This window comes from Lampris incognitus, chromosome 8 (assembly GCF_029633865.1).
Source record: "Lampris incognitus isolate fLamInc1 chromosome 8, fLamInc1.hap2, whole genome shotgun sequence".
In the NCBI taxonomy this organism is placed as follows: Eukaryota; Metazoa; Chordata; class Actinopteri; order Lampriformes; family Lampridae; genus Lampris; species Lampris incognitus.
The window spans coordinates 51,278,998-51,351,086 of NC_079218.1; the positions used below are offsets into that span (position 1 = coordinate 51,278,998).

General features: G+C 46.4%; 2 protein-coding genes across 4 annotated transcripts in view; both read right to left on the reverse strand.

Moving 5' to 3' along the window:
• Positions 1–9,232: 9,232 nt before the first annotated feature.
• Positions 9,233–59,287, reverse strand: ubash3ba (ubiquitin associated and SH3 domain containing Ba). 3 transcript variants are annotated; one of them, XM_056285280.1, is made up of 14 exons: positions 58,109–59,287; positions 23,152–23,205; positions 22,712–22,898; positions 20,870–21,068; positions 20,574–20,743; positions 19,506–19,714; positions 18,615–18,741; positions 17,705–17,825; positions 17,460–17,582; positions 16,525–16,617; positions 11,657–11,801; positions 10,981–11,087; positions 10,750–10,859; positions 9,233–10,614 (listed from the first exon to the last, which is right to left on the reverse strand). In XM_056285280.1, the coding sequence occupies exons 1-14, from the start codon at positions 58,234–58,236 to the stop codon at positions 10,477–10,479; spliced, it is 1,911 nt and encodes a 636-aa protein (XP_056141255.1). In that variant the 5' UTR covers positions 58,237–59,287; the 3' UTR covers positions 9,233–10,476. The 3 variants fall into 3 exon arrangements, with proteins under 3 accessions (XP_056141255.1, XP_056141254.1, XP_056141256.1); XM_056285279.1 differs by having other exon boundaries at positions 18,615–18,759; positions 58,109–59,285; XM_056285281.1 differs by lacking the exon at positions 16,525–16,617 and having other exon boundaries at positions 18,615–18,759; positions 58,109–59,285.
• An 8,617-nt stretch (positions 59,288–67,904) lies between these two features.
• f11r.1 (F11 receptor, tandem duplicate 1) overlaps positions 67,905–72,089 on the reverse strand; it is a 24,321-nt gene continuing 20,136 nt past the window's right edge. The window contains exons 7-10 of the mRNA XM_056284860.1: positions 71,104–71,211; positions 69,654–69,666; positions 69,442–69,508; positions 67,905–69,279 (exon numbers count right to left, since the gene is read on the reverse strand). Coding sequence (XP_056140835.1) covers positions 69,244–69,279; positions 69,442–69,508; positions 69,654–69,666; positions 71,104–71,211 — 224 coding nt within the window. The 3' untranslated portion in view covers positions 67,905–69,243. The remainder of the gene's footprint in view (positions 69,280–69,441; positions 69,509–69,653; positions 69,667–71,103; positions 71,212–72,089) is intronic.

A 72,089-nucleotide genomic window follows, 5' to 3' on the forward strand; every position in this document is an offset into this window, starting at 1 on the left:
TCTCGTTGGCCTGGATGATTCTTTAAAGCCTACTGTACGATCTCCCTACATGGGCCCAATGTAAGAGGCGCGCTTCAGTAAACACAGAACTGCTTATTTAAGATAGGATAGATTATCCCTTAATGAGAGAACTGTCTTGAATGCTCTGTTCTCAGCAGCGTGTCCACTTTCCTCCGTCCATAAAATTCATAAAATCAAGTGGACCACAATAATAATGATAATGTCCTGGTATCTGCTCACTTTCGGTCGTTCCCACAAACCCATGCAGGAGGCAGAATGCAGTGAACACCATTTAACTTCCCTTACCTCCACCCCATGCTCACCGCAGAGCTCGCCTGCTTCCATCTCCACCAATGACAAGTCATAAAGATCATTCTACTGTTGACATGAAGAAGTTCATTATTTACCAACAACAACCATTCTGGGTACTTTATTCGCACGTGGGCTAGCTAACTTAATGTTACTTAGGGACTGCTAGCACAAAGAAACCCCATTATTTTGTCCAGAAAAACTGTATAGAGAGTTTCAGGCCAACCATGTATGCTAAGCCTGACCTTCTCACTGCCATGAAATTAGGTGAACAAATCAAAAGAATAAATCACAGATTTTACAACAACCGTGTAAACCAAATGTTCACAGACCGGCTTCCTGATAAAAGGTACCGGTGGAATGTTATTACCTGTATTTTCCATTTTATGTTGTTGAGATCTCATCACAACTTGGCTGGCTAGTCTTACCCCGCTAACTTCCATCATATGGATCTCCATATTCATTAACATTAATGGTCATTGAGCTGCAAAATAATTGCTGACTCACCCACTTTGTTTGGGCCCTCGTGTGACTGTGGATGACACCCAACAAGTTGTTGTATTCTGGGTATTCAACAAGTGAAACATTTGAGAATTTGTAGGTTAGTTGGTGATTTGGACTCGTTCTTGGACACCCATTGTTAGAGTCCCCAGCATGGCATGGAAGCCACAGGTCATGTGAATGGTGACTACAGACATCTTGTTGTCAGCACACCGTTAAGCATTTAAGTTCCATCTCCCCCATTCACGTAGAGATGGCAGCCTCCTCATGTCTGATACACAACCAATGACTTTCAATGTTGACTGATTCATACAGACAACAACGATTCGGGGTGAAGATTCTAGCATACTTATACTCCGCCCCCCCCCCCCACACACACACACAGCAGTATTAGTGTTCCCCACCTCTTTCCATTCTACAGAAATAAGAGATTGGACGTTTTGGGGGACAGGAAGGGGGAAGTGGTTGGTTGGGAGCAGACCTTCTCTGTAATGCTGTTTGTGTGTGTGTGTGTGTGTGTGTGTGTGTGTGTGTGTGTGTGTGTGTGTGTGTGTGTGTGTGTGTGTGTGTGTGTGTGTGTGTGTGTAACATCTATCTTTTTTGCATGTGTTATGTGTCTGGGGACAACAGTATTTGGACATGTAAGCATTCGGGCTGGCAAGTCTGTCGATCTATCGATCTATCTATCTATCTATCGATCACTTGTCAGAAAAACATAATACTGCTGGGACAATTATATCAATGAGAAAAAAATCAGTAATGATGTTTTTTGCATAATGCATCTTTTTAAGTGATATTTCAGATAATTCTCTCGTTTTAACAATCAGAAATTGAAATCACCCTTGCATGCACCAACTATGTCCAAAATGATCAAGATCATGAAGTGAGATTCATGATCAAGATTCATGTCAAGTCAGATGGCTCTTCAGTTTGTTCTTAGATAGAATCCAGTGGCAACATATATGAACAGGATCAGAATCCAGTGGCAACATATATGAATTTATCAGAATCGAGTGGCAACATTGTATGAACAAGATCAGAATCCAGTGGCAACATATATGAACAAGATCAGAATCCAGTGGCAACATTGTATGAACTAGATCAGATCCAGTGGCAACATATATGAACAAGATCAGAATCCAGTGGCAACATTGTATGAACTAGATCAGATCCAGTGGCAACATATATGAACAAGATCAGAATCCAGTGGCAACATTGTATGAACTAGATCAGATCCAGTGGCAACATTGTATGAACAAGATCAGAATCCAGTGGCAACATTGTATGAACAAGATCAGAATCCAGCGGCAACATTGTATGAACAAGATCAGAATCCAGTGGCAACATATATGAACAGGATCAGAATCCAGTGGCAACATATATGAACAAGATCAGATCCAGTGGCAACACTGTATGAACAGGAGTGTTCTGATACAAGTCGTCTGGCTTCTCCACATGAAACACTGCTAGTTCAACAGCTGACTGTTTCTACACATCAATAAACACACAACTTACACAACTTGGAATACTTGTGGCCTCATAGCACCACCTAGTGCCTGGGTGTGTATATGTGTGTGTGTGTGTGGGGGGGGGGGGTGCGACCCTGTTTATTTGTTGTGTGCATTTATAATCACAAGTGAAGGAAGCACGATCTCCTGAGCCCGTGTATATGGCAATGCAAATAGGATAGAGTATTTATTTTATTTATTTTCAAATGTAATTTATTTTCTTAACCAGTAAATTATCCCCTAAAATACTTCCTGTAACAAGTTCAAAACAACAGTTGAATGCATAAACATATGTTAACAAGGTCGGTGTGCTGTGCAGTGTGCCAGTTTAAGGAACTGAATTATCCTGGTAAGTTTTAACAGTATTTTCTCCATTGGCATTATGAAAGCAACGTGAACGTTTACATTTGATAAAAAGTACTGTGGAGGTGTTTATAGTTTCCCTTTTCTTTAACAAAATAACAAAAACAAAAAAAAACCCCCAACATTAAGACAAGCCATGTAATACAGAGGTGGAAATGTTTTGCACATTTATGGTATACTGATAATTCGTCTAAAACATTAGGAACAAATATGTTGGAAGCCCCTCATAACCACTATCAGCAACAGGTTAACCAATTTCGTCTCCTTCTTCTTCTTCGTCTTCTTCTTCTTCTTCTTCTTCTTCTTCTTCTCTCGGTTTACTGGCGGATCGCAAAGTACTTTAAGGTGCATACCGCCAACTACTGTACAAGAGTGTGTAACATCATGTCATTTTACCCTAGTAGACCAATTTACCACGCGCGCGCGCGCGCATGTTAAAGATAACCTAGTAGTTAAAGATGACTTAGCATGGGGTCATCTTTAACTACTAGGGTTATAAAGAATAAGCGTCCGTGCTGTGTTTAGAAAAGGGGAGCACGAGTGAACCTCTCGTATTTTCATTGTGGTACTTCTTCATCTTTGAATGTTTCTGTTTGTCTACTCACTACAGTAAAAGCTCTGCTGCAGGTGTGTTGAAAGCCAAGGCAATAAATAATATCTAAGAGCAACGTGTTGTTAATCGTGATCGTGACAGTGGAATGACTTGGATAAAGACACAGAACACGGACCATGTTGATATGGCTGCATGATAAGGCAGCACAGGCCACTGGTCACACATGGCGAGACTAGTATAAATCAGAACACAACACAGTTCTTCAGTGTACATTATAAACCACGTAATGCCAAATTCTCTTGTTTACAGCGATCAGCCAAAACATTAAAACCACCTGCCTCATGTTGTGTAGGTCCCCCTCGTGCCACCAGAACAGCTCTGACTCATCGAGGTATCGACTCCACAAGACCTCCGGTGGTGTCCTCTGGTATCCGGCACCAAGCCATTAGCAGCAGATCCTTTAAGTCCTGTAAGTTGCAAAGTGGGGCCTCCATGGCTCGCACTTGTTATTCCAGCACATCCCACAGATGCTCGATCGGATTGAGATCTGGGGAATTTGGAGGCCATGGCAACACCTTGAACTCTTTGTCATGTTCCTCAGACCATTCCTGAACATCTTTCTGCAGTGTGGCAGGGCACATTATATCCTGCTGAAAGAGGTCCCTGCCATCAGGGAATACTGTTACCATGAAGTTGTGTACTTGGTCTGCAACAATGTTTAGATAGGTGGTAACGGCAAAGTAATATCCACATGAACACCAGAGCCCAAGTTTTCCCAGCAGAACATTGCCCAGATCATCACACTGCCTCCGCTGGCTTGCCTTCTTCCCATAGCACATCCTGGTGCCATCTCTTCCCTAAGTAAACGACACACATGCACCTGACTATCCACATGATGTAAAAGGAAAAAAACCCCTGATTCATCAGACCAGGCCACCTGTTTCCATTGCTCCATGGTCCAGTTCTGATGCTCATGTGCCCATTGTAGGCGCTTTCGGTGGTGGACAGGAGTCATCATGGGCACTCTGACCGGTCTGCAGCTACACAGCTCCATATGCAGCAAGCTGCGATGCACCGTGTGTTCTGACACCTGTCTATCACAGCCAGCATTAACTTGTTCAGCAATTTGAGCTACAGTAGCTCTTCTGTGAGATCAGACCAAACGAGCTAGTCTTCACTCTCCACATGTATCAATGAGCCTTGGGGACCCATGACCCTGTCGCTGGTTCACCAGTTGTCCTTCCTTGGACCACGTTTGGTAGGTACTGACCACTGCATACTGGGAACACCCCACAAGACCTGCTGTTTTGGAGATGCTCTGACCCAGTCTTCTAGCCATCACAATTTGGCCCTTGTCAAAGTCACTCAGATCGTTACGCGTGCCCATTGTTCCTGCTTTCAACACATCAACTTCAAGAACTGACCATTCACTTACTGCCCAATATATCCCACCTCTTGACAGGTGGCATTGTAACGAGATAATCAATGTTATTCACTTACCTGTCAGTGGTTTTAATGTTTCGGCTGATCGGTGTATATGAGCTATGTATGTATCACAACAACCCGTGGCCATTCAATGGTTCAACACTTTATGGGCATGCTTAATATTTCAGGGGTCAACAAAGCGTGTGGGAACATTCTGGAGATTGGGTTTCGATACTCACAGCAAAATTTACAGATAGAAAAGCATCAATATTTGGGTACAGTCTTCAACAATAGAACTCAATTAACACATTTTCATGGTGCTTTAATGTATGCCCTAGAGATAAGAGCAACATAAAGCTTACCATACTTTACTAAAAAAAGAATTGGTTACTATTCTTGTGGTAACAAAGGGTGTTGGTTAGCTTTCTCCTCAGGTTCTGGCTTCGGCTATAACTTTTTAGAGGGTACAAATATGCTGGAAGAAAATGCACAACAGCTATAACAGCAAGAGAACATTCTTTAGCGTGACATCAGTGGTGGTGATCATACTCATTTATTTGTCATAACAACTCTTGCAGGCTTCATCATAATCCATAATCACAGTAAACCGCCCTCTTAAGTAACATCACAATAGTGATAACCCTCCACTCAATCTGACTTAAAGTGATAAATTTCATTTTGGGGATGAACTGTCGTTATCTACTTGCCCTCATGCCAGTAGAAACCCAGATGAGTGTTGTTTCCATGCACCACTGAAGGAGTTATCCGACAAAATATCAGAGCGGTTTTGCTCCAAACAATTGAAGTGACTGGTGGCCAGTTCATTAGGGTTCCAAAAAATGTAGGAAAAAAATGACCATTAAAGTACTGCAAACACCTTTTGCAGCAGAATCCAAGTCTTCTGAAGCTATACAATAGATCTGTGAGGGGAAAAGGCTAAAATTTAAATCATTAATTACTACACATTTGTTTGTTCTAAAATGTGCAGACACTCAAAAGGATGATCTTGCGAGAACATTCACTAGCAAGGACCATGCCACAACAATGAGAGTTTACAGCTTTACTGAGGAAAGGATGTATTGGATGATGGGGATGAATGATGGAAGTGAGGGTGAGGATGGATGTGGATGTTGTCTGATTAGGGTGGTCTGAGACATCTTGACATACGGTGGCTGCGGAGGAGACTCAGAGTGGGGGTTCCGTCTTAAGTGATGGTTTTCCCGAGCCGACTATGGACCCCAGATTGGGCCTGAAAAGAGGAGAGAAGAATAGGAGGGAAGAGGGGATGTAGGATGTGAACAGCGGTAGGGGGAGGGATGAGACAGGAGGGGGAATGCGAGAGAGGGAGGGAGTGGGGGGGGGCAAGAGAACGGAGACAAACTGTGCTGGATGGGTTGACCAGGTATAAGTACGCTTGCCAGGTGATTAGAGCAGTAGTTGAAACGTGGCCCTGCCCAGAACCTTAGTTGACAAGTTAACTTCATTTCACTAGAAAGGACCATGCTGTAACAATGAGAGTTAACAGGTTTCATGATGAGGAAGTATTGGTTGATGGGGATGTATGATGGAAGTGAGGCTGAGGATGGATGTGGAGGTCGTCTGATTAGGCTGGTCTTGGACATCTCGACATACGATGGCTAGGAAGGAGACTCAGTGTGGGGGTTCCGTTTCAGGTGATAGTTTTCCCGAGCTGACTATGGACCCCAAAAATGTCGGATTAGATGGCACTGAGGTGAGCATGGGCTTGACCGAGGTTGTTGAGATTATTGCGAATGTAAGAATGATATGCCTGAGATAACTAGTGACCAAGACCTTGAATTGTTGGATCTGAGATGTCCAGTCTGGCTGCTGTGAAAGCTGTTCCGATGCGGAAGGAATGGATATAATAGTGTTCTGGAGATATGCCGGAGATGCAAAGAATTTGTCAGAAACACTTGTTAAACCAGAATCTCCTGGCCATTTTCCCAGTTTCAGTAAGAAAGAGTGTGTCAGTCATTTGCATCATACCTGGAACAGACATATTTAGATAGCGGCTGGTATGGGCCAAGGTCGTAGTCTAGATGGAAGCTGTAGATGGGAAATGAAGCTCCTAATTGGTCAGTTTTACTTATCTGGATGGTGAATATGAGAGAGTCGGGAGTGTGAACAGTGATGTCTGACAGATTGATATGAAGAGATGGATTATAAGTAGAAGAAGTTGGAATGAATTAAGAGCACCATATGATGCACGAGAACATGGATTCTAAGGTTAGGTCGACTGAGGCAGATGAGCAAAGGATGCAGAGGCTGAGGAGATCAGATGTGAGCGGCTAGCGTTTTGCAGAGAGGGCAGGTTCTTGATTTCGCAAGCCTTTCAGAAGCATGCGTGGGAATGGAAGATAGAGGGACAGTAGTGGCTGGTGACCATTTTGAAGAAAAAGTTGATTCTCGACAAGCAAGTCTGGATGGTAGAGGAGTGAAACTTTTAAGCGCGTTTGAACGTGGCTGATAAACTTGCAGATAAACATATGATGTCTAGCGAAGGAAAGGAAAGTTGGGGGGGGGGGCTGATGGTGCTGGCTGTGGCCCTGGAGGAGGAGGCTCCGTGACGTTCACGAGTGATGATCCTGGAGGTGGGTAGTTCAGGTGAGGATACTGGAAGCGCGGGAGGCTCAGAGTTTACTGTGGCTGGTAATGCCAGGTAGAGTTGAAAGAACCTAGTTTTATTGTCAGAGCGACTGAAGAGAATGCCTTTCCTCCGGAGGGCCATCTGAAGGCAAGCAACGCTCCAGTCTCTGATGTTTGTTTCGGGAGTTGGATGTGGAGAAGGCTGGTTCGATGGAGGCACACCTCAAGTGCGCTGAGGAGGGGTATTGGGAAATGGTCTTGAGGGAGGCCGCTGACGAGGAGAGGAATCGAGGAGGCTTATGTCTCGATGTCGTCTATGTCTGTCACGACCGTCAGTCCTGAGTCTTGTGGATGGAGGAGAGAAAGCCTGGGATCGAGTCAGAGTTGGAGAGATCTCATTAGATGGGCTTGCACGAGGGTGCCTGCATGGCCGAGCAATGTGTATCGTAGAGTGCAAGTGGCTTTGGTGAGAAGATCGGCTATGGGCTGACTGCTGTGAGAATAACATGACTGGAGAAGAATCAGTGTCAAGTACGATCGTTGCCTGAATCGGATGAGTTGATTTGCAGTTCGGGAGCCATGGTAAGTTCGTTTTTGCGTTACTTTCAGAGGTAGCCTTAGTCTGTCATCAAGAGAACGGAGACAAACGGTGCTGGATGGGTTGACCAGGTATAAGTAGGCTTGCCAGGTGATTAGAGAAGTGGTCTAGGCGCAGTAGTGGATCTAGAGATTTTTTCCTGGGGTGGCAAAGGGGTGGCAAGACTGTGTCCCAGAGGTGGCAGCTGCCACCCCTTGCCACCCTGTAGATCCGCACCTGTGAGGGGGAGGGGGGATTCTAAATCGGTGACTTCTGTTTGAGATGAGTTTGGTGCGGGTCTCATTGACCTTCACCATGCATGTACATAAAATATACTTTAAAAACATATTATCGGATTTATAAATGGGGTGGCAACAGGGGTGGCAAGACTGTGTCCCAGAGGTGGCAGCTGCCCCCCCTGTTGCCACCCTGTAGATCCGCCCGTCTAGGCGTGGCCCTGCTCCCTAACCTTCTACCCAAGGACACTTTCGTGTTTTTGTGTTGAGAATGTTAAAGATGTCTTTAAAATCCACAGGTCGATATGCAACGGATCCCGTCCGCCCCGCCCACCGGACTGTTAAAATTAAAATAAAGAAATAAAAACAAGGACAAAACGCTGTGATTAACTGTTAGGGTTAGGGTTAGTTCCAATAGCGGAAGGCTACGTTAACCTACCCATGATCTTCAGCGAGTTTGAAAGTTGTGCTGAGCGTCACGGAAAAAAAAAGAGGAAAATTCGTGTCCATGTACACGTAAATGTCGGACTATTTCACAAGCTGCCCTGAGACGGCTGGTTTGAAAGTGAGGGGGAAGGGAAGATCTTCAGTAAATATTAGCTTAAATTTCAGCGTTTTTCTCTCGCCAATCTAAATTGGGCTGCACGAGCTTTTCTTTTTTTTGCTGTTTTTGGAACTCTAATGACTTGGCCACCATTCACTGCACTTGTTTGCAAGCTGCTCTGACAAATTTTTTGAACAACTTCTCCAGTGTTGGATGGGAGCAGAACACTAATCCAGGTTTCAAATGGCACGAGGGTGAGAAGACAATGACAGACTTCATTTTGGGGTTTAGCCATCACTTTAAATCCTCTCCAAAGCTGTGGTAAAATGGCCTTAAAATATGATAAAGATGCTTCAGGAGTAACACTTGCAGTAGTGTTTTCTTGGGAACTACTCCAGGATTACATATGGTGTACATTACACTACCTGCTTACGTTTGGTATATTACGCAGTTTGATAGGGTTGTATGTTTCAACTGACAGAAAACACAGGACCAAGAAACAAATTATTCGTATCTAGACCGCTCCATATAACAAAAATAATATAAAATAATAAAATAAGGAGGGGGGGTGTGTCTACACGTTACAGAACAGTTGATATGCCAACTATAGAAATTGCGTATTTCTTCATTCTCTGAAGATACCTGCAATGAAATGGAATAATCAATAGGATATTCCAGAATGATACAAAAATAGCATGTATTACATCAAGCACTCAAATTTTGTGACATAACTGAGAATATGTACCCAACGTTTGAAAGGGAAGTTGTAAGTCAGGCTTTCAGGAACTGATAGGACCAAAGGCCATGATGCACATGGAATATCTTAAGTCAGTGCAGACAGATGATCTCATCAACAAAACTAGCAAAGTTTTGAGTACACAGTTCATTGTTAGAGGCCAAGATATCACCCAAAACTGATTTTTCCTTATTGCTAACAGCATCCTAACATCCACTGTCCATCTTCGTCCTCCTCTTGCGGCTTATTCCCCGTTTATCGGGGTCCATGAATGGATGGACCCTTGATGGTCTATTCATTCATTGCCAATGGATCCATTGACCCATATTGCCTTAAAATACTGCCCGTGTATAAATACCTTCGTGAGAAGTTTACAGAAAGCACTTGGCTACAGTCAACTTGATGCAAATTGAAAAACCTCCATTATGATATGAAATTCACAGGGACAAAACAAGTTCTAACCTACCAACGTCAGCCCTTAAATACTGCAGGTCACTTCTACATCTGATTGTCAAGGGTCACTTTTCTGTTGTGCTTTTTCCACGGGGCTTTTACAGACCAAATATTAAAACAAATCTTTTTGTGAATATTTCATATTTATGAGCAATGGAAAGCTATTTTCGGATTTTGTTTTCGTCTCTCTCATCACAGTGTATGAAGTGGCAGATATATATATACTATTTTTTTTGTTTTTTGTTGCCCAGAGCCCAAATTCTGCATATCCAAGCCTGAGGAGCCACAGATGCCACCTCAACAAGGACTTTTCATGGCACGAAACCTGAGTGACACTATCAAAAACCATCCAACATCGAAAAATAACCATATTTCTTTAAGCATCCCTAGAAGGTGTAGAGACTTTAAACTCGGCAGATAATGACACGTCCTGCAGTCCAACCTGTAGCTCACATTTTCACCTACATCCATACATACAGTATCGTCTTATCCATGAGCAGTTTGATTGCATTCGTCTCAATGAGCGAGTATTTTCCATGGAGTCTGTGACAGAAGCTGGGCATTATTTGGAGTTAGGGTGGGTTTGTAGCAATAAGAGCAGGGAATAAATATTTATTCAACAGTTCGGAGCCAAACGGAGAAGGAAGGTGGAGCTGCGTACTCCTCAGTCCTGCAGCAGCATTTCTCTCCAGTTGAAGCTGTGATTAGGTCCGTGAGTCAGAGGCAGAATGGGTGGATCGACCAGCTGCCACACCCCTGTGTCTCCCATTTCCTCGCAAGCACAGAAACCAAGGTAGGGAATCTGCATACAGAAACAGGGGTGGAGGATAAGGATGTGTACGTTACTCTTACAGAGACACCAACCTCCAGAGAAAATGTAACAATAGCCCTCCGGCACAGACAGGGACAGAAACCGCTAAAGAAGCAGTGGGCAAACCTTTCGGACCACTTGGACAAAGTCCTTGGAGTTCTGGGGACTAAGACCTTGCATCTGGCGGGTACAGGCCTCCAGGGAGGAAGCATGGGCCACAATCAGGACCGTGTTTCCTGTGTCAAAGAGGGGACGCACAAAGCACCATGTAACAGAAACACCTTAAGACCACACTTCCGATGGACACTCACACTATTTTAGAACGCCACGTCATGGAGAAAGATATAGCAGTCTTACCAAAGTTTTTGCACTCTGCTAGGATCTCACGGGTCACCTGGAAACTCCTGCTGATGTACGTGTCATAGGACTCTGACACCATCAGCTTATTGATAGAAATATGAGGTCTAGGGATAAGAGAAAAGTCAGAGTATGAAAACAGTAGATTGGTTACAAAGTTTGAATCTCTTCTCTTAGCTTATTTTTAATAGTTTTTTTCTGTTTGTAATTTTCCCCCTTTTTCTCCCCAGTTGTACTTGGCCAATTACCCTATTTTCTGAGCCGTCCCGGTTGCTGCTCCGCCCCTTCTGCCAATCCGGGAAGGGCTGCAGACTACCACATGCCTCCTCTGATACATGTGGAGTCGCCAGCTGCTTCTTTTCACCTGACAGTGAGGATGTTTCACCAGAGGGATGTAGCGCGTGGGAGGATCACGCTATTCCCCCCAGTCTCTCCCCCCCGAACAGGTGCCCCGACCAACCAGAGGAGGCACTAGTGCAGCGACAGGACACACACCCACATCCGGCTTCCCACCCGCAGACATGGCCATTTGTCTCCGTAGGCACGCCCGACCAAGCCAGAGGCAACACGGGGATTCGAACTGGCGATCCCCATGTTGGTAGGCAACGGAATAGACCGCCATGCCACCCAAATGTCCCTTATTTTTAATAGTTAATGAATCAGTATGATGGCATACCTATATGTTGTGTCCACACTCAGGTTAGCAGCAGCCAGCTCAGCTGGAGGGATCCAAGAAGGTAAAGAGGTGCCTGAAACCCATTTCGTCCACTCAAATAATCCAGGCTCCACGCGGATTTTAGTCTTACCCTCTTGCTGGAGACCTAAGAGAGGATGGGATTACGTGAAAGAGAGGAGCAACTTCTACTTGTTGAAGATGTTTCTTCAGAAGAATCAGGTCATCCTAAGAATCAGCCAGCCAGGTGGATGTCAGTGAGACTCTGTAGCTGGGAGTCTGGACTGTGAACCATGCTGCCCTATCTTTATATCCAGTAGAATCCCCATAAATACCTTGATAGAAACACTTGGACTTGATATGTTGTAACTTTGTCTTCCTCGCCTATACTCAACTTAAAAGGACGGGCTTGTTATCTGTTCAAATCCAAAGAATAAAATGAAATAAAATAAAAACTTGGGCTTCAGATTTGTTTTACATATTCTACTGATACTCACGGTCTCCACCAAATAGAATCAGATCAACGTGGCCTTTGATATGTATCAAGTTTGTGATACTTTTTACGTTACACATTTTGACAGACTTCATTTCTTTGTTTCATCCCGCCTGTTATCGTTCCACCGAGCTTGTATCCCTCAAAGATATCAAGTTGTGTAACAGGTTTTTTATGTAGCTACATGACATGGCCCATCAGACTGTGTAAGCCATGTGTTTACTGTTGTCCATTTTCACTTTAAGGTCCCATGAAACGGCATTTACAGTATGTGAACTTCTGCGATTTGGCATATATCTACTACTACTACTACTACTACTTTCGGCTGCTCCCGTTAGGGGGCGCCACAGCAGATCATCTGTTTCCATCTCTTCTTGTCCTCTGCATCTTCCTCTGTCACACCAGCCACCTGTGTGTCCTCCCTCACCACATCCATAAACCTCCTCTTTGGCCTTCCTCTTCTCCTCTTCTCTGGCAGCTCCATATTCAGCATCCTTCTCCCAATATACCCAGCATCTCTCCTCCACACATGTCCAAACCATCTCAATCTCCCCTCTCTTGCTTTGTCTCCAAACCGTCCAACCTGAGCTGTCCCTCTAATATAATCATTCCTAATCCTGTCCTTCTTCATCACTCCCAATGAAAATCTTAGCATCTTCAACTCTGCCACCTCCAGCTCCACCTCCTGTCTTTTCATCAGTGCCGCTGTCTCCAAACCATATAACATAGCTGGTCTCACTACCATCTTGTAACCTTCCCTTCAACTCTTGCTGGTACCCTTCTGTCGCAAATCACTCCTGACACTCTTCTCCACCCACTCCACCCAGCCTGCACTCTCTTCTTCACCTCTCTTCTGCACTCCCTATTACTTTGAACAGTTGACCCCAAGTATTTAAACTCAGATGCCTTCGTCACCTCTACGCCTTGCATCCTCACCATTCCACTGTCCTCCCTCTCATTCACGCATATGTATTCCGTCTTGCTCCTACTGACTTTCATTCCTCTTCTCTCCAGTGCATACCTCCACCTCTCCAGGCTCTCCTCCACCTGCACTCTACTCTCACTACAGATCACAATGTCATCCGCAAACATCATAGTCCATGGAGACTCCCGCCTGATCTTGTCCGTCATATGTCTGAATTATACACATATATCAGGTATATGATATATATCGTATATATATCATATACCTGAATGAAATGGAACGGTCAGGTGGAATTTTGTGAGGAGAAGGAGTTAAATTTCATCCATAACAGCTGAGCATTTTTAGAACAATGTGTACAACAATATGCTTTTGGGTAGCTTCAACTCCACAGTAGAAGATCACTCGTCCTCTTTTTGTTAGGGTACAGCCATAGTGCAGGATGACAGAACTAAAGAATGTCAAGTCAATTTCATTTGTATGGCCCATTATCACAATTTTTTTAAAAAATTGCCGCATGGGGCTTTACAGCAACACCACATCCTGTCTTAGACCCTCGTATTGGATAAGGAACAACTCCTTAAATAAATAAATGCCGATAAATGAGGCAGTATGAATTTACATGTCTGTGAATGTTCTCATTCATCCAGGTCATAGTTATCCAAAGGAATTGAATCAAGTGCAACTGGACTTGTTATACAGTGCATGCCGAAGGTATTCACACCCCTTCACTTTCCCCACATTTTGTTTTGTTACAGCCTTATTCCAAAATGGATTAAATTCCTTTTTTTTCTCATCAATCTACACACAATACCCCATAATGACAAAGTGAAAAAGATTTTGTAGAAATTTTTGCAAATTTATTAAAAACAAAAAACTGAAATATTGCATGTACATAAGTATTCACACCCTTTACTCAGTACTTGGTTGAGGCACCCTTGGCAGCGATTACAGCCTCAAGTCTTCTTGGGTATGAAGCTACAAGCTTGGCACACCTATATTTGGGGTATTTCTCCCATTCTTCTCTGCAGATCCTCTCGAGCTCTGTAAGGTTAGATGGGGAGCATCGCTGCACAGCTATTTTCAGGTCTTTCCAGAGATGTTCAATGGGGTTCAAGTCTGGGCTCTAGCTGGGCCACTCAAGGACATTCACAGACTTGTCCCGAAGCCACTCCTTCGTTGTCTTGGCTGTGTGCTTAGGGTCGTTGTCATGTTGAAAGGTAAACCTTCGCCCCAGTCTGAGGTCCTGAGCGCTCTGGAACAGGTTTTCATCAAGGATCTCTCTGTACTTTGCTCCATTCATCTTTCCCTCGATCCTGACTAGTCTCCCAAGTTCCTGCCACTGAAGAACATCCCCACAGCATGATGTTGCCACCACCATGCTTCACTGTAGGGATGGTATTAGCAAGGTGATGAGAGGTGCCTGGTTTCCTCCAGACGTGACGTTTGGCATTCAGGCCAAAGAGTTCAATCTTGGTTTCATCAGACCAGAGAATCTTGTTTGTCATGGTCTGAGAGTCCTTTAGGTGCTTTCTGACAAACTCCAAGCAGGCTGTCATGTGCCTTTTACTGAGCAGAGGCTTCCGTCTGGCCACTCTACCATAAAGGCCTGTTTGGTGGAGTGCTGCAGAGATGGTTGTCCTTCTGGAAGGTTCTCCCATTTCAACAGAGGAACGCTGGAGCTCTGTCAGAGTGACCATCGGGTTCTTGGTCACCTCCCTGACCAAGGCCCTTCTCCCCCGATTGCTCAGTTTGGCTGGGCGGCCAGCTCTAGGAAGAGTCCTGGTGGATCCAAACTTCTTCCATTTACAAATGATGGAAACTACTGTGCTCTTCGGGACCTTCAAAGCTGTAGACATGTTTTTGTACCCATCCCCAGATTTGTGCCTCGATACAATCCTGTCTCGGAGGTCCACAGACAATTCCTTTGACTTCATGGCTTGGTTTCTGCTCTGACATGCACTGTCAACAGTGGGACCTTATATAGACAGATGTGTGCCTTTCCAAATCATGTCCGATCCATTGAATTTACTACAGGTGGACTCCAATCAAGATGTAGAAACATCTCAAGGATGACCAGTGGAAACAGGATGAACCTGAGCTCAATTTTGAGTGTCATAGCAAAGGGTGTGAATACTTATGTACATGCAATATTTCTGTCTTTTATTTATAATAAATTTGCAAAAATTTCTACAAAACCTTTTTCACTTTGTCATTATGTGAGAGAGCGAGTGAGCGCGAGAGTGAGAGTGAGTGATGAAATCAATAATCCGATGTAACTTTTCATGTCCAACAACCTTGGACACATCATGATAAAACTTTCAGCAACTTCACTTGTAGATGACTAATATTGTGTTTTGTTGTACCTTTATCCATAACTGTTCTAAGCTGTCTCAAGAACCGAGTGGGCGTGGTATACTCCTCATTAATATTCATGAGCTGACTTTTGATTGACAAGTACAAGCAAGGCTTGGCGGTGAGGGTAGGCGGGATTTCATATTTTGATGATATGATCTGATTGGCTGTATGTAAATGAGTATGTCTGATGACATCATGAGTGTCAGAAAAAAGATCATCTGAGAGAAGCTGAACTAGGAGATCTAAAATAGAAAAATCTCAAAACTGAATTTTATGTTATACTATTTTTTTTTCATTAGAAAGAGACTACAAAATGCATGACAAGTGAAGCAATAAGTGACATTAGAAAACATTAGCGCTTCAATTTCGGTCCAACCACCCCCCCCCCCTTTTTCTCCCCAATTGTACTTGGCCAATTACCCCACTCTTCCGAGCAATCTCGGTCGCTGCTCCACCCCCTCTGCCAATCTGGGGAGGGCTGCGGACTACCACATGCCTCCTCTGATACATGTGGAGTCACCGGCCGCTTCTTTTCACCTGACAGTGAGGAGTTTCACCAGGGGGACGTAGCGCGTGGGAGGATCACGCTATTCCCCCGTCCCCCCCTGAACAGGCACCCCAGCGGCCAGAGGAGGCGCTAGTGCAGCGACCAGGACACGTACCCACATCCGGCTTCCCACCCACAGACACAGCCAATTGCATCTGTAGGGATGCCCGACCAAGCCAGAGGTAACACGGGGATTCGAACCGGAATCCCCGCGTTGGTAGGCAACGGAATAGACCGCCACACTACCCGGATGCCCAATTTCGGTCCAACTTTATAGTCCCTGGAATGAGTCCTTAAAAATATTGGCACCACCACCCAGATAGACCATGGAATGTTTCTCCACCTCTTAGGGTTTCTGCTAATCCTATGTTAATGCTACTGACACCAAAGTGCCCAACGTTTTCTAACAGGCAACACAGAAATCAACAGTATGATGCAACATGGTGTCAAGTACAACGATGAGACGCAGCTGGAGAGAGTGCATACATGACATGAGCATGGTTGTGTTCGTCAGAGCACAGTGACAGTGATGAAGATTAAGGGGGTCCAACCTTGTATCATGTTCTGAGCAGTCTGGACACAGCGCAGTGAGGGGGAGCAGTAAACAAAGTCCACTGTTGTGTGGCTTTCCAAAAGGGCCTCGCCTGGGAAGACCCCGCCCCCCCAAAATAGATAAAGAGTAGAAAAAAAAATCAAAAAACAGAAAACACATCATTCAAGGACATTGATACTGGGAATTCTCCACTGCCAAACAAATGAATATGGTTGAGTTTTAACAGTTGATGTGGTGCTGTCTGTTAGTGAAGGCCTCCTACTGGCTGGTCTGCCAGACCTGCCTGGTGTTCACCCTCACCACGACCTGCTGCTTTGTTGTGCATCTGGCTTCTATTGTGAAGACCTAAAACAGTACGCCTCATTTTTCCAAGGAAAGTCCTACTTGACAGTAACGACCCCCCCCCTTTTCTCCCCCAATTGTACTTGGCCAATTACCCCACTCTTCTGAGCCGTCCCGGTCGCTGCTCCACCCCCTCTGCCGATCCGGGGAGGGCTGCAGACTACCACATGCCTCCTCCGATACATGTGGAGTCGCCAGCCGCTTCTTTTCACCTGACAGTGAGGAGTTCCCCCCCCCCCAAATGAACAGGCGCCCATACCGACCAGAGGAGGCGCGAATGCAGCGACCAGGACACATACCCACATCCGGCTTCCTACCCGCAGACATGGCCAATTTTGTCTGTAGGGATGCCCGAACACGCCAAACGTAACACGGGGATTCGAACCGGCGATCCCCGTCTTGGTAGGCAACGGAATAGACCGCTACGCCACCCGGACACCCCCCCCCCCGGTTGCTTTTACATAAAAGATAAGATAACATGGAGTGGTATACATGTTTTTACCATATCCCCCTCCCTACCTATAGAGGGAGCTGTGTGAAGATATTCCACTATGAATATGAATGAAAACAACAAAACGTGGTACTACCAACCTACGAGTCGGGCCTGCGTGGAACCAAACACAGTAATCGGACAATCTTTATCGTAGTCACGGCATCCTCCGCTCCGGGCTTGCAGGCTGGGTGGCATGTTGAGATTAGAGCGAATATATCTTCCTGTACATACACATGGGAAGTACACAGAGAAAGAGAAGACACGTGAGACAGTATCACAGGCCTCGAGACAAACACGAGGTGAGACGAATGTCTTCTTCTACGCATGAGTTACTCAGACCAACCTTTGGAGTCAAAGCACTGAGTGACCCACTGTTTCCCAAACACCACATCCATCCTCTCTCCATGGCGGCACACAAACAGGCTCCTCTTGGGCAGGCAGGACTGGCTGCTGGGCCTCGTCGTCTTAAAGGGAAGTTGTTAATACTTAAACTGATCAAAATTCAACAATCTTTAGCTTCAATTAGGATGTTCTGAAAATGTGAACTGCTAGTATGAGGTGCACCCTGTTAATCACTACCTCTGGCTTGCACTTTGAAGATTTTTTTTTTGAGGGGGGGGGGGATTCCCCCCCCCCTTTTTATCCCAAATTGTATCCAGCCAATTACCCCACCCTTCCGAGCCGTCCCGGTTGCTGCTCTGCCCCCTCTGCCAATCCGGGGAGGGCTGCAGACTACCACATGCCTCTTCCCATACGTGTGGAGTCGCCAGCCGCTTCTTCTCACCTGACAGTGAGGAGTTTCTCCAGGGGGACGTAGCGCATGGGAGGATCACGCTACCCCCCGAACAAGCACCCCGACCGACCAGAGGAGGCGCTAGTGCAGTGACCAGGACACATACCCACATATGTCTTCCCACCCGCAGACACGGCCAATTGTGTCTGTAGGGACGCCTGACCAAGCTGGAGGTAACGCGGGGATTCGAATCGCCGATCCCCATGTTGGAAGGCAACGAAATAGACCGCTACGCTACCCGGACGCCTAAAGATCATTATTTGATAGACAACCCTGTGAAAGTGTTGCATAAGGAAAACTGAATTTGAAGTGGGTTACAACTTTAGACATCTTGTCCATGTGAACGGCGAGGAACTATGGACCCCTCCTCCTTCAGTTCACCTATGTGACGGCTAGCATGGAAATAAAAATGGTTGTCGGCAGGCCACAGGAGAAAGGCATGTATACCATGGCTCTGTACCTGCACTGGTGGACAGAGGACACCGAGGCTGGGTGGATCTCCGAGGCTGTCAAGGACGCCGCTGTCCACCTGTCCATCAAACAGCAGCTCATCCACAAGGCTGCCGGAGTTGGACGGGGAGACACAGCTGAGGAGGGAGTGAGACCTGAAGTTCCAACAAGCACATGTAAGGATACAGACTGACGAGGTACTCTTACCCCTGGCTACACCGCTCCACTCCTTCATTCTGTCTAGTCAGTATAACTTTAGTCCAATTTCATTTCATCTCTGTGGGTGTGCACGGTGTATTGTTTTTAAACTTAATTTGCTATTTTCCATCCGTCTCTCTCCCTTTATTATGAGTGATTAACTTTTACTTCTTTTATTTTTATCTACTATTAGAGGAAGAGAGAAAGTCATTTAATTTTTGTCATTCTACAGGTTACAGTGAAATGTGTTCTCTGCATGTAACCCATCCTATTGTATAGCAGCAGTGGGCAGCTGCAGCACCCGGGGACCAACTCCGGTTCTTCTTTCCACTGCCTTGCTCAGGGGCACAGACAGGAGTATTAATCCTAACATGCATGCTTTTTTGACGGTGGGGGGAAACCGCAGCACCCGGAGGAAACCCATGCAGACACGGCGGAGAACATGCAAACTCCACACAGAAAGGACCTGGGGTTCGAACCCAGGACCTTCTTGTTGTGAGGCAACAGTGCGAACCACTGGGCCACCGTGCTGCCCGTCTTAAGTTTTATCTTGTTTGCAAAGCACATTGTAACCCTTGTTTTTGAAAGGTGCCAAATAAATGAAATTATCATTATTATTATTATTATTGTCAAATGGACTCAAGTGGACTGCCTAACACCGCTGGTAGGCTGGTTGTATAGGTGCTCGGTTTCTCTTCCTTACCCGTGAATGACCCAGGTGTCACACTCATCAGCACGATTCACGTAGTTCTCAGGCAGCAGGCCGGACAGTCCAGTGCTCATGGAGGTGCCATACACCCAGCCCTCACTGGCACCACCCTGCTCCACCGGCGACATGAAGATGAAGTCCCCTTGCACCAGCTCCAATTCATCCTCGTTCTGAGGCACGTATGGGTACATGACCTGCAGTGTCTAAAGAATACAGAAGCCAGGTAGGGGCAGGGGGGGGTCCACACAGTGGTTAAAGGCTGCTACTACACCTGCCATTTTGATGTGATTTGAAATCACGTTCAATAAGAATTAATTCTGTCACACAGCATCCCTCCATGAATGTTCTGAAATGCTGGTTTGCATTCAGAGAGATGTAACTAGATAGAACCACAGGAAGTGAAAAATAAAGACCTGGTCCATATCTGCTTATAAAAGATCTTACAGAGATGTGACACAAATGTATGCATCCAAACCGGCCACTAAGTGCATCCATACAAGACAATGGTCACATTTAAATGTTTAACCCATCACCAGAAATAACCAATCAGAAATGGGCAAACTGCCCGGGTAGCGTAGCAGTGCATTCCATTGCCTGCCAACGTGGGGATCACCGGTTCGAATCCCTGTGTTACCTCTGGCTTGGTCCGGCTTCCCTACAGACACAGTTGGCCGTGTCTGTGGGTGGGAAGCCGGATGTGGGTATGTGTCCTGGTCGCTGCACTAGCACCTCCTTTGGTCGGTAGGGGCGCCTGTTTGGGGGACGGGGGACTGGGGGGAATCGCATGATCCTCCCACATGCTACATCCCTGTGGTAAAACTACTCACTGTCAGGTGAAAAGAAGCGGCTGGTGACTCCACATGTATCGGAGGAGGCATGTGGCAGTCTGCAACCCTCCCCAGATCGGCAAAGGGGGTGGAGCAGTGACCGGGACGGTTCGAAAAATAGGGTAATTGGCCAAGTACAACTGGGGAGAAAAGGAGGGGGAAAAAGCCACAAAAAAAATGGACAAACTATTGAGCAAGGGACTGCTGATTTCAAAAAGTATGGGGCAAAATATACCTCATGATTAGCAAATCGAATGTCCCTGGAGAACAATACGGCCAGCCAGTCACAGCCCAGGGAGACATCCACGCTCTTGGCCAACTTCTCCAACATGGGCAGGTGATTGGCCTGGAAGTGGTAAGCTAAGGTGACATGAAGCTGTTTCTTATGGGGTTCCACATGGACATCTGGACACAGAGGAAGCAGAAGGTTTTGGCAACTCTTGTCCTTCATATAGAGCACAATACACAAATGCATTCTGTCCTGTTTTAGTTTGTTTTCATCAAAAGGGGCAGAAAGAGACGCATCCCAACCTGCTTTATCCGCCGCCTCGGTGGCAAAATCAGCAGCGAAGCTTTTCAGCACTTCAGCCACCTGTTCCTCGACAAAGAGGCCTATAAAATTTGAGGAGGTGTAGAGCTCCAGAGGGAGGGGTGTAGGGAACCGGCCCCTCCACTTAGCCACAGTGTTCTGGAGAGCTTCAGTCAGAGCCTCCACCTTCCCATCTGCACACTGGACACAGGAAATGAAATGGGTGGGGGTGGGGGGGGCAATTGGCATCAACACATTAAGATTTGGGCATGAAAGGAACAGAATCCACTGTCACATCGTCAAACTAAACTGGTATTGTTTCCAGTATAATTGTCATATAAATCTAAATACAGTTCTGTATTAATGCATTCTAGAGCACAAAGTGCAGAGCACGTCTTCATGCATGCTCAAGAGTGTAAACAAGGCTCAGTGTTTTCGGTTTTTACCGATTTTCACCGAAAAATACCCAGATTTTTAGACTGATTTTCACCCGGATTTTATGTTTCCACGGATCCAAAAGTTGTTCCTTTTCATGTGAGGTTATGTAACAGTGTCCTCTTGTGGCGAAATTTTGCATGCTGGATGGCTTGGAAAAATAAAAACTGAAAATGCTGAGCCTTGAGTGTAAAGCAGATTTCATCCTGAACCAAAACCTAAAAGATCTAGAGAACTTCTTCAAGAAGAACTGTCTTAGTATCCCAATACACAAAGTTCAGGACTTGCATGACAGTATTCCAAGCAGGACTGAAGCTGTGCTGGAGTCTCAGGATAGACTTACGCCTTAGTTCTTATTGGCTCATCCTGTATAAATACCAGGTATCTTACCTTAGAAGCCTACATGAACATCTACTACTACTACTACTACTGCTACTACTGCTACTACTACTACTACTACTTCTTTCGGCTGTTCCCATTGGGGTTCGCCACAGCAGATCATCCATTTCCATCTCTTCCTGCCCTCTGCATCTTCCTCTCTCACACCAGCCACCTGCATGTCCTCCCTCACCACATCCATAAACCTCCTCTTTGGCCTTCCTCTTTTCCTGTTCCCTGGCAGCTCCATATTCAGCATCCTTCTCCCAATATACCCAGCATCTCTCCTCCACACATGTCCAAACCATCTCAATCTTTCCTCTCTTGCTTTGTCTCCAAACCCTCCAACCTGAGCGGTCCCTCTAATATAATCGTTCCTAATCCTGTCCTTCGTCACTCCCAGTGAAAATCTTATCATCTTCATCTCTGCCACCTCCAGCTCCACCTTGTCTTTTCGTGTGCCACCGTCTCCAAACCATATAACATAGCTGGTCTCACAACCATCTTGTAAACATTCCCTTTATCTCTTGCTGGTACCCTTCTGTCGCAAATCACTCCTGACACTCTTCTCCACCCACTCCACCCTGCCTGCACTCTCTTCTTCACCTTTCTTCTACACTCCCCATTACTTTGGATTGTTGACCCCAAGTATTTAAACTCATATGCCTTTGTCACCTCTACTCCTTGCATCCTGACCATTCCACTGTCCTCCCTCTCATTCACACATAGGTATTCCGTCTTGCTCCTACTGACTTTCATTCCTCTTCTGTCCAGTGCATACCTCCACCTCTCCAGGCTGTCCTCAACCTGCACCCTACTCTCGCTACAGATCACAATGTCATCTTCAAACATCATAGTCCACGGAGACTCCTGCCTGATCTCGTCCGTCAACCTGTCCATCACCACTGCATGGTAGAAGCCTACATGAACATACTGCAATGAAAACGCCACTCCATTATTCTGAGACTGAATCCCTCTCCCTCAGCACAAACAAAAACAAATGGCAAAAACACATTCAGGTTGACACTGACCATGAAGAACTGGCAGAGGGTGATGTGGGGGAAGATGTTGTGAGCCTTGTTCTTGCCACAGTGGAGGCGGGACCTCTGCCAGAAGTGTGTGAGCTGGTGGAGAAGTGGTCCACTGGGGCGCAGGTACAACACATATTCCCTGGGTAAGGGGTCATCCAAGAAGGGGTCATCCACGTGGGAGAAGAGCCTGGGCCAACCAACAGCACCGTTAGGATGCACGTTCAGGAAAGGGATCAGACAGATAAAAAAAAAGAAAAAAAAAGAACTAGGACCAGTCATGTCCAGCAGGGGGCATCAGCATTATGACAGTGCAAAAAATACACATGTGTTACAGTGTTGGGAGTTTTCAGGAGGCTTAATATTTCTAACATTTATGGCTTTTTGCGACTCAGTCATGTATACCGGTATATTAATAACTGTGTGAATATGTGTCTTCTCACCAGTCACAAGCTGCCTGAACATTTCTGCTTCCTGTGGATACAAGAGCCTTCAGCCTGCCGAGAGAAAAAAAAGAGGAGAAAAATCAAAACACAGTCACTAAATCAATAGTCGCTCTTCCGGAACATGTTATTTGGAAATGTTTTTTTTGCGTCACCATGTCACAATATATTTCGCCAGAAGCCAAATGCTGGAGAAAATATTCTTTCCCTCCCCGAGAATTACGCGCCAAAAACGTCAGTTAGGAAAACATTATTCATGCTCGCTGTGTTTGCAAAACGGCAAGCAGGGAGTACAGAGCATTTGTTTTAAAGGGCACACAGGTCTGAAAATCTTCTGCCGTCTACATGCCTCACAAAATCCGACATTTGGGGGCTTTAATGAGTTCTTGTGATCTAATTAGTGTCCTAATATAAATCTCAGATCTCAAAAGCGGCCTCTAAAGGGACAGGCTGGATCACGGTGGCTCTCCACAGCTCTGATAAGACTATCTATCCCAGAGTACAGGACTGAGCTGAAACTCAGCATGGCATCCATCACAAAGAAGACAATATGTAAAAGAGCCACTGGTGCCCTTCTTGCAACTGAAGAGAACATCAGCAACTCATCAGCAATAATGCAGCCTCTTACTTGGGGCTCCCTCCATGTGCGGTACACAGTCACAACGTTGAGCTACACTGTTATCAACCCGTCAGTGTTCTCAGCCCGTCAGAGTTCTCAGCCCGTCGGTGTTCTCAGCCCGTCAGAGTTCTCAGCCCACCAGAGTTCTCAACCCGTCAGTGTTCTCAGCCCGTCGGTGTTCTCAGCCCGTCAGTGCTCTCAGCCCGTCAGAGTTCTCAGCCCGTCAGTGTTCTCAGCCCGTCAGTGCTCTCAGCCCGTCAGTGTTCTCAGCCCGTCAGAGTTCTCAGCCCGTCAGTGTTCTCAGCCCGTCAGTGCTCTCAGCCCGTCAGTGTTCTCAGCCCGTCAGTGTTCTCAGCCCGTCAGAGTTCTCAGCCCGTCGGTGTTCTCAGCCCGTCAGAGTTCTCAGCCCACCAGAGTTCTCAACCCGTCAGTGTTCTCAGCCCGTCAGTGTTCTCAGCCCGTCAGTGTTCTCAACCCGTCAGAGTTCTCAGCCCGTCAGTGTTCTCAGCCCGTCAGTGTTCTCAGCCCGTCAGTGTTCTCAGCCCGTCAGTGTTCTCAGCCCGTCAGTGTTCTCAGCCTGTCAGTGTTCTCAACCCGTCAGAGTTCTCAGCCCGTCGGTGTTCTCAGCCCGTCAGTGCTCTCAGCCCGTCAGTGTTCTCAACCCGTCAGAGTTCTCAGCCCGTCAGTGTTCTCAGCCCGTCAGTGCTCTCAGCCCGTCAGAGTTCTCAGCCCACCAGAGTTCTCAACCCGTCAGAGTTCTCAGCCCGTCAGTGTTCTCAGCCCGTCAGTGTTCTCAGCCCGTCAGTAGGCAGAAGCACTCTCACAGTAAGGTATACCTGGCCACAGGGCTGATGTCAGCTATATTAATGGGGCACCAGTGGGTCTGTAATTAAAACCTGGGCAGGTGTTCATTAGATAACTGCAAGAAGCAATACAAAGATGAAGAATGACAAACGGCAAAGTCTGTTTCCGTCGTTCAAGAGATATCTCAGATGATCTTGCTTACAAAATAGCCACTTGTGCAAGACTGTCAAAATTTCAAACCCGTTTATGAAATGAGCCGTTATTTCTGCTTTTTTCATTTCTATTTTTTGATATACTCTATCGATCCCCGTAGGGACGTGACACTCTGCATTTAACCCATCCCAGTTGCGTAGCTAGGAGCAACGGGGAGCCGCTGTGCAGCCCCCGCGGACCAACCCCAGTTGGTCTCGTCATGCCCCGGTCAGGGACACAGACAGGAGTATTAACCCTAACATGCATGTCTTTTTGATGGTGGAGGAAACCGGAGCACCCGGAGAAAACCCACCGCAGACACGGGGAGAACATGCCAACTCCTGCGAGGCGACAGCGCTAACCGCTGGGCCACCGTGCCGCCCACCGTGCTTCTGTCAACTTGGTCCATTTGAAAGTGCTAGAGGAGTGTCCTGTGTCCGTCTAAACTTTATCACCTGTGTCTGTCAACCAGCAGGTCAGGTATCCGTTAGCAGAAGACACATACGAGCGTTTGCAAATTGCATTAACAGTGCAATGCTTGGTAGCTTTATTACTGGTTTGGCTGCGACTAAAATAACACTCACACATGTACAGCCAGACAGTGTAGGAGGTTGATGTAGATTTGTAAGATAGCAGTGTTGCAGCACTAAAATTAGAATTTCAGCCGCAAGCGTCCGTGTGAGAATCACTTGTTTAGCACCAAACACCGGAGGTTGTTTTTGACACGTAACTTCCTTTTTGGCCTTGGTGGAAAAAACGGTGTATTTGAAGGCAACGTGAAACCCATTTGTTGAAGCTAGCCAGCGTGTTTGCCTCATGAACATGAAAGTGAAGATGAAGATGACTTGTAGCTGATGAGTCTCCGCAGCTCTTACAGCAACCATGTCACCAGCACAAGTCATTCAGCACCGCTCCTGCTGCATGTCCATTCTGTGTGTGTTGTATGAACTTAATCAACATAAATTATTATGAATCTGACTCAACGCTTTGGGACAAATAAAAAAACACGTTAAAAAACTGCACACTTTCCTTTTCCGTCCCTCCTCCGTCTCAAGGGCAGTTTTCACTGCACTGATGATGTCACATGCTCTGAATGGCCATTCTACCAAACAGGAAATAGGAAATAGAAAATAACAACCCCAACAACACCAGCACGGCAGTAAAATGCGTGAGCTGAGGGAGGGGCTTTTGGGCGCGGCAGTATCTTTATTGTTTAATTGGATTTGCTGTCAGGAGTCGACACGAGACAACAAGCTGCATTACTGACAACGGACCGGTCTGATGATGTGCCACTCTCATGTTCACTTCCGATGAGCTATTTTTAAATCTGCCCCACTGAGAGGGCCCTAGATACGACAAAGCCCCCTCACCCCGGGGCAGTGTGCCCTGCCGCAGCAAAATATGCTAAATTCCCGTCTGTGTGAGCTGTGTGTGTGTGCAGCGCAGCACCACACGGCTCACCCACTTCTGCACGGAGTCAGACATGCACATCTTTACAGGACACACTTTCAAATGTAGAGGGTCAAATGTACACGCACACACACACACACACACACACACACACACACACACACACACACACACACACACACACACAGAGTGAGACAGAGACAGACAGACAGACAGACAGACAGACAGACAGAGAGATAGACAGACAGAAAGACAGAGACAGAGAGAGAGAGAGAGACAGAGATAGACAGACAGACAGGCAGACAGACAGACAGACAGGGACAGGGAGAGACAGACAGACACAGACAGACAGAAAGGCAGTCAGACAGAGAGAGAGAGAGAGAGAGAGAGAGAGAGAGAGAGAGAGAGAGAGAGAGAGAGAGAGAGACAGACAGACAGAAAGGCAGACAGACAGGCAGTCAGACAGACAGACAGGCAGACAGAGAGAGAGAGTGAGAGGGAGAGACATACATACAGACAGACAGACAGACAGACAGACGGACAGGGAGAGACAGACAGACAGACAGACAGACAGACAGGCAGGCAGACAGACAGAGACAGACAGACAGACAGACAGAGAGAGTGAGAGGGAGAGACATACATACAGACAGACAGACAGACAGACAGACAGAGAGAGGGACAGGGAGAGACAGACAGACAGACAGACAGACAGACAGACAGACAGACAGAGAGAGTGAGAGACATACAGACAGACAGACAGAGAGAGGGACAGACAGAGAGAGACAGACAGACAGAGACAGACAGACAGACAGACAGACAGAGAGGAGAGAGACAGAGAGTGAGCGGGAGACACGGAGAGAGACTGTCTATGCTGCTGCCTGCCGTAAAGTGAGGGACAGTGAGTGACAGCCACCTGACACACATTGTTGCTGTCCTACTTGATGACAACATATTCGTTTTGTTCTATGTTTCTTTGCTGTGGTGTGTTTGTTTTCAATAATGTTTTCCAATTATTGTTGAGCTTTTTCAATGTTTATAAACATGCTTTGGCAATATGTACAGCGTCACATCATGCCGACAGAGCCATTTGAACTGAATAGAACCGAACTGACGGAGAGAGACAGATGGAGATACATTTATTCAGAATACTTTACAGTCCAACAGGTGATACTCAAACACAATCATCTCTTTATCATCCGGCTCATACAAAAAAAACAACAACAAAAGTGTCGGGAGAAAAAGACCATCGAGTAGTCTAAACAAGCATTTGCAAAAACAGAAATTAAAAATAAAATCGCCCAACATAAACACAAATTCGCCTCAGGGGGTTTGCAGCAACACAACATCCTGTCTTTAGACCCTCGCATCGGATAAGGAACAGCTCCCTAAAAAAAAAAAACTTTTAACAGGGAGAAAAAATAGGGAGAACCCTCAGGGAGAGCAACAGAGGAGGGATCTCTCTCCCAAGACGCACAACATGCAATGGATGTTGAGTTTACACAATTTACATACCGAAGAAATAAAATGAAACAGCGACAGTAACACAGCCAGGACTTTCTCTCATTACACAAATTAAAAAAAAGAAAAACATCTTCATCAACTCCCACTATGCACAATACCACCCCCAGTTCTGGAGAAAAAAAGGCCATGTCTGTGTAGAAGCTCTGCTCTGTAGGGTGATGTTCGTGGTGGAACCAGTTTCTGGGCAAGTCCTGGAGAGCACCAGTGGTGGACATCCAGCCTGGCTCCATGAATCAGTGGCTCCTCCAGCAGCAGTAAGAGGAAGCTCGCCCAGTGCAACGCACTCGTCGACCAAATTCATCTTCAGCATCACTGAGGAGCTGCAATTTCACTTTCTGTACAAGTTTTTTTCAGTCTGAAGATTTCCTGGTCAGTAAACTCGTTTACTTCCACATCTCCTGTGTTTTTCATAAAACGTTTGACTGAGTCAACAAAAAGCTGCAAGTCTGGAAAGTAATTTTCCGCCCTGACCGCCCTCAAACCCTTGGTGACCTGTAAAAACTTCCTAATTTTCAGGAAAGCACAGCTCCCTTCAGTGTCCGCCTGTGTACGAGGAGCAGAAACTACTTTCTTCTGTGCCCTCCTCAGGTGAGCAGGAGGATGGCTTTTTACCTTTTGAAACCCTCTTTGCTTTTAGATTGTCCTGTCTACCCTCTGTGGGCTTCCTTTTAATAGACTTTTTTTAAATTTTATTTCACCACCCAACAACATCTCTTCCTCTTCCTCAAGTACAGACTCTGCCACTCTAACAGCAGTCTGCTGTATTTGCTTCTTCTGACCACAATTCACATCTCACCCAGCCAATCTGCTACACTCCCCGCTCTCACTGTTCTCATTTCCATCAGCTTCCACCTGTTCAAGTCCTGTCACCTTCTCATCGGGATGGCCTTTTTTTAACCTGCTCAACCTGCCCACCTTCCTCTCCAGCCTGCTCAGTCCGTCCGTTTTCCTTGTGTTCTCCAGCCTCGGTGTCTTTCTATTTCACCACCTGGTCTGTTTCTCCTGCCCCTTTCTCCCTGGCCTCCTGTCTGCCCTGTGCCGAGTCGGCAGCGCCGTCTTCAGCCGGAGATATGCCGCTTGTGGCGGCATCGGGAGACGAAGACGGCCCTTGAGGATCAGACCTAACCTCACTCATGTCGGGACAAGACCTTATTAAACGCCACTCAGACCCACAGCCAAAACATGTCATCATGCCAGATGTAACAAACACCATGTAGTCAAAACCGTCGATCCTGAACTTAAGCTTTAGATCCAAATCCTCGGCATTGTCTCTCAGAATCACGAAGCCTTGTCTCCTATGGGACACATCGTGTCTCAAGTGAGGAGACCTGCAACCCGAAGAGACCATTTTTATTGAGGACACTAGCTGTCCAGATCTTGCAAGCTCCTTCTCTAAAGCGGCATTACTCATGAACGGGGGGAACATTAGAAATGGTGATTCTCGTGGCAGGATGAACCAGCGGCAGAACGGGAGTCAACGTGTCCTTAATCACCACACCGCTGTCCACCACCTGCTTGGCTTTATCACCACTATAGATACACATGACCACAGCACTGTTCACCCTGGATGCTGATGTTATGCTTCCATATCCCACATGTTGGCCTACCGCGAGGCGGCGCTCCTCCACCGAGCATTCGACCAGCGGAGCCACTCTAATCGCGTGCTGGCTCCACCTCCCACAGTAGCCATATTGCCCCGCTGAGGGCGGCAGCACCGCTACCGGGGGAAAAAAGCTCAGAAAAACTCCACTCAGCCCTGTCACCGAAAAAAACTAACTAAAAGACAACAAAAAAAGCACAGGAAAAAGGACAAGACGGATCAAAAAACGGGGGAAAAGGCTCGTTTTAGAAACTCGTTTATACCGAAGCAACATGCTGCTACTCCGTCCTCCCTCGCACTGAGAGAGGGAAAGAGAGTGAGAGCGAGAGACGGAGGGAGAAAGAGACTTAGCCCGACACTGTTCAGTATATATATTAATGAACTGGCGGTGCAGCTGGAACAGTCTGCAGCCCCAGGTCTCCCCCTGTATGACATGGGAGTAAAATTTTGCTTTATGCAGATGATCTAGTTTTGTTGTCACCAACCACAGGTGGGCCGCAACAACTACTAGACCTGCTTGAGGACTACTGCCAGCACTGGGCCCTGGCAATAAATCCACAAAAGACAAAAGCAATGATCTTCCAGAAGAAGCCCAGGTGTCAGGAAAATAGATACCAGTTGACTCTAGGTAGCATCACCTTAGAGCATACGATGCAGTATACTTACCTTGGTCTAGTTATTACAGTATCGGGGAGTTTCAGTCGGGCAGTGAATAACCTAAAACAAAAAGCTTGCAGAGCTCCATATGCAATTAAACATACATTCTTTAACATTTATATACCAATCTCCATCTGGTGCAAACTGTTTGATAGTGTAATTCTGCCCACTGCGCTATATGGAAGTGAGGTATGGGGTCCACTCAGTCTTTCCAGCTACACTAGATGGGACAAGCATCCTGCAGAAACCCTACATGCTGTATTCTGTAGAATGATTCTGAAAATACAAAGGAAAACCCCAAACAACGCATGTAGGGCAGAATTACTCCGGTTTCCATTATTGATAAATGTACAAAAAAGATCTCTGAACTTCTGGATGCACCTAAATACAAGCCCAACAAATACATTGCACTCTAAAGCTCTGAAAACCCAAGAACTGAACCCCAAAAAGAGTCCCCTGAAGCAGCTGGCTCTGAGACTCACTAACCCTTTAACAAATACTAAGACCAACCAACCTCAGACCAGCACTGCATTCCAAACCAACATGAGGCTAAATCAGACTATAAAACGAACCAACATGAGGCTAAATCAGACTATAAAACGAACCAACATGAGGCTAAATCAGACTATAAAACGAACCAACATGAGGATAAATCAGGCTATAAAACAAAGCAAGAACAATTATCTGAAACACTGGAACGCTGAAATTAAAACCCAAAACAAACTAGGAGTCTATCAGGCCCTAAAAACAAACTATGATTTGGAAGAACACCTCTTAACTGTCAGAGACAGGAAGCAGCGACAGTTCCTCACCAAATACAGGCTCAGTAACCACAGTCTAGCCATTGAAAAGGCGAGACATAACAAGATGTGGTTGCCAAAAGAGCAATGAACATGTGGTCAATGCATGACAGACGAGGTGGAGACAGAGGTGCACTTCCTTCTTAAATGTGACACATTTGAAAAACAGTGACGGGCTTTTGTCAAGGAACATGTGATTCTAGAGTACCAGGAAATGGACGACTCAGGCAAGCTGCGGGTGGTCCTGGGAGGGGGGCCAGCGGCGAGCGTTGCAGCAAGATTTATATTTTCCTGCCACAACCTGGGAGACAGTGGGTGACGGCACATATCATTGGTTGTTATTCGCTGTCGTCATTATTTAGCGAATGCCTCTTGGCAGACACTTTTGGTCCGGGGCGACGTGCGGGCTGTAGGTGCGCGCATTGTTAATGAGTGTGGCCCCCTGGGGCCGAGCACATGGCCTCAGCGATGTTGGTGCCGTGTTCTTGCCGGCTGGGCCGCGGAACCATCAACTATTATTGCTACTGTTGTTGTTTGATATCATAATCATTGTTGTTGTTGCTGTTTTTACCATCATTGTTGTTATGCTGTTGTGTTACATGCTTTGGCAATATGTACAAAAAGGCATGTCATGCCAATAAAGCAAATACTGAATTGAATTGAACTGAATTTAATTGAATTGAATTGAAAGAGACAGAGAGAGCCAGAGACAGAGAGACAGAGTGAGGGAAAGACAGTGAAAGAGACAGAAGGGGGGAAGAGAGAGACAGGCAGACAGACAGACAGACAGACAGACAGAGAGCGAGACACAGAGAGAGAGCGAGAGAGAGAGTGAGCAAGCCTCCATTGCAAGATGCCAACCACTTTGCCATTGTACATATCTGACCTCTCCCAAGTTTCATTTCGGGGGAAAAAATACTCTTCTGACCAAGTTTGCTTTTAAAACACTACAAATCCCTAATGCCTAAGACTGAGACTGAGAAGCACACATACTCTGCAGACTGCAGCCATCCCATTCATAGACTCCACCTGGTTCTCCGTGCAAGGGGAGAAGAAGGGGATTTTCTTTCAGACGGTATGATGGGATTACAGGGATACAGATGTGACTGAAACGTTATCAAATCAAATCCAGCCTTGTACCAGAAGATTACATTGTTTGGCCCTTATCTCAGTGCTATTCGATAAAATGAACCCACAACACATGACACACAGTAAAGGTTCTATCAACGAGTCAGTAACCATGTTTGCAGAGAGAATATAAAATGTTTTGTAATTCATGATTTTTTTAAAAATATCACAACAGACTAAAGATTGGCAAGACTCATATAGTATCCTTTTGTCAACAGGGTAAAATGACTTTCCCAGCTTTAATGCACTACTGTTTACAGTAAGCCATGTCTGCAAATCAATTAATGGCCGAACCCAGTCCACTGAATTCACAAAAACAATGCAAGAAGCTGAAGTTGGAGCTTGAAAGAGCATCATGGTCCTGATGGGCCACATTAAAAACAGATGGCGATAAACACACTAGATAAGCCACAGTTGAAATACTAGGCTAATGGGCAGACTGCCCTAAATCAGACTGTGGCTAACCTTAAAGTCCTCTCCTTGGCTCTAAGCAGGAACTCAATGATTTATTTATAAACTGCATTTCCTGTTCACGGCTGCCCAGAGATAAAATGGTTGGGACCGTTAGATAGTTAGCGACAGTGGGAAATAACACTTATGTATGCCTATAAAACATGTTACAGGGCACAGATATTTATTTTGATAAATGACAAATTACCGTTTTTGGATGAATGTTTTTATTTCGTGAACATGTCACAGCTGGATACAGATGCTGCCATGACATTAAGCTGCCAATAATTTTCTCAGCAGGCGTAGAAAGGCAGAAAGTGGGCATTTTAAATAGTCCAGAGTAAATAGTGTCTAAAGGTGAGCTGAACTGAGCTGTGCCAACTCTTCTCAACCAGCCCCCACAGGTGTATACATCACCATGCACAGAAACACAGCTATGGGCTCCCCGAGGCTCTTCCTAGGCTCATGAAATTCATATGGCAATAGTCAAAAAGTCATCAATGGTATTGCAAAACCACTTTAATCACATCTGTAACTTGTCATTTAAAACTGGTAAATTTCCAAGCAAAATGAAAATTGCAAAAGTTATACCGTTATATAAAACTGAAAAAAATTTGTGAGGATAGGTGGCCATAAATCAGCATGCATGGATATTAATTGTGGAGTCCCTCAGGGGTCAGTATTAGGTCCGAAATTGTTTATTCTGTACAAAAAGGATATATGCAGAGCATCAAAAATATTGAAATTGGTTCTATTTGTGGATGACATCAATATTTTCTGTTCTGGGGAGAATTTACAGCCGCTTTTGGGGGTGATCATAACATAAATGATTAAAATGAAAAAGGTGGTTTCACAAATAAATTATTAAATTTGAACAAAACAAACCATGTAATTTTGAAATTGCAAAATAAAACTCAAGTACAAATGATGATAGACAATGTCAACATAGAAAGGGTATATGAGAATAAATTTCTAGGTGTGAGAAATTTCTAAGCCACAAAATCTGCTGGAAACCTCATATAAAATATGTGCCAGCAAAGCTGACAAGGAGCATTGCAGTCATAGGAAAAACAAGTCACATTCTGGATCATAAAACACTGAACACACTATATTGTTCACTTGTATTGCCATATCTGAATTACTGTGTGGAGGTACGGGGTAACACCTACAAAAGCAACCTACATCCATTATGGATACTGCAAAAAAGGGTCAAAAGGATATACAACAATGTAGGATGTGGCGAACACACTGACACGCTGTTTCTACGTTGCTGTTTCTAAGTTCATGTGCCTTGAAGTTCATGGATCTCGTAGAATTTAACACAGCACAAATAACGTATAAAGCAAGAAATAATTTACTACCGGATAATATCCCAAAAAATATTCTTTGACAGAGAGGGGGGCTATAATTTGAGAGGAAAGTTTAATTTAAAGAAACTGTGTTCGTACAGCTATGAAGTGGATGTGTATTTCTATCTGTGGGGTGAATTTGTGGAACAGTTTGGATGTGGAACTCAAGCAAAGTACTAACATTATTCAGTTTAAAGATATGTACAAAACAACTATTTTTAAGAGGAATAGGGATGAGGCAGGGTTGTGCTAACTGTTCCAAGTTGTTTATTACTGACGGGGATATTTGGGTTGCACATAGAATTGGGATAATTGTTATAAACTGTATATAAAATAAAGATTATGAATTAACTGATGAGTAGTGGAGGTGGGGTATACTTTCTCCTACTCCTTTTCGAACATATAATATCTAATTTGTGTTATTTATGAGGATTTGTTTATTGAGTTTGTTGTATAGGTTTATTGTTTATTTCATTTAATTATTATTATTGCTGTTTTTATGTTTTTTGTTGTTTTCTTTTTTTACATGTTCAAAATAAAAATAAAGCTATTCACATCACATCTGACAGAGACGTTAACACAATCACAAGGTTGTGATGACACACCGTGTGAAAACACAGACGAGGCAGTGACCGCAAATGAGGAACGGGGTGTGCAAAGGGCTGCAAAACTAAACTAAAAACAAAAAAAGGAACACACAACGCCCATTCTATGAGCCTTCATCAGAGCAAAAAAACTCAGAAGCTCCCTGTGTGAGATATACGCCCTCCGACATGTTGCCCTCGTGCAGCTCCTCCTCCCAGCAAGCCGGGCAGAGTCTGAATCCCTGCCGTCTCTAACAGGACGAGCTGTGTAAACGGAGCCTCTGGCACGCTTTCTTTCATACTCCTTTCATTATTTCTGGTGACGAGGGATGTCCAAGTGGTCCGGCGTAGCTTGTCCCACCGCGCTAGGCAGAGGGTGACACCATTAAATCTACTCTGTGTGTACTCTGTGTTTTGTGTGTCAATGCAAGTTGGTATTTCAGAAGTCTAAAATGCCCGAAATATAAATGTACATGTTTGGACTGAGCGACTGTGCTGTCTCGCTACTCTTTATGAGGCAACCATGTCAAGTTCTATCAGCTGTCTGATGAAACACGCATCAGCATTTTTGAGGAAGCAAGCTTCACTTGCCTCGAGTAGCCTATTATTCTGGCCTACAATGTGACTGTGCACAACAACAGGAAGCTGTGCCGATTACTCCAAGAAGCATGTTCAAATGAGCTACAGTTGTAGCGAGACAAGGGACTGAAAAATAAGTGTTTCATCGAGAGCGGACGAAGCACATCACAAACATTCTGACAAGCAATAAAAACCCAATTTCACTACAAATTCTTGGATGTAGCATGAAAGAAAGCATCGGAGTGGAATGAGCACGTTTGTTGGATGTGTTGATTTGTTAATAACAGCCCTTCCATCCATCCATCCATTATCCGAACTGCTTATCCTGCTCTCAGGGTTGCGGGGATGCTGGAGCCCAGCAGTCATTGGGCAGCAGGCGGGGAGACACCCTGGACAGGCCGCCAGACCATCACAGAGCCCACACACACACACACACACACACACACACACACACACACTCATACCTAGGGACAATGTAGTACGGCCGAGTCACCTGACCTACATGTCTTTGGACTGTGGGAGGAAACCGGAGCCCCCGGAGGAAACCCACACAGACACGGGGAGAACATGCAAACTCCACACAGGGGACAACCCGGGACGACCCCCAAGGTTGGACTACCCTGGGGCTTGAAAACCTGCTGTGAGGCAACCTTGCTAACCACTGCACCACTGTGCCGCCCTTAACAACAGCCCTTAGGACTAAAAGGTTTACCTTGTGACCATACTTCAACCCCGCTTGTTTTTAAAGTAAATCACTGCATTTTACCTTTAAAAAGGGGAACACATGTTTACATTCCAGAAAGCTGAATCAGTTCATCTGGACACGACGTCTATTGAGAGAAACGTTCCATCACTCATCTAGGTGACCTCTTTAGTCTAAACTGACTGCAGGTACCCCCACCCTTATACACAATACAGTGACTGCAGGTGTCCCCACCCTTATAAACAATACAGTGACTGCAGATACCCCCACCCTTACAAACAATACAGTGACTGCAGGTGCCCCCACCCTTATACACAATACAGTGACTGCAGGTGTCCCCACCCTTATAAACCATTCAGTGACTGCAGATACCCCCACCCTTATAAACAATACTGTGACTGCAGATACCCCCACCCTTATAAACAATACAGTGACTGCAGGTGTCCCCACCCTTATAAACAATACAGTGACTGCAGGTGCCCCCACCCTTATACACAATACAGTGGCTGCAGGTATCCCCACCCTTATACACAATACAGTGACTGCAGGTGCCCCCACCCTTATAAACAATACAGTGACTGCAGGTGTCCCCACCCTTATAAACAATACAGTGACTGCAGGTGTCCCCACCCTTATAAACAATACAGTGACTGCAGATACCCCCACCCTTATAAACAATACAGTGACTGCAGATACCCCCACCCTTATAAACAATACAGTGACTGCAGATACCCCCCCCTTATACACAATACAGTGACTGCAGGTGTCCCCACCCTTATACACAATACAGTGACTGCAGATACCCCCACCCTTATAAACAATACAGTGACTGCAGATACCCCCACCCTTATAAACAATACAGTGACTGCAGGTACCCCCACCCTTATAAACAATACAGTGTCACAACAACTGAAACCACCGACCAGTTTCATATGCAAATATGGGCATGACTATTAACTAGAGTCACAATGGCCATGTGTACTATTCACAGAGGATTGGGGAATAGTTGCAATCACAGCATTGAAAGATGGTGACAGATGTACTTTTAGCGCCCCCCCCCCCCGGTTCAGGGATGGTCATTCCCTCTTCACATAGATGGCCTCTTTGACTTTCTGTTCAAACCAGCGTTCCTCCCTATCAAGGATGTGCACATCTTCATCCTTGAAAGAGTGGCCACTGCCCTGTAGATGGTGTAGACGGTGTAGATAGTGTAGACTGTGGACTCCTGGCCTGTAGGTGGTGTAGACTGTGGAGTCCTGGCCTGTAGGTGGTGTAGCCTGTGGAGTCCTGGTCTGACTTGTTAGCTCTCCTGTGTTGTGTCATCCTCTTGACCAGCGTCTGTTTGGTTTCCCCGATGTACAAGTCAAGGCAGTCCTCCTGACACTTAACAGCTACACTATATTGCTCTCTTTGTGTCGAGGCACCTGATCTTTGGGGTGGAGCTTTTTTTGGCACAGCGTGTTTTGGGGTTTGAAAGCAGCTGAGACGCAGTGTTTGGAAAATACACATCTCAACTGTTCTGACACTCCTGCCACATACAGAATCACCACCGGTTTACGCTTAGACAGCTGTTGTCCTTCTCACTTCGATCAGCTGGTGCACTGTTTGGGCATCTTTCTGGCTTTGACAAACACCAGGGCCTGTTTAATGTGGGGTTTCTCCACTTCCCCGGCCGCTGTGTCGGTGGGGACGTTGTCAGCTCGGTGGTCCTGATAACTCCTAGTTTGTGCTCCAGTGGATGATGAGAGTCAAACCTTAAGTACTGATCAGTATGTGTTGGTTTACGGTAAACATCAACAATCAAATGTCCCCCATCACCAATTGTAATTTAACAGTGTAAGAAGACTAACATGTCATGTTTCACATCCTCCCTGGTGAACTTGATGTGGTTGTACACAGAGTTAATGTGGTTGGTGAAATGTGCTACATCCTGAGATTTAACTTTAACCCAGGTGTCGTCCACAAATCTGAACTAGTGGCTAGGTGGTGTGCCTGGATAGGACGTCAGAGCCCTCTTTTCCACTTCCTCCATGTACAAGTTGGCCACTACAGGTGAAACTAGGGAACCCATAGCACACCCATGCTTCTGCCTATAGTACTGCCCCCTGTATGTGAACTACGTGAACGGAAGACACAGTTTCAGGAGCAGACACACTTGGTCAGTGTTAAGGGTGATCCTATTGCTAAGGGTGGGGTCGTTTTGTAGTTTCATACAAACTACCTCCACTGCTTCATCAACAATGCCATCTTACAATGCTGTGTTTGGACCATTCCCCAGTCCTGTGTGAATAGTACACATGGCCACTCTAACTCTACGTAATGGTCACACCCTATTTGCATATGAAACCGATCGTTGGTTTCAGTCATTGTGACACTGTATTGTGCATAAGGGAGGGTACCTGCAGTCAGGTGAGACTGAAGAGGTCACTTAGATGATGATGAAACGTTTCTCTCAATAAAGGTTGTGTCCAGATGAACTGATTCACCTTTCTGTGATTTCCTGACCTGGATTATGGAGCATAAAGACAAATTTACATTCTCCATATTCCATACAAATCTGACAAAACCCAGCTTTTATTCCTTTTTCTCTCTCTTTTTTTGTTTGTTTTGGATTCCCCCCCCCCCCTTTTTCTCCCCAGTTGTACCCGGCCAATTACCCCACTCTTCCGAGGCGTCCAAGTCGCTGCTCCACCCCCTCTGCCAATCCGGGGAGCGCTGCAGACTACCACATGCCTCCTCCAATACATGTGGAGTCGCCAGCCACTTCTTTTCACCTGACAGTGAGGAGTTTCACCAGGGGGACGTAGCACATGGGAGGATCCCGCTATTCCTCCCAGTTCCCCCTCCCCCCGAACAGGCGCCCTGACCGACCAGAGGAGGCGCTAGTGCAGCGACCAGGACACATACCCACATCCGCCTTCCCACCCACAGACACGGCCAATTGTGTCTGTAGGGACACCCGACCAAGCCGGAGGTAATAAGGGGATTCGAACTGGTGATCCCTGTGTTAGTAGGCAAAGGAATAGACTGCTACGCTACCTGGATGCCCCAAACCCCAGCTGTTATACAATGTGAAAGCCCTTCTCACACTCACACACACACACGTTCTTAAAACTTACGGGACATAAGTCAGTAGATTCATTCATTCATCTTCAGCCGCTTCTCCGGGGTCGGGTCGCAGTGGCAGCAAGCTAAGTAGGGCACTCCGGGCATCCCTCTCCCCAGCAACGCCCTCCAGCTCCTCCTGGGGGATCCCAAGGCGTTCCCAGGCAAGATTGGACATGTAGTCCCTCCAGCGAGTTCTGGGTCTACCCCGGGGTCTCCTCCCAGTTGGCTGTGCCCGGTAAACCTCCAAAAGAAGGCGCCCAGGAGGCATCCTAATCAGATGCCCGACCCACCTCAACTGGCTCCTTTCGACGCGAAGGAGCAGCGGCTCTACTCCGAGCTCCCTCCGGATGGCCAAGTTCCTCACCCTATCTCTAAGGCTGAGCCCAGACACCCTACGGAGGAAACTCATTTCAGCCGCTGGTATCCGTGATCTCACCCTTTCAGTCACTACCCAACGCTCATGACCATAGGTGAGGGTTGGAACGAAGATTGACTGGTAAATTGAGAGCTTTGCCTTCCGGCTCAGCTCCCTCTTCACCACAACAGTCCGGTACAACGTCCGCATTACTGCTGATGCTGCACCAATCCACCTGTCAATCTCTCGCTCCATCATACCCTCACTTGTGAACAAGACCCCAAGATACTTGAACTCCTTCACTTGAGGCAACAACTCATCCCCGACCCGGAGGGAGCAATCCACCATTTTCCAGTAGAGAACCAAGGCCTCAGACTTGGAGGTGCTGACTCTCATCCCGGCCATTTCACACTCAGCTGCAAACCGCCCCAGCGCGCACTGGAGGTCTCGTTCTGATGAAGCCAACAAAACCGCATCATCTGCAAAGAGCAGAGATGCAATTCTGAGGCTCCCAAAACAGAGATTCCTCACCTTGGCTGCACCTTGACATCCTGTCCATCAATATCACAAACAAGATTTGTGATATGCATGCGATATTCATGGAAAAGCCAGTAGACTGTTGGCTTGAATTGGAAAGCGACCCCTCAGCTTCACTGAGCCAACTGGGACTTCTCCATCATTCCCATCTGAAGATCCTTGAACCTCTGATAGTTTTATTTACCCTGCAATGTGTTGAACATCTCACATCACCAGCGCACAACTTGAAAGCTTCTTGCGGGGAAACACATATCTGATAGCCCTTTTCCACCAACAGGGAACGGGTTCGGTGCCGGTTCGCAAACCCTTTTTTGAACGGTTCAGAGCATTTCGACCAAAAATAAACTGGTCGCGAACCCGAAAAGTTAGTTCCGAACCGGCACCAAAAAATAGCAGGTTTTTCAGCGTGAACCGTGACGACATCAATGGGAAGAGAGGATTATCTGCCTATTATCTGGTAGATAACGGCGGAATGGGCAGATAACAAGGGTGCTCAGTGGTCAGCGGAGGAAACTCAGTTGGGTTGTCATCCGGGGATCTCCTGAGTTTCAGGAGAAACTAGACAGTAGCACGAGAAAGAGAAGCTGTTTGGCGAATTAGTAGAAGAGATGGCCAAGAACGTGTTCACTCGAACCAAGAACAAATTACCAACAAGTTAAAAAAAGCTTAAGAAGGACTACCGAGACGATAAAGAAAGAGTCGTCCAAAAGTGGAGCTGGACGACGTAATAATATGATGCCATAGTATTGCCAGCTAGTGGGTTTCAGTGGGGTGTAGCTAGTGTTCACACCCGGTGTGCGATGCACAGAGTCCCCCGTTGATGACGTACAACGGTTCCGCTAAAAACTGGTCGGAACACGGGCCCGTTCGCCACACAACACCAAGGTTCTCCGAATCCTGAACGGAACCGGTGCCTGAACCAGAACTACCTTTGGTCGAAAAGGGCTTTGAGTAGTGTTAATAAAAGGAGTGAGGAGAAAAAAAGTAGTTATTTGAACACGAGCTGATCTTATAATCACTCACATGTGTAACTGCTGCTCCTTTCAGTATAAACACACATCAACTCGACCTGCAGGATAAACGGGTTTCTTATGTGAACGACACTGCAATGAACCTCCGACTTCACAAAGCCCTCCTCGTGTCTCTGTACCTTCTCATGTCTCAGTACCTCCTCATGTCTCAGTACCTTCTCGTGTCTCAGTACCTCCTCATGTCTCAGTACCTCCTCATGTCTCAGTACCCCCTCGTGTTTCAGTACCTCCTCATGTCTCAGTACCTCCTCGTGTCTCAGTACCCCCTCGTGTCTCAGTACCTCATGTCTTAGTACCTCCTCACGTCTCCGTAGCCCCTCATGTCTCAGTACCTTCTCATGTCTCAGTACCTTCTCATGTCTCAGTACCTCCTCATGTCTCACTACCCCCCCATGTCTTAGTACCTCCTCACGTCTCCGTAGCCCCTCATGTCTCAGTACCTTCTCATGTCTCAGTACCCCCTCACGTCTCAGTACCCCCTCGTGTTTCAGTACCTCCTCGTGTCTCAGTACCCCCTCATGTCTCAGTACCTCCTCGTGTCTCAGTACCTCCTCATGTCTCAGTACCCGCTCATGTCTCAGTACCTCCTCATGTCTCAGTACCTCCTCATGTCTCAGTACCTCCTCGTGTCTCAGTATCCCCCCATGTCTCAGTACCTTCTCATGTCTCAGTACCTCCTCATGTCTCACTACCCCCCCCCATGTCTTAGTACCTCCTCACGTCTCCGTAGCCCCTCATGTCTCAGTACCTTCTCATGTCTCAGTACCCCCTCACGTCTCAGTACCCCCTCGTGTTTCAGTACCTCCTCATGTCTCAGTACCTCCTCATGTCTCAGTACCCCCTCATGTCTCAGTACCTCCTCATGTCTCAGTACCCGCTCATGTCTCAGTACCTCCTCATGTCTCAGTACCTCCTCGTGTCTCAGTATCCCCCCATGTCTCAGTACCCCCTCATGTCTCAGTACCTCCTCATGTCTAAGTACCCCCTCATGTCTCAGTACCTCCTCATGTCTCAGTACCTCCTCGTCTCAGTACCCCCTCATTTGTGAGTACCCCCCCGTGTCTCAGTACCCCCTCACATCTCAGTACCGACTCGTGTCGCAGTACCCCCTTGTGTCACAGTACCTCCTCACGTCTCAGTACCTCCTCATGTCTCAGTACCCCCTCGTGTCACAGTACTCCCTCACGTCTCAGTACCTCTTCATGTCTCAGTACCTCCTCATGTCTCAGTACCCCCTCGTGTTTCAGTACCCCCTCGTGTCACAGTACTCCCTCATTTCTCAGTACCTCTTCATGTCTCAGTACCGCCTCGTGTCTCAGTACCCCCTCGTGTCGCAGTACTCCCTCACGTCTCAGTACCTCTTCATGTCTCAGTACTGCCTCATGTCTCAGTACCCCCTCGTGTCGCAGTACTCCCTCATGTCCCAGTACCTCCTCATGTCTCCGTATCCTGTTCTGGCAGCACTAAAGGTCACAAAGCACTTCCTGAAATGGGCCACTTCCTTCTGGCCTCTATGGACAGGGATACAACATCAGATAATTTGTTCTTGGGGGCAATAGTGTGTGTGTGTGTGTGTGTGTGTGTGTGTGTGTGTGTGTGTGTGTGTGTGTGTGTGTGTGTGTGTGTGTGTGTGTGTGTGTGTGGGTGGGTGTGTGTGTGTGTGTGGGTGGGTGAGTGTGCAGAAAGCAAGAGAGCGAGAGAGAGAATGTGCTTCTTATTTAAGCCTCTGAAAATAAAGTGTCTTTTGTGGTCTGTTGTTGATCCCATTAGAGGAGGGCAGTGTGGTGGTTCAGATAGATGACGGGGGGGGGGGATTGTTTATCCGGGGTAGGGTAGGGAAGGGGTTAAGGAATGAACGTACATGAAAGAACATCTTCCACAATTTCAGCATGTGCACTGTTTAAATCTGAAACATTTGCACAGCTCTACAGAATGTCTTTGTTGAAGAAACATGAAAAAAACCCATTAGGTATTAAAGACAACTGTGAGTTCCACCACATCTGACAAGCAGGGGTCTCAAACTACCGGCCCGCGGGCCACATCCTGCCTGCGAGGCAGTTTTGTGCAGCCCCTTGCAAATGTTTTAGATTTATTAATAGATCAATTTTCTGTACTACTTTGGTGGGGGTTTTTTTTTTGTAAACGTTTCTGTTTCTAAGTACTCAGTTAAGATTAACTGTGAGGCGGCGTCCGGGTGGCGTGGTGGTCTATTCCGTTGCCTACCAACACGGGGATCGGCTGTTCAAATCCCCGTGTTACCGCCGGCTTGGTCTGGCGTCCCTACAGACACAACCGGCCGTGTCTGTGGGTGGGAAGCTGGATGTGGGTATGTGTCCTGGTTGCTGCACTAGCGCCTCCTCTGGTCTGTCGTGGCGCCTGTTTGAGGGGGAGGGGGAACTGGGGGGTATTAGCGTGATCGCCCCACGCGCTACATCCCCCTCCACATGTATCGGAGGAGGCATGTGGTAGTCTGCAGCCCTCCCCCGGATCAGCAGAGGGGGTGGAGCAGCGACCGGGACGGCTCAGAGAGTGGGGTGACTGGCCAGGTACAATTGGGGAGAAAACGGGGGGAAAATCCCCCCCAAAAAAAAGATTAGTTGTGAGGCCAGTTGCAGATGATGTAGCCTGTCAGTTTTGCAGCTCTCTCTCTCTCTCTCTCTCTCTCTCTCTCTCTCTCTCTCTCTCTCGCTCTTTACCCGGGACGACCCCCAAGGTTGGACTACCCTGGGGCTCGAACCAGGGACCTTCCTGCTTCGAGGCAACCACGCTAAGCACTGCGCCACTGTGCCGCCCCTATTCAAGTCAACTGAGAGAATTCCCAACTTCTGCCTACAAATACACACCGATCAGCCACAACACTGAACCCACAGACCAGTGAGGTGAATAACTTGTGTACTTGTAGAATCTACTTGCAGATGTTGTGTAAAAAAGTGACTTTCAAAAGCCAAAAGAAAAGTTGACCAGGAGCACCGCCAGTTCCAAGAGAAATGGATATGCGACTACTTCTTCGCTGAATTTAACGTGCCCGTGACCTGTCTAATCAGCAAGCAAGAAGTTGCTGTCCTGACATTACACCACTAAACATGCAGAGGAGGACGACCAGTTCAGAGGCGAGGAGAGGCAGAGGAAGGCAGCACACTTTCAAAAACATCTGTCCTGTCAGCAGAACTTTTTTCACAAAGCCAAACAAGACTGTGATGCAGCTGTTGAAGTGGGAGGCGAGGCAGCAGCACAGAGGGACGGCTTCTGAGACACTGCATGCTGCAGGTAGCGTATATCGTTTGCCTGGACAAGACATGTTTATTCGGAAACATCAGTCTCAGTCCAAATACAATGGCAGAACGGACCAGCAAGTTGTCAGGCGACATTTACAGACAGTTGTGCACTAAAGCAAATGATTTCAAGCACTATTCTTTGGCACTTGATGAAAGTAAATGACAATGCTCGGCTCATATATTTGCAAGGGGTATCAGTGACCGTTTTGAGTTTACAGAACTGAAAAAGTGCTAACTTTATGTAGATCCAACGCAGGGAAAGACTACAGCCAAAGATATATTTCAGGTGCTGTGCAATGCAGCTGAGAGTGCGGGTCTACCCTGGAATTAATAGACTGGAATCACCACTGATGGTGCCCCATCAATGACGGGAAGAAAGCCAGAGGGGAGGGGGGACTGGGTGAGTTACATGTGAAGTCGCCAGCTGCTTTTTTTCACCTGACAGTAAGGAGCTTCACCAGGGGGACATAGCGCGTGGGAGGATCACGCTATTCCCCCGCCGGACAGGTGCCCCGACCGACCAGAGGAGGCGCTAGTGCAGCAACCAGGACACATACCCACATCCGGCTTTCCACCCGCAGGCACGGCCAATTGTGTCTGTAGGGACGCCCGACCAAGCGGGGGGTAACACAGGGATTCAGACCGCCAAGCCACGTGTTGGTAGGCAGTGGAGTAGATCGCTAAGCTACCCAGATGCCCAAATAGGGAAGAGTTAAGGAGTTATTGGTGCTGTGTTATGACAGAATCAATCCATGATACACACTGACCAGAAAAAGGTGAAGAGCGAGTTGCAAAGCTGGAGAAGAGACAGGGGGCAGCTCAGATGGTCAAAAGGAGTTGGACCGGGTAATAACCCATTTGGAGAAGGAACAGGGGTAAAATTCTGTCTGCTGGTACGATTGGGGTAGGCAAAGGGTCCAGGTGGCATGGACATGTTAGGGGATCAGATTGGACTGGGGTCAGATTGGACTGGGATCACAGGGGCTAGGAGCTAGCAGCAAGAGGGTTCAGGCGTTTGTAACCAATTGAGCAAAATCCTACTTTATTGGTTTACAGCGAGTTAAGAAAGCCACAAAACCATAGTAGCACAATCTTTTAATGTTAAATTCTGGAGAGGACTGCTTTTAAATTTGTATAATAGTGGTGTGTAAAGACTGATCATCTTTTTGTGGAGGGGGGGGATTCCCTCCCCTTTTCTCCCCAATTGGCCAATTACACTATTTTCCAAGCTGGACCAGTCGCTGCTCCACCCCCTCTGCCGATCCAGGGAGGGCTGCAGACTACCACATGCCTTCTCCGATACACGTGGAGTCACCAGCCACTTCTTTTCACCTGACAGTGAGGAGTTTCACCAGGGGGACATAGCGCGTGGGCGGATCAAGCTATTCCCCCCAGTTCCTCCTCCCCCCTGAACAGGTGCTCCGACCGACCAGAGGAGGCGCTAGTGCAGCGACCAGGACACATACCCACATCCGGCTTCCCACCCGCAGACACGGCCAATGGTGTCTGTAGGAATGCCCGACCAAGCTGGAGGTAACATGGGGATTCTAACCGGCGAGCCCCATGTTGGTAGGCAACGGAATAGACTGCTATGCTACCTAGACGCACAAGACTGATCATCTTTTGACCTGGCCTTTTTCTCTGGGCTGTGACCCAACCTATCAGAGTGTCCATTATTGACCAAACAAAACAACAGGGATGATCTACTTGAGAATGAGCAGTAGAAAATGGAGGTAAGTCCTATCAAAACTCCAGACTTCCTCTGTCTGGTATTTTCTAAGATGGATTAATTTCCAGCCCACCTCGGATGAGTCTCAAACAGACGACCAGGATGTCTTGCTCTTGCAGAGTGTACCCTGAGTCACTTATATCTAGCTACACTAGTCAGTTCCTGAATGATTCAGCAAAAATTCCTCCCACAAAAAAACTGAAAGGCTGTTTGTGTTCGAGTATGTTTGTGACTAATACTCCCTTTCTGGTTCAGGCAACTCTCATACACAATGAAGCCCTTGTCCCCCAAAGCTATGACAGATAAATGGTGTACCAATTATTCCTGCATCCTCTTCCACCCCAGTACACAGTAAGCTGCAGGAGACAGCAGGGAAAACCAGTGTTTAAAGCTGATCGTTTAGTGATGTGAGTGTTGATTGACGGACCAGACGTAGCCTACACCTCATTCACCAGAATACATTTACATTTACTTGGATAAATTTACATTTGTTTCAAATGTTGATTAAGAATCAGGAACACTTTGTCATTTCGGTAACACTTTCTATGAAGCCTGCATCTATAATGCCCTATAAGCATCTATAACGTCCTATAAGTGTAGCTATAAGTCATTCTAAGATTCATTATAACCATGTATATGCCCTCACAACACCTCATAACCACCTTTATGATACATTGTCAATTTAAAACGGATTTATGCATTATAAATATGTCATCATTAGCCTGTTTATCTGTCAAATGTCATAATGCATCATAGCCAACTTGTTTTGCTGAAGTTTTGTAGAAATGCATAATGAGACTTCAGTGCTATTTCAGTCTTCATCCATAGCCATTAGTCATTGCAATACACATTATAGGAAAGTATGGGCATTATAGATGCAATAGATGCTTATAGTGTGTTATAGATGTTTATAGGGCACTATAGATGCTTATAGGATGTTATAGATGCAAGCTTCATAGAAAGTGTTGCCATCATTTCCTTCTATGCACCCTGCGTACATGAAATGAAATGAAATGCCATTTCCCCCAGCCCACAGCATTGCAACACAAAGACAAAAACACATCCAAAAACGAAAAGAACACACATATCCAAACTAAACAAAAAAAAAAATCACTGCCAGGATGACTGATGGAACTGCTGGTCCGCATGGGCTAGCAGTTAGCTTAGCCCGCCCCGCTTCCGCATCCTGTCAGACCGCCATCGGCGTTTCCTCATCAGGCGCAGCTCCAGGCAGAGCTGTAGTCCCCGAGCCCACCAGACAAAGCAGACCAAGCTCTCCCAGCTGATACAGCACCAGCTCTCCCAGCCAGACACCCTCGACGCACCTCCCCGCACGCCTCACGACAACATCAAAAACACCACAGTCAACGCCGGGTGAGGCCGTCGCCAGACCGCCCTCGGTATTATTGGAAATGCCGGTCTGCATGGGCTAGCAGTTAGCTTAGCCTGCCCCGTTCTCCCAGCCATCAAACGAAGACAAAACTTAGACGCAAATGTGGACAAAGACACTGCATGGACGGTACTGGGTGAGGCCGCCGCAGATGTGAACTCACGCCGCCATCTTCCGACACCGGCACTGGGTGAAGCCGCTGCAAATGAGAATTCGCGCAGCCATCTTCCCACACCAGAAGCGGTGATTAATGTACATTGTCCCTTCCTTCCAAAATAAACGTTTAAGAGAGAGAAGGTCCTTTCTGTGTTATGAGCATTTTCTAACAAGCAAGGTGATGAAAACTGCATAAGTGTGGCATACAAATTGATGCAGCATTTCCAACAATACAAAGAGACCAGCACCAAACAGTCCCATAGAGGGAGTTGCTGATAGCATCATTTGTGCCTGTTTGATTTGACTAACATACTAGAATAAATCCTTTAAAAAAAGGGAAAACAAAATTTTTTTTTTCACTAGTGGGGCACAATTCATCTTGACGTTATGCTGCTCTGTGTGTGGTGTTGAATATTTGCAATGAGCACCGAGCATCACTGTCCCTGTTTCTAGTGACAAACTGGGCTTCTGCTTAAGTGGGACAGATTCCTGTGCTGAGGAGTACAATAGCATGTCTCATCTCCAATCTCAGCTTTCTGTTTGCCGTTTCATTAAATATTCATGTAGAGAATTGTTTGGGGGGGGTTCTCAGTCCCAACAATGAATAATACACAGTTCCCTTTGTCCTGTTAGTGTGGCTTTAAATAAACAGAAGTTCATTAGAATATCACAAATAACCAAGCTTGCAAACCTAAACAAACCACATTTTTCCTGTGGAATGAATGTGGAGTTGCTCGCAGCGAGAACTGGACAGCATATTTTCATCTCTGAATATGAATATGTCTACAAGGCAAACTGACCCTACTGCTGTCGGGTTTATAACCTGACCTTGGTTTAAAACCATCCATTCAAATGAAAAAAAAAATCTAAAATCTAAAAAAATCTAAACTCAGTCACAAATGTAAAGACAAACCAATACTGATATACTATTTGTGTGCAGTGAAGCACAAACTGAAACCTGCTAAAACTGAAACTAGAAGAGATGGACTTGCAGTATTCAAAGTCAGAACAGATAATAAATGTGGAAAACCTTGTCAAGATTTATCCAAAAAGAAATGAAATGCTTGATTTTAGAGATATTTCTGAGTTGTAAGAATGAAGACTGGGCGGCACAGTGGCAGGTCGTCCTCTGTGTGGAGTTTGCATGTTCTCCCCGTGTCTGTGTGGGTTTCCTCTGGGGGCTCCAGTTTCCTCCCAAAGTCCAAAGACATGAAGGTCAGGTGAATCGGCCATACTAAATTGTCCCTAGCTGTGTGTGAATATGTGTGTGGGCCCTGTGATGGACTGGTGGCCTGTACAGGGTGTCTCCCCGCCTGCTGCCCAACGACTGCTGGGATAGGCTCCAGCATCCCACGACCCTGAGAGCAGGATAAGCAGTTTGGATAATGGATGGATGGAAGAATGAAGACTGCACTGCCTTTTTACTAGGTTTTTTCAGACATCCATCCATTATTCAAGCCGCTTGGGGTCACGGGATGCTGGAGCCTATCCCAGCAGTCATTGGGCGGCAGGCAGGGAGACGCCCCAGACAGGCTGCCAGGCCACCGCAGGGCCGACACACACATTCACACCTCGGGACAATTTAGTACGGCCGACTCACCTGACCTACATGTCTTTGGACTGTGGGAGGAAACCAGAGCACCCGGAGGAAACCCACACAGACACGGGGAGAACATGCAAACTCCACACAGGATGACCTAGGATGAGCCCCAAGGTTGGACAACCCTGGGGCTCGAACCCAGGACCTTCTTGATGTGAGGTGACTGCGCTAACCACTGCACCACAGTGCCACCCATTTTTCAGACACAGGCCTAATTAACGGTAAACACTGTAATTCAGCGTCAACAAGCTTTACAGACAGACTATATGAATCACATTTGTGGGATTCCAAAATGGACCAAGTCTAGTATTTCTTCTTCACTTGGCCAATGTTGTTTTCCCAACAACTTGTTAGGGTTTTCCTGTCAGGGTGTGACAAATTTAGGGCATTTGCAGTACAGTTTTTTTCTCCACACTGTGATTGGGTCAAACTGGGAGCCAACAAAAAGAAAAACCCGAGACAATGAGGAGGTCTGGCAACAAACACTGGTTCAAACAACATAGTAGCTCATCAGCTTCACTTAAAACCATTCCAGATTTGGTTTTGTTAAATGGTGCAATGCTGGGACACTGCACCTGAAATCTGCAAGGTGGTTTAGGGTAGCAAGACTGCTGGGATCTGGAAGTGAATGGGGCAGATACAATAATGGCATTACTGGCATAGAAATGGGAAGAAATATGACTACAGGTAATGCAGCAAAGAATACGTATGTAGAGAGCGAAGAGGCCTAGAAACAAGCCTTGTAAGTAGGGTTGGGCGATATCTCAAAAAATTTCCTGTCGGCCATCATCAGCCCAACAATTGGCAGTTGCCAATTTCCAGCGAATGCAATCATGGAAGAGCTCGTTGCGAAAAACAATACAAAATCACCAATTTGGGATTATTGCATTACTCAAACCGCTTATCCTGCTCTCAGGGTCGTGGGGATGCTGGAGCCTATCCCAGCAGTCATTGGGCGGCAGGCGGGGAGACACCCTGGACAGGCTTCCAGGCCATCACAGAGCCCACACACACAAACATTCACACCTAGGGACAATTTAGTACGGCCTATTCACCTGACCTACATGTCTTTGGACCCAGAGGAAACCCATGCAGACACGGGGAGAACATGCAAACTCCACACAGAGGACGACCCGGGACGACCCCCAAGGTTGGACTACCCGGGGCTCGAATCCAGGACCTTCCTGCTGTGAGGTGACCGCACTAACCACTGCGCCACTGCAACTGTTGGCAAGCTGAAGAACCTAAATGAAGTAATTTGCCGTCTTTGCAACGGAGTAGTGCCGGCAAAGGATTCTAACACTGCCAATTTGCACGAGCATTAATGTGAAAATCTAATTTTACTGACAGATTACAGCCTATAGGCTACTCTTCTTCAATTAAACAAAACAGATCACCAAGAGATCTTTGCTAAGCAATAAGCTGTAAAGACGGGCTGAACAGCTGTTCAACACGATTTGGGGGAAAAAAATGCAATGGTGTCAGATGAAAGACACCTCCACTTGCAGCCTCCACATGAACAAACAGGTAAATAATATTACTGTGCTATTAAATAATCAGGGCGCGCAACTGCGCATGCAGTTTCCGGTCTAGTTCTTAAATATGATTTACGTTGGTTTTCAGCACCAATCAATCGGACAGCAGCCACTAAAGATGGCTTAATTGTCATTTAGTCAGCGGAGTCACTGCCCTGTGTTGTGAAAGACCCAATCCCCATTTCCTGCTGGGGTGTACCATTCACACACAATGCTCGGGAAGGGGCTTAGGCCAACAGTCCCATCTAACATCTCCCTTTACTACTACTACCACTACTACCACTACTACTACCACTACTACTACTACTACTTCTTTCCGATGCTCCCGTTAGGGGTCGCCACAGCGGATCATCTTTTTCCATCTCTAACTGTCCTCTGCATCTTACTCTGTCACACCAGTCCTCCCTCACCACATCCATAAACCTCCTCTTTGGCCTTCCTCTTTTCCTCTTCCCTGGCAGCTCCATATTCAGCATCCTTCTCCCAATATACCGAGCATCTCTCCTCCACACGTCCAAACCATCTCAGTCTCGTCTCTCTTGCTTTGTCTCCAAACCGTCCAACCTGAGCTGTCCCTCTAATATAATCGTTCCTAATCCTGTCCTTCTTCGTCACTCCCAATGAAAATCTTCAACTCTGCCACCTCCAGCTCCAGCTCCACCTCCTGTCTTTGTCAGTGCCACTGTCTCTAAACTATATAACATATAGCTGGTCTCACAACCATCTTGTAAACCTTCCCTTTAACTCTTGCTGGTACCCCTCTGTCAAAAATCCCTCCAGACACTCTTCTTTACCCACTCCACCCTGCCTGCACTCTCTTCTTCACCTCTCTTCTGCACTCCCCGTTACTTTGGAGCAGTTAACCATAACCCTTACATGACTGGTTTCCTGAGTACCTCCAATGTAAGAGTAACCACCTATATACCGAGTTTAAGTCTCACTCAATAAACCACATTTTTCAGATTCAGAACTTCTTCCCCCCCTTTCAACTTTTCTAACGTTAACAAAACCCATAACCTAGAATCCAGTCCTTTCTATAGATTCAGTCTGTTCGGCGCTTTCATTAACCTGCCACTAGCTGTCTTATAGTGCGCTGTGCTTGGGGCAGATCAGTATGCCTGGCCAGGATGAGTTCTTGGTCGCTTGTGTCACTGTCCACAGTGTCACTGTCCTTATCCTTGCCCGTTGTGGTTTGGGCCAGACTACTGTGCTGCTCAGGGTGGTGTCTGAGAGCCTTCCTCTCTACTGGTCTCAGGTCCACCCAGTTGCCCCGGTAATGTGTCCCCTCTACATCCACCAGGTATGACCTGGGACCCACCTGTTGAAGGCACACTCCTTTCCTCCACCTGCCTGTCCTGTCTCCAGGTAGAGGCTTCATTCTGATGTCTTGGCTGATAGACAGCTCGGGCAGATCTCTGGCCAACTTGGTGTACCAGAATTTGGCTATTTGGTGTTTAACCCTCACCTTTTCAGGGACTCGTGTGATAACGCTTGGCTCCAAGAGTGTTTCAGAGACTGGGAGAGAAGTCTTCTTTCTCTAAGCAATTAGTCTTTGTGCTGGACTGTGCCTGCTTGTCTGAACAGGTCCATGCTAAGGATGCCATGGCCGTGTGGGGAGTGCATGTGACATCATTGTTTCTCGCTGTTGTTTGTGTGAGTATTCATTGCATGCTGAGCACTGGCTCACATAGACCTTGATTTCACCTTGCATGTTGGGCCAGTACAGTGTGTCTCTGGCCTGTCTGTAGCATGCCTCACCTCCTACATGTCTGGCATGGATGCGTCTCAGCATTTCTGCATGCAGTGGTTTTGGAATGACCACTCGTTGACTTTTGAAAAGCACTCCATCTTGTGCACTGATCTCGTCCCGGATTGACCAGTATTCTCTGATTGCTAGAGGAGTTTCCTCTCGATGGTCCGGCCACTCCCGTAGCACTACCGCTTTCAGTATCTGAAGGTTTTCATCTCCCTCAGTATGCTTCCTGATCTGAATCAGGCACTGGCTGGTGACATTTAGGTAATCAGCTTGATTTATCTGTTCAGTGTCCACTTGTGCCCTCTGTGAGTTGCAAACTGCATGACGTGTGTATGCTGAGTCTGTTTTCTTTGATGGTGCTGTGGCTCTGCTCAATTTGTTGCTAATGTCCATGTCCGGGACTGCCTTGTACGCTACCTTAAAGTGTGAGCAGCATGCTCTGGAGCCACTCGGGTGCGCTGAGGAGGGGCTTGTTAAAGATAGAGACAAGTGGCTTGTGGCCTGTTTCTGCTGTGATCTCCCCTCTCCCATAAAGATAACAGTGAAAGCATTGGCATGCGAACACAATGCTCAAGCATTCCTTTTCGATCTATGCATAATTTTGTTCTGTTGGTGTTAATGCTCAGGATGAAAACACAACGGGCTGACCTTCCTGTAGTAGAAAACAGCCAAGTCCTTTCTGACTCGCATCACTCTGTATAGTTACTGGCTTGGTCACATCATAATACCTCAGGATCGGGGCTGCTATGACCAGTTGCTTGATTTCCTCAACTTCTGCTTTGTGCTTGGGTAGCCAGTGCCATGTCATGGCCTTGTCTAGTAGTCTCCATTGTGGCTCACATACCTCAGAAAGGCGTGGCATGAACTACGCGAAGTAGGTCACAAACCCTATGAACCGTTGCACTGCCTTGGCATCTGTGGGGTGGGACATTTCCTGGATTGCCCTGATTTTTCTGGGTCTGTCCCGAGTCCCTCTGCCGACAGAATGCATCCATGAAACTTGACATCTTTTGACTTTGAACTGTAGCTTCTTTAGACTCAATCTCAGTTTGACCTCTCCGCACCTCTCCATGAGTGCTATCATCTTTGTGTCATGATCCTGTATGGTGTCCTCATATGTCTCCCCACAGCCAACTGTTAGTATGTCATCTGTGATGGGTTCCACACCACTGAGCCCTGCCAGTAGTTCATGCTGTTTTCACTGGTATATTTCAGGAGCCACAGATACACCACATGGCAGCTTCAACCAGCGCTTCCTGCCCCAAGGTGTCCAGAACGTGGTCATGTAACTGTTGTCCTCATCTTGTTTACATTGCAGGAAGGCATCACGTGCATCAACAAGAGTGAAGATGCGAGCCTTGGGCAGTTTATATAGCACATCCTCAAGGGTTGGGATTATATAACAAGACCTCCTCAAAGCTTGATTGAGTGCCTTGAGCTCAATGCAGATCCTCAGTTTTTCTATCTGTCTGACTCACCATGTAATTAATCCACTCCATGGGCTCTGACACTGGGGCTAAGTGACCCTCTCTCTCATGTTTGTCCAGCTGGGCCTTAACGGCATTTCTAAGTGCCACCGGAACATTACGTGGAGAAGCCTGCACTGGGGCCACTTTACGGTCTAGCTCAAAATGAACTTTCTCTGGGAGTGATTCAATTGGGCCATTAAAGACATCATCATAGGTATTGACAAGCTGCTGCTTGGTTAGTTGCTCTGTGCTGGTATGCTCTACCTTAAGGAGCTCCTCAGGGATGGTGAGATGCATTAACCCTAGGTGCTTGCTGGTGGAGCCTGACAACAGGGGTTTCTGATTGCTTCTCACTATCTCAAAGTCCAGTTTGTTTGTTTTGCCCCTCAGAACACACTTTGAGCTGAATATTCCAATAGAGCACATTGTTTCACCTGAGTGCAGTACCACCCTGGTTTGGTTCGGTAACCGCTTCACTGCAGGTGCCAGTCTCCTCTTATCTTTTAGACTCATCACATTACAGGTTGCGCCTAAATCTAACTGACATCTCTGAGCAGGGTGTCTCCCCACCTGCCGCCCAATGACTGCTGGAATAGGCTCCAGCATCCCCGCGACCCTGAGAGCAGGATAAGCGGTTCAGATAATGGATGGATGGATGTTGGCAAACCATTTTTTCCTTGTCCTTGAACTGCTCCTATGCTCTCAGCTGAGTAGATGTGGGCCTCTGTGTTGGTCCCGTCCACATCCTCGGCTCCTCTTCATGCACACTTTAGCAAAATGATTTGCTGTTCCACAATGGCGGCAATTTTCGCCATTGGCTCCAAGAGTGTTTCAGAGACTGGGAGAGGAGTCTTCTTTCTCCAAGCAATTAGTCTTTGTGCTGGACTACTATGCATGCCCTCTGTGGGTGTGTTTCTCCACTATAGATGGCAATCCATGGGTCACTGGCTGCTAGAGTCCTGCACGGGTCCGTTTTTTGAGACCCACACTCGCCTCACCCCCACTGTGCCTGTGCATATTGCCACTATATTTGCATGTATTGCTATTGCTTGGACCTTGCATCTGACTCCGATGCTTTTCTAGGTGTCCGTGCCTGGGTGCAGCTCGCTGCCGACGTCCGTCTGTTGAATGCAAACTCTCCAGCGACCTGTCCTGTGTCATCACTTTTATCCTTATCTCTGTCATCTCCGCAGCCTGGCATATTTCTATGGCTGATGTCAGATTGAGGTCCTTCTCTATAAGCAAGTGACTCCACACACTCTCATCACTAACACCAAGCACCACTGTATCCCTTATCAGTTCCGCTTTTAGTTCTCCATGCTCACAGGAAGCAGCCTTTTCCCTTAGTCTCATATGAGTTCATCAATAAGCTCACCTTCATTTTGCTTGCAGTTTCCAAAGATGTATCGCTCAAATATGACATTCCACACTGGCTTGAAACATCTCTCCAATGCATTGAGAGTCACTTCTGTGTCTTTCTCCTGCTCCACTGTAATGTCCAAGATGTGTTTGTATATATGATGGCATTCCCTGCCCATCACTCTCGGCAAGTTACTGCCTGTACCTCAGCTGGTCTGTCCTTCAACCCCAATGCCAGTGTCTTCAAACTCAAAGTCTTCAAATGCCGCTCTAAAATTGTCCCAGTTACTTGTGAGATTGTCGGTCATTTTCATCTCCTCAGGCGGCGAGATACTTGACGCCATGATCATGCTATTGTTGTCAGTCTAGTTAGCCCGCTGCTAGCATGGTATTTCCTTCCCTATTATTTTCCTTTTTCTCCTCTCACTGGCAACGTCACTGACGCCGCTGTGAAGCACGTCAACCTTGCACATATTTACATTCGGGTTTCTTCCACTTCTGACGCCGTGTTTGTATAAATAATCACAATGGAGACCACAGCGCATGTACAATGCATGACTGTTTTATTATAGTTGAATGAATATAATGTCTTCCGGCAGAGCTGTACTGCTATGGAGTGCGTCCACGGGTGACGGATAGTGGAATGCTCCCTCAAATATGGGGGACAGCTGCGAAATAAGCAGGCCTACCTGACCTGACCTAAGCAGTCGCAGACCAACAGTGGCGGTTGCTACCAGGGCGCAGTGGGCCATTGGGTGGCACTGGTGGACCTATAAAAAGCTGCACAGGCCTTAAAACGGCACTGTGACAAGGCATTTGAAGGTCACCTTTAAATAGACCTGCTCCACACTGGGCAGCAGTAGTGTAGTACCTGTAGCTGGTGGACGAGCTAAACCATCTGGCCAACGGTAGCTTCAGGACAACAGGAAGCACACTAGAAACTCTAGTATCTGGTCTCCTGTACTGCGGGCCGAAGGCAATGGTAAACCAGTGTCTATTTTATTACCGAAAACCCAAAATATGCTTAACACTTGTTAAGCATCATCATAGCTGATGATGCTGAAAGAATAATAATATAATGTAACACCCCAATCCAATTAATTAATTAACCCCAATTAATTTAATTGGGTGGCATGGTCGTGCAGTGGTTGGCGCTGTCGCCTCACAGCAAGAAGGTTCTGAGTTTAACCCCGGGATTGTTCAACCTTGGGGGTTATCCCAGGTTGTCCTCTGTGTGGATTTTGCATGTTCTCCCTGTGTCTGCGGTGGGTTTTCTCCAGGTGCTCCGGTTTCCCCCACCATCAAAAAGACATGCATGTTAGGGTTAATACTCCTGTCTGTGCCCTTGACTGAGGCATGGTAAAATGAACTGGAGGTGGTCCTCGGGCACTTCACAGCAGCTGCCCACTGCTCCTAGCGACACAGCTAGGATGGGTTAAATGCAGAGTGTAATTTCCCTACAGGGATCATTAAAGTATATCAAAATCAAAAAAAAAATCAATCCCTATTTCCTGCTGGGGTGTACCATTCACACACAACGCTAGGGGAGTGGCTTAGACCAACCGTCCCATCTAACAGACTCATTGGAAATCAATGCAACAAGAATGTGCATATGGCCCAACTCCAACTGCCAGTTCCTACTCGTGCATGTTTTTTAAGGGTTTTTTGGCATTTTCCACCTTTTTTTATTATTAGATAGGGATAGTCGAGAGAGACAGGAAAGGCAGGGGAGAGAGACAGGGGATGACATGCAGCAAAGGGCCCGGGCCGGATTTGAATCCAGGCCGCTGCCGTAAGGAGCCTTATGTGGTATCACTCTACCAGGCGACCCACCAGGGCGCCCCCTATTCGTGCACGTCTTGAATTGCGCTTTATGGGTCATTTACTGAGTTGAATTCTCGAGGAGGCAGACCATTAAATTAGCAAAATAAAAGGACAAAAATTGCACACAAAAAAAAGAACAACTGCCAACTGGACTCAGTCAATCATCGATTGCCGATATATTCGTCCAATCGCTTAAGCCCACTTGTAAGCCCCATAAAACATTTCTGGTGGGGATGATGACAAATAGACTTTTACAAATGGGTTTTATTGGACTGATGGTAGCTGAGTCACTTTGGTGCTGTGTCTTTGATACACCGCAAGTATTTAAGGCCATCAATTAAAACTGCACATTTGGCTAAATAACTGCCAAACCCAGATTGAAAAACATTGAAACTGAACATCCATCAGTACTGTCTGGGAGAGTTGTGTGTTATTTTAAGATGGGACATACGTATCTTTGCATGGTCATTCTCTGTTACTAGATGAGAAATCGGCGTGTCCCGAGTAAATTCCTCTTTACTTTGCTCTGTCATACAGTGCTATTTTAAAAAAAAATAATTTTATCACCAATTAGGTTAATAACCCTATAGCTCCATACTGCTCAATGGGTTGAATGTGGCACTACCAGTACTAAGGTTAAGGGTTTGAATGCAAGTGAGGGCATCTATATTGAAAAATGTGCTATAAAGGGTTTTAGACTAAAGTATCCAATATAACAAATATTTTATCTAAAAATGTTCATTGACAACTCATTAAGCAGGCTAAGTGTGGTCACTAAAAATAGTAAATGTATGCAAAAAAAACCTTTGAAATGTAACCTAAAATAATAGCCAACATTGTCATTGTTAGTTCCATAGTTCAGGGAGCACAGCCCAGCATTGCATGACTCATGCCCACTAACAGTTTTCTCTTAGTTGGGTGATTACACTATGCATGAGAAGTGCACGCGTGTCTTGATCAGGTTTCGTCTTTTGCATGAGGGGGGGGGGTACCGGCCCATTAAACGACCCGTAAACAGAGTATTTTTTTAGTGCATTTTGAAAACTTTAAGAACGATTCGTTATGCAGCTGATGCTGCACAAACGCCCCACAAAATGATAATCCACCCTCAGTGACCTAACGTGTAGTCACGGCTGCACAGCAACTGAAGCTCACTAAGCGACACCAACTTCTGACCCGGACGAGATTCAAGAAAACACAACAGCAAAATCAACCGATTTCCCTGCATTTAACTTCCGGCGTTAAATCCGCCGCACGATCCCAAAGCCATAATATAGGACTTTTACTACTTGGGACGTACAGCGAACTGGTAAAGGCAGAGCAGCCAAACTTTGACAGTGTGCGCCAATTCCCCCCCCCCCCTCGTTGGGCATGAAAGCGGTGTGCGGGAGGTGTGTAGCCGATTCCCTTCAGACGTGGGTGCAGCCTCATACTCACGCCCTGGTCTTGGGAAAGCCCATGGACAGCAGAACGTCCAGAGCGGATCCATGTTTGAGGGTGCCCGCCCGGTTCTGACGCTGTCTCCGCGGGGTGACTTTCGCGTAGAGATCCTCTTTAGCTGCCATTCTTCACTCTCCCATTGGTGTTTCAGCCCCTCTCCGGTCTGTCGTGCTTTCGGCGAAACAACAGATACGCAGATACACAAAGCGGTTTGCAACGCGGGGTCGCTCGCGTTAAGCGGAAGAACGCCAAGACCTATGAGGGAATGGACATTTTTTCTTCTTTTGCCAAACACCCCGAAAACAGACCGTTTCCTGACGGCTCGCGTGTGAAGCCCGAGCCATGAAAGTGGGGAGAGCCATCGGAAGTCACTTTCGATCGTTCGCCCATCGCCATGATCTACATTTTCCGACCGCGACGATCACGTCTGGCTCGTACTGACCCCTCGCATCCGGTGCGCTGCCCGAGTTATCAGATGTAACTGTACTTCCTTCGCTCACAAGTTCTTATTTATGAATGGGTGTTGAGTGAAGGACGGCTCGGCCTGTAAAAGGTTGCCTTTCCGGACGCCCCGCCCCTTTTCCTTAAAGGGGCAGTATCCCGTTTAACGAGTCGGTTTGATATTCAGTCTGTGTCGGGGAAGCAGGAAAGCCTTATCCCCGCTACGCAGCGATACTGGTCAGATGTAACAAATTGAGCGTATTTGGTTCGGCAGAGTGAACCAACATGTGGTGGATGAATCACGATAGATGATGCAAATGTAAAAAAAGAAAAGAAAAAGAAAAGAAAGCGAGAAGAAAAAAATTTCAAACTTCCTGTTTGTGAAGTGGGCGTTAACGCTGGCGCGCGCGCCGTCTCTACATAGACGTTTGCCCCGTGCCTTCGTCGGTTACCATAGTAACCACGGATGTGGCAGAGGTGCGCAGCGAAGGAGGGGAGGAGGTGAGGAAAAGGAGGTGAAGAATAACGCGGAGGCACTTTTGGCCTCCTCCAACACCGCACAAAGGAACACATCTGTTTGCACTTACATGTTTAAATGGACACCGGAAGAGATGAAGGCGCCTCACCTGAAGACGTTAAGAGTGAGGAGACCGGTGGCTTGTCGAGGTTACAGATAAGGACCAGGCGATGATGACCGATTACCGCGCGTTTCCAGCTGCTGCATGCAAGATATTGAACAACAACTGAGTCAATGATTGATAATTCCATGTATTGCATAATTATATGACTAAACACAGCAACACACAAATATGTCAGTAAACTGGGGCAATTTAATTATGAAGTAATGCTCAAGTCATTATATTTCATCATTATCACAACATTGTGACATTTCTTTTTTTATTATTTCACAATAACAGGGTTTATTTAAAGAATGTTACTTTTATTTTCCAGTTAGCACATTTATGAGAAGGGTTAGGATTCATATATTAGCCAAAACTATGGTGGTGTTTCCCCAGAATGAATCATATGTACAGCAGTCACTGTGACCTTCAGTCTTAGTTCAGTCACTGTGAACTTCAGTCTTAGTTCAGTCACTGTGAACTTCGGTCTTACTTCAGTCATTGTGAACTTCGGTCTTAGTTCAGTCACTGTGACCTTCAGTCTTACTTCAGTCACTGTGACCTTCAGTCTTACTTCAGTCATTGTGAACTAAGTCTGAAGTCTTCACTGTTAGTGTTGGCTCTGGCTACACATCACACTGATTCTATAAATTGTCAGTCTCTGTGAGTGTTGTATATGAGCGCTCCGTACTTTTCTCCAGGGCTTTGTGACACCCAGCTGGTGGTGCTGATGTATGACACCATAGCCTGCCTGCACTGTGAGGACATCAGGAGAAGGTGGCTGGTGTGCTCCTAGAGTGGAGGATGCTTAAAAGTCTGGTCTAATGAAGGGAGTTTTTATTCTGCAATTGGTTTTGTCTAATGGCAATATGGGGTGAGAATAATACAGTGTGGTCACATATATATCAGTTATGTACATCTTTCACTCTGGCCTTGTTAACACATCGGCTCCTGAATTATCCCCAGATGGCAAAATTGCTGTGGCCCTGACCTGTCCTACACCCGAATGGCATGATGGCACTTGGGTGGTCCGCTCCTGTTTGCCAGATCTGGGCCAGAACCAAGCCATAGCAATGCCGCATGTGCCACATATTTGCCAAAGGTGGCCCATATTTGTTTTGTGATATTTGGGCCATGTTCACCATTTACTACATGGGTCACATCCAGATTACATGTTGCCGAGAACACCGCCTCTTTGCCAAAAAAGGGCCACATTTGATTTGGCATATTTGGGCCACATTTGCTATCATACATGTGGGCCACTTCAGGCTCACATCCATTTTGTCAGGGCCAGAAGACCATCAGTGTTGCATCATTGCCTGAAGTGGCCCACATCCGGATGCTATCTGGATCACCCTATAAAAAACTGGGGCTTGTAAGTACCTTGGTTTCAGCTGGCTGAATTGTTGGATGTAGTTATACTATGAGATGAATAGATAGTGATGCTGTAACATCGCTTGCTAGCTACCGCCAGAATCTATTACAGCCCATCCTAACATGATGTGATGTGTGCAAGCGATTGTTTTAATTGCTCTCAGTAGTCTTAATTAATCTGTCCTAACCAGCTCTGTGCGATTGCAGACAGGGCAAGCTATCACAGAAAGTTGAATCAGTTCATCTGGACACAACGTTTATTGAGAGAAATGTTCCATCACTCGTCTAAGTGACCTCTTCAGTCTCAACTGACTGTGATAGATGGCCTGAAGCTGTTAGAAGAGGACAATGCTATGGACAGAGTTTTGTACCACAGATTATACCCAGGAGGCGCTACACCTAGTCTGTATGGTTTACCTAAGATACATAATAGGGATGTGCTTTATGGCTTATTGTTAGTCTGATTAACTCAGTGACCTATAACATCTCTCTAAGGTTCTGGCATCTATTCTTAACCCGTTGGTAGGCAGTAATGAACATCACATTCAGAACATTATGGATTTTGTGGGTGAGGGAAGTCATTATGGAGGGGGATAAAACAATGGTCTCTTATGATGTTGTGTCTCTCTTCATGTGCGTTCCTGTTGATAAAGCAGTGGAGGCAGTCAGTATGAAATTACAGGACGACCCCACCCTTAGCAGTAGGACCACCCTCAACACTGACCAAGTGTGTCTGCTCCTGAAGCTGTGTCTTCAGTCCACGTACTTCACATACAGGGGGCAGTACTATAGGCAGAGGCATGGGTATGCTATGGGTTCCCCAGTCTCACCTGTAGTGGCCAACTTGTATATCGAGGAAGTGGAAAAGAGGGCTCTGATGTCCTATCCAGGGACACCATCTAGCCACTGGTTCAGATTTGTGGACAACACCTGGGTTAAAATTAAATCTCAGGATGTAGCACATTTCACCAACCACATTAACTCTGTGGACACCCACATCAAGTTCACCAGGGAGGATGTGAAACATGACATGTTAGTCTTCTTAGACTGTAAAATTGCAATTGGTGATGGAGGACATTTGATTGTTGGTGTTTACCCGTAAACCAACACATACTGATCAGTACTTAAGGTTTGACTCTCATCATTCACTGGAGCAAAAACTAGGAGTCATCAGGACGCTGGACCACCAAGCTGACAACATCCCCACCGACACAGCGGCCAGGGAAGAGGAGAAACCCCACATTAAACAGACCCTGGTTAAGTGTGGTTATCCTAACTGGGTGTTTGTCAAAGCCAGGAAGACGCCCAAACAGTGGACCAGCCCATCGAAGAGAGGAGAAGGACAACAGCTGCCTAAGTGTAAACCAGTGGTGATTCATATGTGGCGGGAGTGTCAGAACACTTGAGATGTGTATTTTCCAAACACCGTGTCTCAGTTGCTTTCAAACCCCAAAACATACTGTGCCAGAAGTTGGTCCACCCCAAGGATCGGGTCCCTGGCACAAACAGAGCAATATAGTGTACGCTGTTAAGTGCCAGGAGAATTGTCGTGACTTGTACAATCGGGGAAACCAAACAGACGCTCGCCAAGAGGATGACACAACACAGGAGAGCTAACACATCAGACCAGGACTCCACAGGCTACACTATCTACAGACCAGGACTCCACAGGCTACACCATACAGACCAGGACTCCCACAGGCTACACCATCTACAGACCAGGACTCCACAGGCTACACCATCTACATACCAGGACTCCACAGGCTACACCATCTACAGACCAGGACTCCACAGGCTACACCATCTACAGACCAGGACTCCACAGGCTACACCATCTACAGACCAGGACTCCACAGGCTACACCATCTACAGACCAGGACTCCACAGGCTACACCATCTACAGGCCAGGACTCCACAGGCTACACCATACAGACCAGGACTCCACAGGCTACACCATCTACAGACCAGGACTCCACAGGCTACACCATCTACAGACCAGGACTCCACAGGCTACACCATCTACAGGCCAGGACTCCACAGGCTACACCATACAGACCAGGACTCCACAGGCTACACCATCTACAGACCAGGACTCCACAGGCTACACCATCTACAGGCCAGTGGCCACTCTTTCAAGGATGAGGCTGTGCACATCCTTGATAGGGAGGAATGCTGGGTTGAATGGGGAGTCAAAGAGGCCATCTATTTGAAGAAGGAATGACCATCCCCGAACCTGGGGGTGGGGGTGGGGGGGGCTAAGAGTACATCTGTCACCATCTTACAATGCTGCGATTGCAACTATTCCCCAATCCTCTGTGGTCACACCCATATTTGCATATGAAGCTGGTCGTTGGTTTGGGTCGTTATGCCACTGTATTGTTTATAAGGGTGGGGTACCTGCCGTCAGTTGAGACTGAAGAGGTCACTTAGATGATGATGAAACGTAGTGTCCAGATGAACTGATTCAACTGTCTGTGATTTTCTAACCTGGATTATTGGGCATGCATAAAGGGCAAGAGATTTTTTGTTGTTTGAGAAATTCATCCATCCATCCATCCATCCATTATCCAAACCGTTTATCCCAACCGGGGTCGCGGGGAAGCTGGAGCCTATCCCAGCAGTCGCTGGACGGCAGGGGGGGGCGACACCCTGGACAGGCGACCAGTCCATCGCTCCCTCTAAATCTATCTGAGCAAAGTTTCACTGATTTGTCCCAATGGAAATGAGAGGGAAACAAAGTGAATGCCCTCTCTGCAAGAAGATTGTTTCCTGTGTTTGTGAACCTGCAGCACCATCAGATCCCGTGTGAACACTTTGATGAGCCAAAAATCACCAAAAAATCTCCAGGCGTTCGCTCGCTCCTGTTATGTTAGGAACCAGTGTTATCTGCAGCTTGTAGCGCGAGCCAGACTACTAATAGACACCAAGACTACAACTCACGTAAAATATGGCAATTTACCATCCACTAACTTCCTGCAGTCCTCGAACTGGAGGCCGGTCAACTTCAGATTTGTATTCTGGCTCATTTTGATACAGCTAAATAGCAGCCATGTTTCGAAAAAACGTGAGCTAACTAATATTAACACACCGGTGCATCTGAAACCCATTTAAAAGTCCAGTATTTCCAGATGTCAGAAGAATCCACTAGTAAGGGACAACAGTAAAATGAAGCTTGAGAGTTTAGGCTAGAAATAAAGTGAGCCTTGCCAGGTGCATGGACTTTAACCAGTTCCAAAGTGATACCGGTGTTGATTAAAAGCACAAGAGCGGGTAGTAGAGGACTGACAGAATATCGTTACAGATGAGTTTTTCTCTTTGAGAAACATTAATAAATTTAAGGTAGGCTTGTTTTCGCCCACATTTTGCTGTGTTCATACCGTTTTAAAATGAAACCAAGTCCAGCAAAAGCCCTGGATCTGCTCATATCTGTGGCCAGGTTCTTAAACACTGTGCTGAACAGTTGTGTGGAATATTTCACACTATTTTCACACCATCCCTCCAGCAACGGAGGGTCCCTAAATTACGGAAACGTTCCGCAATTGTACCAGTTGCCAAGACTAGTAGAACCCCTGTGACATTAAATGGCTATAGACCAGTAGCGCTGACTTCTCTAATCATGAAGATATTTGAGAAGCTCATTAAAAACAAGGTTTTATTGCAGGTGGAGAAATCCCTTGATCCACAGCGCTTTGCATACAGGCCCGATAGGGGTGTCCAAGATGCCATGATAACATTTTTGAATTTTCTGCACCGCCATCTTGAGGGGGCAAATGCTCATGCCAGGCTGTTGTTTATACATTTCTCCTCAGCCTTTAACACAATCCAGCCACATCTGTTAGCAGATAAGCTAACTCATCTTTTCAGACCGGACCTTAATCCAGTTGGCTGGATAATGGACTTCTTGACTGATAGGTCCCAAAGTGTGAGGGTTAATGGCTGCTTTTCCAATCAGCTGTACTCTTCAACTGGTTCCCCTCAGGCCTGTTGCCTCTCCCCGTTACTCTACATCTTGTACACTAATGACTGTCGCTATAGCAACCATACCAACAGACACATTCACATTTGTGTCTTGGTGTGATGACTCCTTTCTCCACTTAAATGTGTCTAAAACTAAAGACATGATAATCAGCTTATCGACCTTCATAATAGGAGGGTGTTCAGAAAGGCTACTTCCCTTCTGGAGTGCCAAGCCCCCCCCCCCTTCGGCCAGAGTTTGAGCTGTTACCTTCAGGTCATTGGTTGAGGATGCCCTGTATTAGGACTAAGACATACAGGCCTTCCTTTGTCCCCACTGCCATACAGTTGTTAAATAGTTGCTAGTATTTATCTGTTGTCCGCAGTTCACTAGTTTCCTTGGTTTGAATAGTTTATATCTATATTTTTTATATTTTATATTTGCCCTACTTTGGTTCTCCTTGCCCACTATGTCCTGTTGTCAATTCCTTGGTGTTTGTATGTTTTGTCTTTGTGTGAGAGTTTTTATACTGGCTGCAAACTAATTTCCCTGCAAGGGACAATAAAGATACTTTGACTTATAGAGAAAGTGAAACTCCCCACAATGATGAGCATTTGGCTCCTGGTAGATGTATGGTTGGATGCTGCTGGTAGATGTATGGTTACATGCTGCTGGTAGATGTATGGTTACATGCTGCTGGTAGATGTATGGTTACATGCTGCTGGTAGATATATGGTAGATATATGGTAGATGTATGGTAGATGTATGGTTAGATGCTGCTGGTAGATGTATGGTTACATGCTGCTGGTAGATATATGGTAGATATATGGTAGATGTATGGTAGATGTATGGTTAGATGCTGCTGGTAGATGTATGGTAGATGTATGGTAGATGTATGGTTAGATGCTGCTGGTAGATGTATGGTAGATGTATGGTTAGGTGCTGCTGGTAGATGTATGGTTAGATGCTGCTGGTAGATATATGGTAGATGTATGGTTAGATGCTGCTGGTAGATGTATGGTAGATGTATGGTAGATGTATGGTTAGATGCTGCTGGTAGATGTATGGTAGATGTATGGTAGATGTATGGTTAGATGCTGCTGGTAGATGTATGGTAGATGTATGGTAGATGTATGGTTAGATGCTGCTGGTAGATGTATGGTAGATGTATGGTTAGGTGCTGCTGGTAGATGTATGGTTAGATGCTGCTGGTAGATATATGGTAGATGTATGGTTAGATGCTACTGGTAGATGTATGGTAGATGTATGGTAAGATGCTGCTGGTAGATGTATGGTAGATGTATGGTAGATGTATGGTAGATGTATGGTTAGATGCTGCTGGTAGATGTATGGTAGATGTATGGTTAGGTGCTGCTGGTAGATGTATGGTTAGATGCTGCTGGTAGATGTATGGTAGATGTATGGTAGATGTATGGTTAGATGCTGCTGGTAGATGTATGGTAGATGTATGGTTAGGTGCTGCTGGTAGATGTATGGTTAGATGCTGCTGGTAGATATATGGTAGATGTATGGTTAGATGCTGCTGGTAGATATATGGTAGATGTATGGTTAGATGCTGCTGGTAGATGTATGGGTAAATGGCACATCTCTTGTGGACAGTGCTTACAGTTAGGAATGCATGTCAGGTTGGGTTTTTTTTTGGTTTGGCAACATTTTTTTTTAACATTTTGGCACCTCAGAGCAGAGGGAACACAGTTATAAGAAGTGGGGTACTGGTCTCAAGTCATGATGAAAATTCACATCATGCCAGCAGTAGGCCTGCTCCCCAACAGAAAAACATTATAGTTTTCTCTGAAAGATGCTGGAGATCCTGCTGGACCTGGCTGTGCTGAGCGAGTCCTCAAGTTTCATTCGTTTATAAACCACCAGGTTAACAACTAAGCCAAGTCCATGCTATGTAAAATTGATACAAGGCAGCTGGTCGGAACTGAACGTGTGTGGGAAGTTAAACGTTGCGCGGCCTGAAAGTAAACGACAGAGCAAGAGAAGTAAACAACACAACTTTATTCCAACAAACAAAACAAAACTGAGAAACAATAGCCTAATAGAGGAAAAGATACATGCATCGGTCAGCCGGTCAAGTTTATTTCCCCAGTAAACGTTTCCCTTCATGGTCACATGACCTCGTCACCGACCAGCGATACTCGCGTGCCGTGGGAGGCCACGTGCAGCGGATCTGAACTGCGGTAGGCGTATCAACTTCCAACCCCCCGAAACTACAGAGCACAACCTGGGTCTTCTGAGAAAGTAATGTCATCATGAGCGTCACGTAGGCTGGGGGTAGATGCTGCACCACCTCTGGTGGTGCTAGACACTGCTCAGATATGCAGACTGTATCCAGCTGGCCTGATGCATAGTGGTTGGTGACTGCTGATTTAGTACTGCACACAGACCGTCTCCCCCCGATTAAAAGAAGCCTTTATTTGTGGTCTGTAAGGCCGTTGCCATTAGTTGTGTTACTTTTACATTCCAGATGCAACGTGCTTTGCATCATTATTTCAGATGGCAAACTTGAAAAAAAAAACATTTTTCATCCAAATCATGTTTGCGCTTCCATGAGGATGACGTCATGTAGTGGGGCATCACAGAAGCAATTTCACTTTCTTTGGGCTATCGAAATGAGCTACACAACTTACTCGGCACTCAACAGAACTGCTAACACCCCCCCCCAAACCCAACCCAACCCAACACACACACTTTTATACACTGCAAGACTAATAAGCTTGATTATAAAAAACATACACAATATACATTGTAGTAAAACGTTGTAAAATTAATTTTGACCATACAAGCTCAGTACGGTACTTGCAAAAGCCATCAGACCAAGATGCGGAGTGGTGCAAAAACTCTAAGGATTGTGGCAACCACCTTTACTTTGTGTGTGGCTATTTCACTAGCAAGGACCACACCCTCAACAAGACGTGTTTAAAGGATTTATCAGAGAATAATTATCGATGTGTGTAGCTCTTACAGTTCTTCTGCTTGCTGACGGTGTTGTGGGGAAACTTCACAGGGAACCTGCCGTAGCACCCGAGCAACGCTGGACCCGGGCAGGATTACTAATGGTAGAAGAGAGACACCGAGTTGGAGCTCAGTGGATTCTCGCTTCCTGGGCAGCTTCTGGACTATGGAAGGCGGGGGTCTCAGGCTTGGCAGTGGTGGGAAAGTTTTCAGTCCCTGGGTCCGTCATCCTGATTTCGTCTGAATGGACCATCGTCCGATGGAGATAACGAGACAACATTCATACTCGAGAAGGCGAGCGGATGGATGATATTGCTCATGATGGAGTAGCTCAATAGTTTGAGTGTGCTTGAGGTGATGTGGCGTGAACTCGGTTCTGGCGCAGAATACAAGAGCGGAAGGGGAGGGGGTTAGGGGGGAGGGGGTTAGGGGGGTATCTATAGGAATGCCGGAAATGGCGCGGTTGAGGTGTGGTCCTGCTCGGGAAACTCACTAGAAGCTTCAATTAAAATTACACATTAATTTCTATAGCGAATGAAAAAGGTCACCATACAGAAAATTTGCACAAACAGGTGAATGACAAAGCAGCGGAGTTTGATTTATGAAGAACCTTTGAACAATCATAATAATAATAATTAAAAAAAAGTAAAAACAAACAGTCAGGGTTTGCTGTAAATTGGGGCTACAACTGCAGTATTCCCATTAAACTGGATAGGACGTCACTGGGCAGTCACACTTGAACAGAGGTGATCAAGTGTCAAAACAAGTTTAGTTAACAGGGTCATCATTGTGTTGTGTCGTGTTTTTGTTGTGGCATTATCAAACATTGTGAGAGGCTGCAACTTAATGAATACATTTTGTTACAACGATAATACATCAAATAATCCATCCATCCATTATCCGAACTGCTTACGCTGCTCTCCGGGTGGGGCGGGGGATGCTGGAGCCTACCCCAGCAGTCATTGGGCGGCAGGCGGGGAGACGCCCTGAAAAATCAATCTAAAAGGAAAACCTCCGAGCAACGGGTCTTCTAATCCCTCAGGGTGTTTTTACAGCCTATACAAATATTGAGTAGGATCACGGAGGTTTGCACTGAACGACAGTTTGTGTGCATCTAAACGTGGGGCAGATAGGGAAGAAATATACAGGATGTGTCCTTATCGGGATCGTCGCTGAAATGTTACGTCCCTTCGAGTCGGGAACTACTGCTGTACGTTGGATGTGTTTCGGCTGTACTGAATTCCTGATTTGGTGGGGCGGTATTTCCTCCAGTTAAGAGCACACTGTGTAGTTCTCAGACTGGGGGAAATACTGAACATGGCCCCCTGCTTTGAGTGAACTGCTCATCTTAACAGGAGTCACGTCAACCGGAAAGCGCACACAAAACATCAAACCGTCACAAACCGTCAGGGCAGAACGACCGAGGCTAAAGCAGAAGACCAGCGGTCACTGAGGACTGCTTCCGTAAACCACGATGGTCTATGAAACCGAGTCGGCGATGTAGGCCGAGGGTTCGCTCTTTTGCAGCTCGTTTACAGCGGTGCTAGAACTTCAAACTGGTAGCACTGAATCACGGTACCGACCAAGGACCAAACCCCTCACGCGACTCAAAGAAAACCCTCTCGGGGCGTAAATACAAATGTTAAAATTAGACAAAAACTCAGGAAATATAAAAATCAGATTTCCAACGTGCACAGAGACCGTTAAAAAGACAATCCGTCCCCCCTCTTCTCAGCGCTCCCTTGACTCCCTTGTGCAGGTCACACCACGAAAGACGACTTTTGTCTGAATTCCCCCTGAAACAGAAACAGCCAACGTCACCACGGGGGCTCCGCTTTCCCTTGCCAAGTTTTCCCCTAAATTGATGTTGATAAAAACCCAGGAAGGGAATTTTCACAGATATGAAGAGACAAAGAGGTATTTCAAATTGAGAGAAATGGGGGGGGGGTAACGCTTACATCATCTTCATCACTGCCGCCGCCGTCCAAGGTTGTGGGCTGGTAGACGACGGAGGGCTTCGGTTTGCTGCCGGGAAAATAAAACGGGTTGAAGCAAGCGGAGAGAAAACGACCCACGTCTAAGGGAACGTGGGATTTGGGAGCATTGAGAGGCCAATTTGGAGTGAAAAGCCTAATCTGCAGACAAGCAACTACCACGACTGTTTGCTTACCTTTCAGTGTTCTCTACATTGGGGAGGAGGAGAGAGAGAAAACAAAACCAAGTCAGTAAAAGAAACATTTTTGGCGCAATACCGTTGTGATCATCGGATAGCTTGCACCTCCGATGGGACGATGACGGAGACCACCGCTGTTTTATTTCGCTCATGTCTGGACATTTTTTTTTTGTAATAAAACATTTCATAGACTCAAGAGAGAAATCAACTGTGAGCAACTGGGACCACATGAACTACTGTGGAAACCAGGCGTCCGGGGGGCGTGGCGGTCTGTTCCGTTGCCTACCAACACGGGGTTCACCGGTTCGAATCCCCGTGTTACCTCCGGCTTGGTCGGGCGTCCCTACAGACACAGTAGGCCGTGTCTGCGGGTGGGAAGCCAGATGTGGGTATGTGTCCTGGTTGCTGCAGCACTAGCGCCTCCTCTGGTCTGTCTGGGCACCTGTTTGGGGGGGAAGGGGGAACTGGGAGGAATAGCGTGATCCTCTCACTCGCTACGTCCCCCCTGGTGAAACTCCTCACTGTCAGGTGAAAAGAAGTGGCCGGCGACTCCACATGTATCGGAGGAGGCGTGGTAGTCTGCAGCCCTCCCCAGATCGGCAGACGGGGTGGAGCAGCGACTTGGACGCCTCGCCAATTACCCCACTCTTCCAAGCCGTCCCGGTCGCTGCCCCACCCCCTCTGCAGACTACCACGTCTCCTGCGATACATGTGGAGTCACCAGCCGCTTCTTTTCACCTGACAGTGAGGAGTTTCACCAGGGGGACGGAGCACGTGGGAGGGTCACGCTATTCCTCCCAGTTACCCCTTCCCCCTGAACAGACTGACCAGAGGAGGCGCTAGTGCAGAGACCAGGACACATACCCACATCCGACTTCCCACCCGCAGACACGGCCAATTGTGTCTGTAGGGACGCCAAACCAAGCCGGAGGCAACACGTGAATTCGAACTGGCGATCCCCGTGTTGGTAGGCAACGGAATAGACGGCCACGCCACCCAGACGCCCCGTCTGTCAACATCTTGACAGAAAAACAGACGCAGCGATTACATGTAATTCCTCAGAAGACAGAGCAACGGTCCCGAGGTGGCCTGGATACATTCTGGAGGTGACTGGGTCAAAGTCGCTGTTCAAGAACAACACAAAGGGCAAAATCTCTTTTTTGGCCTTAGATTTTTACAAAAACAGTTGGATTTACTTCAAAATGACACCAAAATATTTTACCTTTTATTTCAAAGACATATTCCTATCCATTGCTATAGTGAGACATGTATTACAGTGGTCAAAGGTGGTGTTTGCCGTGCCCGGCTCCACTTGGTTTCTGTTTCTTTTTAACATAAGGCAGTGTACTTGGAGATACAAGGTTTCTGACCTACAACTCATTAATGCTAGACTGATAACCAAACTTGTCATCCATAAATGAATAGAAAGAAAGAGCTGCGCACTTACTAGGTAGGTATCCTTTCTTGTGGGCGTACCAAAGACCGAATCCCAGTAAGGCCAGTAGCAGGAGAGCCACAATTACCCCAGCGACAATACCCTGAGTGTTCACGTCCCCTTAAAAACAACGTGTGTAGTAAGCTCACATGAAACATCACATTTTGAGGTGACTATCTGCTAAACTATGTTCAAACACTGCTGGTCAAGTGCAGTTGGCCGTCTATTCAATTAATAGACAAACTGCATATTCTACAAATTTCCCAAAATGTAACCCTAATGGATTTTTCAGACATTAAACCTAAAAAGTAACCCCGAAAAAAGGTTTGTAGAACCTGATAATGTAATAAATTCCCAATAATGTAAAAACCCCGATAATGTAATAAAAATCTGCTCGAGTCCATTGAAAATGCAATAAAGCCTGATAATGTAATAAAGTGCATTTCCCAATAATGTAATAAACTTTTTACCAATAATGTAATAATGTGTTACATTAACGGGACGTTATTAGGGTTAGGGTTAGGGTTAAGGTTAGGGTTGGCTACGATATATAGTTTATTACATTATCGGGAAATGCACTTTATTACATTATCAGGTTATTACATTATCGGGGGGATTTATTACATTATCAGAAAGTTATTACATTATCGGGAAATGCACTTTATTACATTATCAGGGTTATTACATTATCGGGGGGGGATTTATTACATTATCGGGGTTGTTACATTATCGGAGATTTATTACATTATCAGGTTCTACAGGGTTTTATATTAATTGCACTTTACATTTGCATTACAAGTTGAATGGCTGGATGGAAATTGGTCCAGCTCTCCAAAAAGGTTGGAGACCTTGACTGAGACCATACTGGCGTGCTTCGTCATCAGCGAGACAAACCTCGTGTCTGGGGTTTCATGCTGACCTCATCATCAGCTATAAAGCCTCCTACAGACTGTGCGATTTTGGCAACCCTATAAGTTTACTGCAAGCCACACTGCGCG

Coding starts and splice junctions, on each gene's coding strand:
- ubash3ba (XM_056285279.1), bottom strand. CDS start 58,236: ATGGCAGCTAAAGAGGATCTCTACGCGAAAGTCACCCCGCGGAGACAG. Junction 21,069..22,711: donor CCCTCTGCCAGTTCTTCATG/GTCAGTGTCAAC, acceptor TCCTGTGTCCAG/TGTGCAGATGGGAAGGTGGA. Junction 17,583..17,704: donor TCAGTGCTTTGACTCCAAAG/GTTGGTCTGAGT, acceptor GTGTATGTACAG/GAAGATATATTCGCTCTAAT.